Source organism: Coffea eugenioides, chromosome 10, assembly GCF_003713205.1.
Source record: "Coffea eugenioides isolate CCC68of chromosome 10, Ceug_1.0, whole genome shotgun sequence".
In the NCBI taxonomy this organism is placed as follows: Eukaryota; Viridiplantae; Streptophyta; class Magnoliopsida; order Gentianales; family Rubiaceae; genus Coffea; species Coffea eugenioides.
The window spans coordinates 32261166-32313957 of NC_040044.1; the positions used below are offsets into that span (position 1 = coordinate 32261166).

The following is a 52792-nucleotide window of genomic DNA, read 5'->3' on the forward strand; positions in this document are numbered from 1 at the left end:
TTCTTTCCTTTTTTTCAGGAATATGCTTGTCACCCAGCCAATTGGACCCCTAGAAAATTTACAAGTAGCCATAACCATTAGTGCTATAATTATAGTGATAAGATTTCTGCTTGACTTGACTTTTCTATATCAATGACGGTCGGATTAAACAATTGCTCAAAAGTAAAGGCCTTTAGATTTAGTAAAAGATTTCTGTCTCTTGTCTACTTCTCTACTTATTGCGACTGTTTTTATCCAAAAGATTTACTTATAAAGACAAAGCCCTAATCTTCACCTATAAATATTGCTATACAATTAACACTTCATTACCATCTTACTAACCCCTAGAAAATTTACAAGTAGCCATATCCATTAGTGCTACCATTAGTGCTCTTTCTCCCCCAAGTATCATTACAAAAGGAAAGTGAATCCCTCTTGTTCCTGTTTGCTCCCATCAACTTCGTGAGCATGTACTTCGTTGTCTAGGATGTTATATGAAATGCTAAAATCTTTCCTTTTCCTTTCTTTCCTTTTTTTTTCCAGGAATATGCGTTTCACCTAGCCAATTGGACCCCTAGAAAATTTACAAGTAGCCATAACCATTAGTGTACTTCGCTGTCTTTGGTGCTACATGAAATGCTAAAGTCTTTCTTTCCTTTTCTATCGTTTTCTTTGGGAATATGCTTTTCACCAAACCAATTGGTCCCCTAGAAAATTTACAAGTAGCCATAACCATTAATACAATATTTTTTGTGTACCACAATATTGCGTATCAATTCAAATAAAAAATTATATGATTTTAAGAGTTTAAGCTATTAAATTATGTGGCAAGAATTTATTAAATTGTAATCATGGGTATGATACATACGAACAGTAAATTTTCTCTAAAAAACAGTACAATTTTTGCAGTAGACTTATTTGCTCATTGCTACCATTCGTGCTATTTTCTCCCCCAAGTATCATTAAAAAAGAAAGGTGAATCCCCCTGGTTCCTGTTTGCCCCCATCAATTTCGTGAGCGTGTACTTCGCTGTCTATGGTGCTACTTGAAATGCTAAAATCTTTCTTTTTCTATTCTTTCCTTTTCTTCTAGAAATATGCTTTTCACCCAGCCAATTGGACCCCTAGAAAATTTACAGGTAGCCATAACTGACGGGTATTTTACATACGTGCAAGCTAAAAAAATACCGAATTACACCCGTTCACTGCAAGTATACAGATCAACTAGTAGTTTAGGGTATATATCGGGTCGATCCCACAGGGAAGAGTGAACAATTACCGGTATTACTAAAGCTTCTCTATTATTTAGACTATCAATGAATTATAACAAATTTAACCTACTGAAATTATATAAAATAACAAATGAAAGCTCCTTGGGTTGTGGTATCCCTAGCTACTCATGCAAGTGTTATATTTGGATCATTGAGTACTACATCTAGGCTAATTATGGTGTAATTTCCTTATGCATTTGAATCCTACTTTCGTAATGAATCAATTATACTTATAACTAATCCATACCTATTCTCATGGTTATGAAATTAGCTACAAGTTCATTTCTTCAGTGAAATTACATGAAATGAATCACTAAAAAACCACATAGGTGCACCTCTACTTTCGTGAGTGTACTCCCTATGTTTAGCACTTATTGAACTAATGTTAAATCTCAATTTTCATTGCAGAAATAACACCTTAGATAATCACAATTAATGGTACCAGATTAATCATGATTTAAAGAGCTAAAGTGCTAAATAACTTGCTCAAATCATAGCAGTTAAATAGCCAAATGATAAACACTAACAATCATAGAAAGTTCAACCAAACCCAAGGCATAAACTTTAAAAACACATAATAGACATAAATTCCAGAACTTGCATATTAACTATATTTAAGAATCCAATACAAAAGATAAAGAGTTGGAGAAGAGATAACCCATGTCATTTGAGCTTCAACTTCTCTTTCTTCATCTCCATTTTCATCCTAATTTAGCCATTATACAAGAATGGATGAACTACACTTACTACACTATCCTACACTAAGGAAATGGAAGAACTACATTTCTGCACTCTTCAAGCTTCTCCCGTATGATAATCAATGTCCTCAGATCTCCCAAATGTCTCTGCATATAAGCTGCTCAAGAGCTCCATTTTTCCAAGTCAAATTCCACCTTTTGATTCCCAAATCTCAACTTTGTTAGGATAGTCAATAACAAATGTTTTTGACTTGAAAATAAGCCACCTTGTCTACCCTTTTGTCTTCTGAAGCATGTGCACCGAATTCTCTTGCAGATTGTAGCTGGAAAGTAGTTTGAACATAAGAGAATTGACTGAGCAAATTGCAGAATTGCGGCCAGAAAACGCGCCTACACAAAACGCGGTTACAAGTCACGTTTTGTGTACTCGCGTATTCACTTTGTTCTTACTTCAACTGCGATTTTCTCTATCATAAAGGCTGAACTGGCTTTTGTGGAAAACACAAAAGTTGTAGCCCTTTGAATTAGCGTTCCAATGCTTCAAGAATCATCTAATTTGGAGATCGGTGGATGGAGATATGGTCAAAATACCATAGACTGGTCAATTCTGGGCTTCAGCTTTCGACCATCCAGATAAGTTTCTGTGTTTCGACCTTTTGACCAAGAAAACGGCTGAATTGGACTTTGATGTCTTCATACCAAATGTAGATATATCTCTTAGCTTCAAAATGGTACCAAGATCACCTTGATCCGATCATTGTACCGATATAGTCAAAATATGAAAATGTGTCTGAATTGTCAAAGCTGACTTTTCTTGATTTTTGTCCTCAAATTGCATTTCTTCCTTTTACACTTCATATTTATTTTTCACCACTTTAATCCATCATCAATCATCCAAATATCTTCTCAATGCACTTCATTTGATGATTGAATCATTAAACCTACAAAATATGAAGTTTTTCCCATAAAAATCAATAGAAATGCAATGTTAGCCACTTTAACATAAAATGTAGATTTTTACCAAAACCTTAGTTATTTTAGTTATTAAACTAAATAATCAAACCAAAATTAACTAATAAAACACACTACAAAATACGTAAAATATATTCTTGTCAAATACCCCCACACTTGAACCATTGCTTGTCCTCAAGCAATAAGAAATACAAACCAACAATGATCCAAAATTTGAAAATAAATATATGTAGCATTTCAACTTCATTTCCTCAAAACAAAGTAAATAACTATTATGCAATCATTCAATAACCTCAAGTACTCATAATATCAAGTAAAGGAGATCCAATTATGCCATAATTATAACAAGTTTAATTCAATTTCTCATCCTTTCCCAATTTCACAAGCAAGTAATTCATATGGTCAATAATATGCTTTCTAAACTCATGATCATCTTTTTATTCTACTTAAACAGATATTTATTCATATAACGTAGTTAAATATTACTTAAGTTGTGAAAGTGTCTTTTGACGCGAGAATCGACATTTTTAGATGAAGATCACCGGTTACTCAACACTTCACATACTCAAGTTGCTTTGCATACTCTTAATTCAAGTACCGTTTTACGCGAAAGTCGACATTTGTAGATGAAGACTCCCGGTTACTAAGTACGAGAATCATTGGAGTAGAATAAATCTTTTTTTTTTTCTTTTTTTTTTTTTTATTTTTCTCTTTTTATTTTCTTTTTTTTTTTAATAGCAAAGAGAATAATAATTTTCTAAAAAAAAATAATCATGAGAAGAGTATTGCACTTATTGACCATATTTATCACTTAACTATATAAAATCAAGTAAAGAAAAGAAATTTCATTAAATATGCAAAAAAAATAGGCATAATTTTCTCCACTTCACAAGATATATTTTCCTACAAATGCAAAATTATAATCACATAATAGTCATTTCCAAGTTAAATGAGAAAAGAAGTTTCCAAATCATATATATTTATCTCAAATGTAGAAGGAATTTGAACTACTAATGGTATGGAACTTTGTTACCCCTTTGGATGAAATTTAAAAAATTTAAATATTTTTGGGGCAAGTTTGCAATTTTGGACAAGATTTTAGAAAAATTTTGAATTTTAACACAAGTCTAATATTTGCAACTAATAAGTCAATCACATACAATGTATATAATCTCAATTCTTCCCCCCACACTTAACATGCACATTGTCCTCAATGTGTAAGAAGGAAAATCAAGATAAAGAAAGTAATACTCCCCTATGTAGTGATTGAATATGAAGCTTCAAAATCCATTGTCCGTGTATCTCCAACGCTTCATGAGTTTCATTGGATAACCATTAGTGATGTAATCCTAAAAATGAAAAATAGCAAAATAACTCAAACTCATACTTTAAACATAAAATCACTCCAAAGTAACATGAACTTAAACAAACATTGGGTTGCCTCCCAATAAGCGCTTCTTTAAAGTCAATAGCTTGACTATTTCACCTTATTTTTCAAGGAGGCTTAGTTAACGAATAATCCACCATTTTAGGCCGTGGTGGATCATTAAAAGGTGGCTTTATCGCGAAAGCCACATGTTCTAATGATGTGAGAAATGGAAGTGGCTTACCTATTCCAAGTGTTTCATGAATATTACCTTGAAAATACACCACTTGAGAACTTACCAAAGAAAATGTCATGAGAGTATCTTGGACAGCAATACCTTTAAAACATATACTTTCACTGCACTCCTCAAGAGGGGTGAAAAATGAGTCATTAAAACTCACCTCTTGAGGCTCAAAGTTAGTTCCAAAGATATTATCTTGTGAAATGGACATTTGCTCATTGAAACACAATTGAGATTCATCATTTTCATCAACATGCAATCCATTTTCACATACAACATTCCTACCATTCATGCTAGGATCATTTTGCAATTTATTAGAAGAAATAACCTCAAGAAATAACCTCACACAATGCATTCAATTGCTCATTTATTCTGCCAAAGTGAGAAGTTAATTCATCTATTCTTTTCTCAATCCTATCAAAACGGTCAGAAGTCACATTAGCTAATTTTTCTAAAGCTAACTCCCAAGATGGTTTAAAATCATTAGCTGCTCTTTCTATTGCTAACTCCCAAGATGGTTTTGATTCATATTGGACACATTCAGATTGGTAATCATAAAAATATGAAGAATTACTATAAGTAAATTGATTATCCCAACCATAAGCAAGAGAATTGCTCCAATTAGCACTGTATTGATCAAAATAAGGATTGTAATGCTCTAATTCATCATAGTAATCCACATTTTGTGCTTGCATACATGTATTAGTTGCATGATAACCTCCACACAAGTCACAAATCACATGATAAGAATTAAAAGCATTAAAATTCCTCCCTTGTTTAATTTCATGCATAATTGTGTCCATTTGAACTTGTAACATCATAACATCAAATTTAGCCTTTAAGCACCTTATACCATCTTCAAAAGACATACCTTCAGTAATTTCTTGGTTACCTCTGTTGAAGGAGCTTTGCACTAGGTAACCATCCATTGCCAATCTTTCATTTCTCAAGTTTTGTCCTCCAAATTGACCTACCCTCCTCATTATCTAAAATTACTTTTAAACAATCTCAAAAGTAAGATTAGTTAAGAAGGATAGATTCCAATACACAAATTAAAACAAAAAAAAAAATAAAAGTTGACTAAAAAAATAATGACATAAAACACATAAGATACAACAAAAATAAGAAAAATTGTCTAAATTAATAAAGTTGCTCTTCACACCGATATTGCCAAATCTTCCCCGGCAACGGCGCCAAAAACATGACGGGTATTTTACATACGGGCAAGCTAAAAAAATACCGAATTATACCCGTTCACTGCAAGTATACAGATCAACTAGTAGTTTAGGGTATATATCGGGTCGATCCCACAGGGAAGAGTGAACAATTACCGGTATTACTAAAGCTTCTCTATTATTTAGACTATCAATGAATTATAACAAATTTAACCTACTGAAATTATATAAAATAACAAATGAAAGCTCCTTGGGTTGTGGTATCCCTAGCTACTCATGCAAGTGTTATATTTGGATCATTGAGTACTACATCTAGGCTAATTATGGTGTAATTTCCTTATGCATTTGAATCCTACTTTCGTAGTGAATCAATTATACTTATAACTAATCCATACCTATTCTCATGGTTATGAAATTAGCTACAAGTTCATTTCTTCAGTGAAATTACATGAAATGAATCACTAAAAACCACATAGGTGCACCTCTACTTTCGTGAGTGTACTCCCTATGTTTAGCACTTATTGAACTAATGTTAAATCTCAATTTTCATTGCAGAAATAACACCTTAGATAATCACAATTAATGGTACCAGATTAATCATGATTTAAAGAGCTAAAGTGCTAAATAACTTGCTCAAATCATAGCAGTTAAATAGCCAAATGATAAACACTAACAATCATAGAAAGTTCAACCAAACCCAAGGCATAAACTTTAAAAACACATAATAGACATAAATTCCAGAACTTGCATATTAACTATATTTAAGAATCCAATACAAAAGATAAAGAGTTGGAGAAGAGATAACCCATGTCATTTGAGCTTCAACTTCTCTTTCTTCATCTCCATTTTCATCCTAATTTAGCCATTATACAAGAATGGATGAACTACACTTACTACACTATCCTACACTAAGGAAATGGAAGAACTACATTTCTGCACTCTTCAAGCTTCTCCCGTATGATAATCAATGTCCTCAGATCTCCCAAATGTCTCTGCATATAAGCTGCTCAAGAGCTCCATTTTTCCAAGTCAAATTCCACCTTTTGATTCCCAAATCTCAACTTTGTTAGGATAGTCAATAACAAATGTTTTTGACTTGAAAATAAGCCACCTTGTCTACCCTTTTGTCTTCTGAAGCATGTGCACCGAATTCTCTTGCAGATTGTAGCTGGAAAGTAGTTTGAACATAAGAGAATTGACTGAGCAAATTGCAGAATTGCGGCCAGAAAACGCGCCTACACAAAACGCGGTTACAAGTCACGTTTTGTGTACTCGCGTATTCACTTTGTTCTTACTTCAACTGCGATTTTCTCTATCATAAAGGCTGAACTGGATTTTGTGGAAAACACAAAAGTTGTAGCCCTTTGAATTATCGTTCCAATGCTTCAAGAATCATCTAATTTGGAGATCGGTGGACGGAGATATGGTCAAAATACCATAGACTGGTCAATTCTGGGCTTCAGCTTTCGACCATCCAGATAAGTTTCTGTGTTTCGACCTTTTGACCAAGAAAACGGCTGAATTGGACTTTGATGTCTTCATACCAAATGTAGATATATCTCTTAGCTTCAAAATGGTACCAAGATCACCTTGATCCGATCATTGTACCGATATAGTCAAAATATGAAAATGTGTCTGAATTGTCAAAGCTGACTTTTCTTGATTTTTGTCCTCAAATTGCATTTCTTCCTTTTACACTTCATATTTATTTTTCACCACTTTAATCCATCATCAATCATCCAAATATCTTCTCAATGCACTTCATTTGATGATTGAATCATTAAACCTACAAAATATGAAGTTTTTCCCATAAAAATCAATAGAAATGCAATGTTAGCCACTTTAACATAAAATGTAGATTTTTACCAAAACCTTAGTTATTTTAGTTATTAAACTAAATAATCAAACCAAAATTAACTAATAAAACACACTAAAAAATACGTAAAATATATTCTTGTCAATAACCATTAGTGTACTTCGCTGTCTATGGTGCTACATGAAGTGCTAAAGTCTTGTCTTTCTTTTCTTTTCTTTCCTTTTCTTCAGGAATATGCTTTTCACCTAGCCAAATGGACCCCTAGAAAATTTACAAGTAGCCATAACACCATTAGCACAATATTTTTTGTGTACCGTAATATTGCGTATCAATTCATATAAAAAATTATATGATTTTAAGAGTTTAAGCTATTAAATTATGTGGCAAGAATTTATTTAATTGTAATCATGGGTATGATACATAAAAACAGTAAATTTTCTCTAAAAAAGAGTACAATTTTTGCAGTAGATTTATTTGCTCATTGCTAACATTCGTGCTATTTTCTCCCCCAAGTATCATTAAAAAAGAAAGGTGAATCCGCCTTGTTCCTGTTTGCCCCCATCAACTTCGTGAGCGTGTACTTCGCTGTCTATGGCGCTACTTGAAATGCTAAAATCTTTCTTTTTCTTTTCTTTCATTTTCTTCCAGGAATATGCTTTTCACCCAGCCAATTGGACCCCTAGAAAATTTACAAGTAGCCATAACCGTTAGTGTACTTCGCTGTCTATGGTGTTACATGAAATGTTAAAGTCTTTCTTTTCTTTTCTTTCCTTTTCACAGGAATATGCTTTTCACCTAGCCAAATGGACCCCTAGAAAATTTACAAGTAGCCATAGTACAATATTTTTTGTGTACCGTAATATTGCGTATCAATTCATATAAAAAATTATCTGATTTTAAGAGTTTAAGCTATTAAATTATGTGGCAAGAATTTATTAAATTGTAATCATGGGTATGCTGCATTCGAACAGTAAATTTTCTATAAAAAATAGTACAATTTTTGCAGTAGACTTATTTGTTCATTGCTACCATTCGTGCTATTTTCTCCCCCAAGTATCATATTAAAAGAAAGGTGAATCCCTCTTGTTCCTGTTTGCCCCCATCAACTTCGTGAGCGTGTACTTCGCTGTCTATGGTGTTACTTGAAATGCTAAAATCTTTCTTTTTCTTTTCTTTCATTTTCTTCTAGAAATAAGCTTTTCACCTAGCCAATTGGACCCCTAGAAAATTTACAAGTAGCCATAACCATTAGTGTACTTCGCTGTCTATGGTGCTATATGAAATGCTAAAGTCTTTCTTTTCTTTTCTTTCCTTTTCTTCAGGAATATGCTTTTCACCTAGCCAAATAGACCCCTAGAAAATTTACAAGTACCCATAACCATTAGTACAATATTTTTTGTGTACCGTAATATTGCGTATCAATTCATATAAAAAATTATCTGATTTTAAGAGTTTAAGCAATTAAATTATGTGGCAAGAATTTATTTAATTGTAATCATGGGTATGATACATAAGAACAGTAAATTTTCTCTAAAAAAGAGTACAATTTTTGCAGTAGACTTATTTGCTCATTGCAAACATACGTGCTATTTTCTCCCCCAGGTATCATTAAAAAAGAAAGGTGAATCCCCCTTGTTCCTGTTTGCCCACATCAACTTCGTGACCATGTACTTCGCCGTCTATGGCGCTACTTGAAATGCTAAAATCTTTCTTTTTCTTTTCTTTCCTTTATTTCCAGGAATATGCTTTTCACCCAGCCAATAGAACCCCTAGAAAATTTACAAGTAGCCATAACCATTAGTGTACTTCGCTGTCTATGGTGCTGCATGAAGTGCTGAAGTCTTTCTTTTCTTTTCTTCAGGATTATGCTTTTCACCCAGCCAATTGGACCCCTAGGAAATTTACAAGTTGCCATAACCATTAGTACAATATTTTTTGTGTACCGTAATATTGCATATCAATTCATATAAAAAATTATATGATTTTAAGAGTTTAAGCAATTAAATTATGTGGCAAGAATTTATTTAATTGTAATCATGGGTATGATACATAAGAACAGTAAATTTTCTCGAAAAAAGAGTACAACTTTTGCAGTAGACTTATTTGCTCATTGCAAACATTCGTGCTATTTTCTCCCCCCAAGTATCATTAAAAAAGAAAGGTGAATCCCCCTTGTTCCTGTTTGCCCCCATCAACTTCGTGACCGTGTATTTCGCCGTCTATGGTGCTACTTGAAATGCTAAAATCTTTCTTTTTCTTTTCTTTCCTTTATTTCCAAGAATATGCTTTTCACCCAGCCAATAGGAACCCTAGAAAATTTACAAGTAGCCATAACCATTAGTGTATTTCGCTGTCTATGGTGCTACATGAAATGCTGAAGTCTTTCTTTTCTTTTCTTCAGGATTATGCTTTTCACCCAACCACTTGGACCCCTAGAAAATTTACAAGTAGCCGTAACCATTAGTACAATATTTTTTGTGTACCGTAATATTGCGTATCAATTCATATAAAAAATTATATGATTTTAAGAGTTTAAGCTATTAAATTATGTGGCAAGAATTTATTAAATTGTAATAATGGGTATGATACATAAGAACAGTAAATTTTCTCTAAAAAATAGTACAATTTTTGCAGTAGACTTATTTGCTCATTGCTACCATTCGTGCTATTTTCTCCCCCAAGTATCATTAAAAAAGAAAGGTGAATCCCCCTTGTTCCTGTTTGCCCCCATCAACTTCGTGACCGTGTACTTCACCGTCTATGGCGCTACTTGAAATGCTAAAATCTTTCTTTTTCTTTTCTTTCCTTTATTTCCAGGAATATGCTTTTCACCTAGCCAATAGGACCCCTAGAAAATTTACAAGTAGCCATAACCATTAGTGTACTGTGCTGTCTATGGTGCTACTTGAAATGCTAAAGTCTTTCTTTTCTTTTCTTTCCTTTTCTTGGGGAATATGTTTTTCACCCAGCCAATTGGACCACTAGAAAATTTACAAGTAGCCATAACCATTAGTACAATATTTTTTGTGTACCGTAATATTGCGAATCAATTCATATAAAAAATTATTTGATTTTAAGAGTTTAAGCTATTAAATTATGTGGCAAGAATTTATTAAATTGTAATCATGGGTATGATACATAAGAACAGTAAATTTTCTCTAAAAAATAGTACAAATTTTGCAGTAGACTTATTTGCTCATTGCTACCATTCGTGCTATTTTCTCCCCCAAGTATCATTAAAAAAGAAAAGTGAATCCCCCTTGTTCCTGTTTGCCCCCATCAACTTCGTGAGCGTGTACTTCGCTGTCTATGGTGCTATTTTAAATGCTAAAATCTTTCTTTTTCTTTTCTTTCCTTTTTTTCTAGGAATATGCTTTTCAACCATCCAATTGGACCCCTAGAAAATTTACAAGTAGCCATAACCGTTAGTGTACTTCGCTGTCTATGGTGCTACATGAAATGCTGAAGTCTTTCTTTCCTTTTCTTCTGGAATATGCTTTTCACCCAACCATTTGGACCCCTAGAAAATTTACAAGTAGCCATAACCATTAGTACAATATTTTTTTGTGTACCGTAATATTGTGTGTCAACTCATATAAAAAATTATGTGATTTTAAGAGTTTAAGCTATTAAATTATGTGGCATGAATTTATTTAATTGTAATCATGGGTATGATACATAAGAACAGTAAATTTTGTCTAAAAAATAGTGCAATTTTTGCAGTAGACTTATTTGCTCATTGCTACCATTCGTGCTATTTTCTCCCCCAAGTATCATTAAAAAAGAAAAGTGAATCCCCCTCGTTCCTGTTTGCCCCCATCAATTTTGTGAGCGTGTAATTCGCTGTCTATGGTGCTACTTGAATTGCTAAAATCTTTCTTTTTCTTTTCTTTCCTTTTTTTCTAGGAATATGCTTTTCACCCAGCCAATTGGACCCCTAGAAAATTTACAAGTAGCCATAACCATTAGTTTACTTCGCTGTCTTTGGTGCTACATGGAATGCTGAAGTCTTTCTTTTCTTTTCTTTCCTTTTCTTCAGGAATATGCTTTTCACCTAACCAAATGGAACCCTAGAAAATTTACAAGTAGCCATAACCCTTAGTACAATATTTTTTGTGTACCGTAATATTGCGTATCAATTCATATAAAAAATTATATGATTTAAAAGTTTAAGCTATTAAATTATGTGGCAAGAATTTATTTAATTGTAATCATGGGTATGATACAGAAGAACAGTAAATTTTCTCTAAAAAATAGTACAATTTTTGCAGTAGACTTATTTGCTCATTGCTAACATTCGTGCTATTTTCTCCCCCAAGTATCGTTAAAAAAGAAAGGTGAATCCCCCTTATTCCTATTTGCCCCCATCAACTTCGTGAGCATGTGCTTCGCTGTCTATGGTGCTACTTGAAATGCTAAAATCTTTCTTTTTCTTTTCTTTCCTTTTTTTCCAGGAATATGCTTTTCACCCAGCCAATTGGACCCCTAGAAAATTTACATGTAGCTCTTACCATTAGTGCTATATATATATATATATATATATATATATATATTTCATTTATTGAATAAACGTTTAACTTTATAACTACTATAAAAAAATATAACTCAATATAAAAAATGCTCTATTATTTTTAGTTACAAGTCTATTTTGAGTGTACGAAACATATGAAAATAGGCACAACAAATTTTGATTTCTCAATGAACCTTATCATAGAGTTAACAAGAAAGTCTTCTTTCACTCTAGAATGCAAGCAAGATTTAATAATTTTCATAGCAGAAAAGCATGCTTTGTTGTAGCTATTGAAATAAGAAAAGTCCAGTATTTAATTGAGATTCAATGAACTTATCAAAAGGTTGGTTTCTTCAAATATTTAGTGCATTAAGTAGTAATAATTGAGGTATAAAGTATCTTTGCAGCAATTTAAAGGTGAAAAAGTATCATCCAAGCTTCAATGGTGGATGGACTAAAAGATGGATTGGAGGCACTGAGAACTAATGCAAATCTAGGGTGTTTATTCATAGAGATAAAACTCAAAAGAATAGTATATGGGAAGAGTGGAGTCCAATTCAAGTAATAGTTGTTTAATAACTATACATATATATATATATTCCATTTATTGAATAAGCGCTTAACTTTATAATTACTATAAAAAATATAACTCAATATAAAAATACTCTATTATTTCCTTAGTTACAAATCTATTTTGAGTGTACGAGACATATGAAAATAGGCACAATGGCTTTTTATTTTATCAAAGTCATCGATTACTGTATCTATATCAAAAGTTCTAGCAGTCTTTTTCTCAGTGTGCCTTATTAGAGTTAACAAGAAAGTCTTCTTTCATTCTAGAACGCAAACAAGATTTAATAATTTTCATAGCAGAAAAAGCTGTTGAAATAGGAAAAGTCCAGCATTTAATTGAGATTCAATGGACTTATCAAAAGTCTGTTTTCTTCAAATATTTAGTGCTTTAAGTAGTAATAATTGAGATTTAAATTATCTTTACAACAATTTAAAGGTGAAAAAGTATCATCCAAGCTTCAATGGTGGATGGACTAAAAGATGGATTGGAGACACTTAGGACTACTGTAAATCTAGGGTATTGATTCATAAAGACAAAACTCAAAAGAATAGTATATCGGAAGATTGGAGTCCAATTCAAGTATAGTTGTTTACTTTGTACTCTTCCACTTAAAAATCAACTAATAGTTAGAAAATGGTAGGTCCAAGTCCAACTAACTTGTGAAGACAATGATTTGGGGGCATAGTAGATTTTTTTTTTTCTGGGGGGGGGGGGGGGGGGGGGAAGGGGTTTTGTCCTTAGTGTAGTTCACCTATAAAGCTAAAGCATTTGTAGCGTTTGAAATGCTATGTTATAAATTTTAGGGTCAAATGATTTTAGAAGAAGGTTACTTTATATATTTACTGGTCATGTCAATACTCTACTAAGCGAGCTCCTACAACAAGTTAGTTTCATTTTGTCCCTCTTACTTAACTCCCTAGTTTGTTCATCTATTGTAGTAATTTTTATGGACTTTCTTCCTCCATACAATATCGCTAAAAATTAATTCTTGGAAAAAACAGTCGTATTCACACTAATTTCATAATCTTCGTTCTAAGGTTAGTTTCACCCAACATAGTAGGGAAATGAAAATATGTTTAACTATAATTTGTTTTCTTGAAAAAAACAAAATAGAACTATTAACCATTATAGCTTCAAAACCTAATTTTCCTGATATTATCACATTTTAAACAATGTAATTTTTATTTGAAAAACCTTTTCCTATAAAAAGTTTAAAAACAGAAAAAGTAAAAGTTCTACTCTTTTTTTTTTGGGGTGTAGAAGTTTCACCTTTATATTATACTATGAGCTCATTGTAAGGGATAAATTTTTTATGTACTGTCATTGTATACATTAGCGGGTTTGAATGCATGTTACATTTGTAAAGTTTGGTATTTGAATTTAAATTGAGATGATGTGGGGTGCATTTAAATTGTAAGTTCTACATTGACAGTATAGAAAAAATTAATCCCTTTATAAGCAAGCATATGATGATTGGGTGATGCAAAAGCTCTTAAACTCGAGAGGGTGGGCGGAATTATAAATACAAAATCTGAGTTCACAACTTTGCACTTACCATATTTGTAAAATTCACATCGAATAGGATACGATATATTGTAAATTTTATGGTAAAGCAACAATAAAATTGATGAGAATGTTATTATTATTATTAGGTGAGAGCTATGATTTATGGATTACGATGCCTGTTTAAGTTTACTTTTACCAGAATAATGATAGGAGCACTCCCATATTTGTTAGTCTCACTCCCGCTATCATTTCAATTATATAATTTTTATTTATTACTGAATGTAACAAAAAATTGTAGGCAAATAACATTTCTCTAATGATATTTTAAAGTATGTACATTGTAGACTAAATTAATACTAGTTATTAACACCTAATGAATCTTTTTTTTTAATTGTTCTTTTGGGCAATTAACTCCTAACGACTAGTAATTACCATCATAAAAAACTTTTAGTTTGGCAATTACACTAGGTCTCATGATACGACTGTAAAGATTTTCTATACTAAGTAGGGTTTTGATTAGTAAATTAACGTTAGATTTACTCCGTTACATAAAGTTGGCCAACTGTCATGCATCAAAGAAGGATATGTTTGCGAAGGATTACTGGTTCGAACTGCCAAACTGCTTATCAAATATGTTTTACTTCCTAAGTGTTAATTTAGATAATTAATTTATTTGTCTCTGATGATCAGTAAATATAATTAAGTTTTTTTTTTCTTATCTCATCGTTTAAGAGAAGAAAGAAAGAAAAAAGTTCTAGGATTTGTTCATGGTTACAATATTTTCTCTCCTTGCAACAGTTGCATATTAGTAAAAAGAAACTTTTATTGAAGCAAGTTCCAATTTCCAAACATAATTAGAAACTATTACAGGTGTTTCTTCGGTAGAGACTAATACAGGTAATACAACAATATTCAATGGCCAATGGCTAGGGAGTGTCTCCCGCGCGCGCACTAGATACGGGATTCAAATCTCACCTGTTATATTACAAAGAAGCATTGTGCTTTCTTTGTTCAAAAAATCAATGCTTCTTTTGTTTGAAAAATCCAGAGAGTGGAATGTTGTATTTATTTGGTTCCGAGGTTCACTCTTCAATCCCCACACACGTCCAGTTGGATTTCTTTTTGTACATAGTGTAGGAGTAGTGTAGATTGTTGCCGTTGGACGAAAAAAAATCTCTGCCTAGAAACTTATGCTATGAACTCATTACAAACAATTTTGTAAACGTCGCTCTTTTATTCTGCTATTGAACAGTATCCGTTTCTGCTTTTCTTTTTTTTTTTTTTTTTTTTAACAAACGATACCAATTTTATATATATTAACACTTGAAATTACAAGAGTTAATTACAAAACGGGGTAACTACCCCCATATCTTTCCTAGCTAGTTCTGATAACCAAGATGGGAGTGATCCTTAACTTGTGCATTATTTAGCGTCTTCTTTCATGAACCTTAGTTAGTTGTATGCTCCACGGCCTGCCGTACTGTACACATTGAGAAGTCTTCTTCCTGCAGCAACCACTATTCGTCTAATCAATAGCAAAATTAATGTTATATCAAACAGCAAATGAGAAGCAAATTTTACTGTATATATGACTAGGGCAGTGGTAATATTTTTCCAACTCTAGCTTATATATGGGAGTAATCTTATAGGAAAATATCCATCAAAGAAGCTTGAAATCTTGACTATTCAGAGAATGAATGACTGCAGAGAAAACTACTATATAGAGAGAAAGAACATCAACTAAAGTCATCGCATACCTAGTTTAATTTCTCATCGGGACCTTATTTCGTCTCTAAAATCTCAAAGCTTGTTATTTTCGCCCTCGGGAATTTCATTTTTTACTTTTTTATTTTGTAAATTTATTTGGCGAAACTGGAAACTTGTTTGCCAAACGACTGTCTTGGTACTAAACTTCAGGACCCTGCATCTTTTCATTTAATGTGTTTTTTTTTTTGGGTAAGAAATATGTGGGACTTTCACTACTCCATGTGATAATATGGGTAAAGAAAATAAGATGATTGATGCTAACTTAATTGCTCTGGAGCTACAGCAAATCCTCGATGTAGTGATGAAAAGTCTAGCAAGAAGCCTTGACCACTCGACTACCTTAACTTGATGGGATTCCACTAGTTTTTATTTTGTTGAATCTCGAAAAAGATATTATGCTGTAAAAGAAAAGAAAATAAGAACATTGAAAATGTTAGTCAATTCTATACCAGCCTGCCTAAGTATTTTTTTTTTTTCCAAGGGATAAACAACAAATCTCTTCACAATCCCCTCAATCCAGCTCACCATTTCTGACATCTAACCTCTCGTAGTGCCTTTTTACTGAATTTTTTTGTCACATGAAAACACGTTATAAGCAAAACATCAATATTTGATTTAGTGAACAGTTGTAGTACATGGTCATGATTATGGTGAATGCATAAAATTGATCACAAACCTAACTTACATTTTCTGAGGAAAGCTTGAATAATTTCTTTTGATTGTGTTAAAACTAAAAAATTTGTCTTGGGGCTAAAATAATACATTTCTATTCAAAGAATGCAAAGTTTGATATTAACGGAATAGAGGACGGCGAATAAAACATATATCCAAATCAGTCTATTAGATGGTAGTGTATAACTATCATCTCACAATGTTATTAGTCACATAGAAAGTTGTGTTGTGTGGGGAGTTCTCTACTCCATCAATTTTGTTAATGTTGTTATCAATTGGATTTATGTGAAACAATTTAAGAGGTTAGGGTACAAACTGTCCAAAATTGAGGTTTAAGATGCAAAGTAAAAATGCGATACAAGTTCGGAGGTGCAAAGTGAAATTAGTGCTGTATTTTTAATTTAGTATGCAGGTCCATCACCAATGCAAGATAGAGGAAATCAAGCTCAATTAAGTTTGTAAGAATTAAATATTAACCTGCCGATTACTCCTGAATTAACAACTTGTCCTCGCAGTCTCTTTTACTCCCACTTTTTATGTTCTTTCATGTATTGGCGGCCAGACTTGAAATGCCATGTCCTCGCTAATAGCATGGTGATCTCTTCAATAATTTTAGTATCATATGATGTGGGAAAAGAGCATTTAGCGGGCTGGGTTAAACCAGAGTTCAAGAATTTCAATTCACAAATATATATTTTGCAGTCCTCAAGTATTGAATTTATAACAGTTTGTTTTGGAACCCAAACAAAACATTAGGAATTTAGTTGAGCAACAATTACTGTAGGAATGAGGATGCAAACCCAAAATAGTTAATCTTGATCAAGTTGACAAGCTAATATTTAAAAAGATATTACGAAAAGATTGCCTTTTCTTTCTTTATCTCATTGAATCTGCCTGGAACAAGCTAATATTTAAAAAGATATTATGAAGATATATTGCCTTTTCTTTCTTTATCTTGATGAATCTGGCTCGAATACAGAATGCACCATTTTGGCTCTAATGTACGCCTTTATACTCCAATTTGCTCAATTGCCCATATTTCCACAAACAAGGTTTATCTCAAATGTATCCTTAGTTAGTTTTCAGTTTCATTGACACTATACTTTGGTAGAAAAATTGCACTAACAGCTGCGTTAAAAAGGCTTGATAGACTCTATTATGTAAAGGGAACCAATTGAACAACCTAAGGTAGGAGGATGCAGCGTAGTAGGAGCCAGAGAAAATAAGCAACAATTTAGGCTCCTTGACAACTATTTTGGGGTGCATTGACTAGGGATTTTTGAAAGCCGTTTGACAATTCAAAATGATCAGATCCCACCTCAAAGTATAATCCACACATAACACAGGTTGTAATATTTCGTTCTAATGTTTAGCGGCTTGAGCAAAGAAATTAATGAATGTGACAGCATGTACCATGAGAATGGGAATAATTGATTGATAAAGAAGCCAGTAACAGTCCTTTGATTGCTATTTTTGAGTCTATTTAATCATCCATGAGCTTGTTTAAGTAATTGAATGCACAGATCCCTCATGCTAGTTCACTATATTCATTCTCAAAGAAATCCCATTTCGGATCTTTGATCCGAAACTTTAGGTTTCAAGAACATAACTTTAATCCTGTATGCAGGTCCACTTATTTTCACCAATATTCTTCTCAAGGACTTAATTTCATTTCCAGAACTGAGAAGGAAGTGTACTGAGTTGTACAAGCATATGTTGTTAGAACACTTTTGTGTGTAGAACATATGGCTACGATAACTCAGGATCAAGTGGTAATTAACCTTAGAATGCAAAGTGCATAAAATAATATGTCACGGTTCAATAAGAGCAATTGACAATTTTAATATACAGAGTGTCCAAAATGATAGTTAATAGAAGTACGAAGCAAGAATATTTGATGCATCAAGAGTAGAACGTGGAATTCATTATTGAAATCAGACTTCCAAAACTATACAGATTAAAGATCTCTTTTGATTATGTTGATGACTTATAGCATGAAAATAAGGTTTTAAAAAGAAAAAAAGTGAGATATTGTGAGATGTAGTTTGCTATATGACAAAGCGAGTTTATCTCTGTTGCATGTTTGATGTATTTTTTGCTATTAATGCAGATATATCACAGTTAAATTATGTAAATTGTCCAAAAAATTAATCCTCTAACTTCTCATATTTCAATAAATTTTTAGTCTCCTATACTTTGTTCTTGTTCTGATTAATATGGGACCTTCTCTCTTCTAACTTCAACTTATTTGCAACTTTTTTTTTCAATTATCATTCTAGTATTTTCTGTAAATTCTATTTAAATATCATCGAATATATTTTTATGTAAGAAAGACTAGAAACTATATTTACCAAAGTTGTTTCTTAAGGGAAAAAAAAGAAAAAGAAAAAAGTACTTTTATTAAGATAAGGGGATAATTTCACAAACCTTCCTTGAGGTTTCTAACAATTTCATTGAACTTCCTAAAGGTTTTAAAAATTTCACTTACCTCTCTTGTTCGTATAAAATGACAATATTAGCCTTAACATTTTAATAAAACTCCCTTGTTGGGTGTGTATATACAAAAAATGGAATTTATAATTATTGTTTCTTTTCCTTTACTCTTCTTATTCCTTCTTTTTATATTTTTGCTAGTGAAACCATAGAAGACTATAAACACTGACCCTAAATGTTAAATTACTGACCTTTTTTTTTAACAACTTTGGATGCAGTCCAATTTTATTTGTCGATCTTTTTTTTTTAATCAAAAGGAACACTAACTCAAAAAGAAATTGTCAAAACTACTACCAAATTACAGTAATTCCAGCAAGTTAAAAATTCACAAACTCTAAAAGCAGTATGACCATGCTTTCTTCTCCAATTTAGAAAGAATATGTATCCTCTGTAAAGTACCATTAAAAGCATTCTATCATAATGTAGAACTATCATCATACTTGTTTATCAAAAAATAAATATGGTATTGAAAACTTGACATTCTTTCCTTATATTTGTGTTATCAATTGCTTTGTAAAGTAACTAAACTTTATAAGCTGATGTTATTTTGAGGGTATTCATTTAAAATTATTGACCAAATCTAAGGTTTGATTACAAAAGCGTCAAATCAAGAAATTTAGATGTAAATTTGAAATCTTAAAGGAGTTCAATGAAATTGTCAAAAATCTCAAGGAGATTTATGAAATTATACTAAGATAAGTAAGTGATGCATCCCCATCCCCCATCCGCATCCATAAGAAGCACCAATCCCCAAACATTTGTGGTACGGTACCCCTATTTTCATCAGCCATCCCTTCTCTCTAGAAACTACAAACTACGAAAAAAAATAAAAAGAGAGAGAATTAAAATGAGATCTTTTTCCCCCGCCAAAGTCATAATATGTTTATTGGTCATTTTGGGCCTTGGGGTCCCAAGGTTCCTGGAATATACCCAGTTGTTCTGCAAGGACTGAAGGCAGCAGAACCGTCCCTAGCCGTTCCCCCGGAAGTTGCTGTTGGTTCTATTCTTGGTAAGAACCCCAGCGGCGCACTTGTCCTTTTAAGGGCGAATTGTATTTTAACTTTCATAAATGTTTCGTTTTGCTCACGATTTTATTTTTTATTTTTTATTTTTTATTTCTGGGGCTCAAACTGGTCATACAACTATTATAAGCGCAAGTAAAATTTTCCCACTTTGCTCAATTTCATTTATTAGCCAACCAAACTTATGGCCACATGTATAAATAACTATGCATTTCGAGATGTTTTTGACTTTTGGTTGATTTACTCAACGTAAATACTAATTTCTCATCAAAGCCACATTCTGTACACAATTGAAATTGGTATATGCATGATTGAATTGACGAAACCGCCTTAGACGCGGGAAAATGTTAATCGTGCTCTATTTTTTGTTGATCGCATTATCACTATCATTTTTATTATATAATTTTCATTTATTAGGCTATATAATAAAACAAGTAGTGATAGTGTAATTAACAAGAAGTGGAGTGCGATTAACATTTTTCCTAAAAGTAAGAGTGAATTTAATTTGTGCAACGGATCTTCTGTTCCACACCCTGTGCCACTCTCTGTCCCATTTTTTATTATATTGCTATTTCTCCTTCACAAACATCATGTTTTAATTCTTTTTTGTTTCGTTAAGATCCAATAACTATTAATTGAGTAATACACAAAATTTAACAAACTCAAAAAATCAAAATGCATAAAAAATGAGATTTTTTATGAATTTTCAGCTGTATTTTTAAATTTTCTATTATATATTACTTTTTTTAAGCTGTTGTATTTATTTTTTACTCAATTAATAGTTATTGGATCTTAAGGAAACAAAAAAGAATTAAAACATGATGTTTGTGAAGGAGAAATACCAATATAATAAAAAGTGGGATAGGGAGTGATACAGGGTGTGGGACAGAAGATACGTTGCGATTTAAATGTGAGATTCTTCCCTGACTGAGCTAATCCGAAAATTTGGATGATATAGGCAAAAAGAAGGCTACTAAAGATTGTTGGATGACCAAATTCAAACGAAAATAGTTAAGTGACCAAAACCAAGAAGTCAAGAACGTTCACCATTTTAAATTAATCCAGAATATATATATATATATATATATATATATATATATGTATATCTGTAATTAAGCTAATCTCATTGTTGTTGTTGTCTTTCAACTTGTAAAGTATTCGAAGACCTACGCAGTTGGCCGATTTTCCTGGTCAGTCAATATGCGTACGATTATTGTCTCGTCGATCCTGAAGCCAAACCTCTCTCGCGCCAGGCAGAATTCAAATACTACCTAGCCAAGCCCGGTGACTACTACTTCATAGCTGATCGCTTGAACTGTTATGATGGGGTGATACTTCATGTTCGTGCTGTTTGATCCCTGAGAAGCTACCAGCACCGTGAATGAAGTCAGTATCTGTGGCATGCGACAGTTTGTAATGCATTGGTTATGGTCAGTCGTGGTTAAGGGTTTGAAGAAAAAAAAAAGTCGACATATATATATATATATGTATATATGGACTGATGTTAATTTGGATTTGGCTGCTTGTTAGCCCCTTCATTAATTTGTTCGTACCTTCTGTAATGTTCTTCTGTTATGATGTATGTTGTTACTCATCTGCTTCTAGTAATGGTTCATGGTTTTCTTTATATATTAGTCCTCCAGCTGCTATCTTTCTTTTCCATACCCTCATAAAAATGGTTTTTTTTAATCCCTTAGGAAACAACTTTGGTAAATATAGTTCCTTTTCTTTCTTACATAAAACCATATTTGATGATATTTAAACAGAATACACAGAAAATACTAGAATGATAATTGACAAAAAAAAAGTAACAAATACGTTGATGTTAAAAGAGAGAATGTCCCAAATTAATTAGAACAAGTACAAAATATAGGAGGCTAAAAATCCATTGAAATACCAGAAGTTAAGAGGATTTTTTTTGGGACAAATAATATAATTTAATTGGGATATATCTGCACTAATAGCAAAAAATATATCAAAAATGCAATAAATATAAATTGGCTTTGTCATATAGCAGGCTACACCTCACACTATCTCACTTTTTTATTTTTGCAAACCCCATTACAATGCCATAAGTCATCAACTTAATCAAAAGAGATCTTTATTCCATATAGTTTTGGAAGTTTGTTCTCAATAACGAATTCCACATTCCACCCCTGATGTATCAAATATTCTTGCTTCGTACTTCTATTAACTATCATTTTGGATACTCTGTATATTAAAGTTGTCAATTGCTCCCATTGGACCTTGACATATTATTTTATACACTATGCACTCTAAGGTTAATTACCATCATAGCCACACATGCAACATGCGAAAGTGTACGAATAACATTAGTATGTACAACTCACCACACTTCCTTCTCAGTGCTAAAAATAAAATTAATTCCTTAAGAATATGGATTAATCTTATATATACTGTCAGTGTATACACTGTCACCATTAGATATATGACACATGTGTAAAATTTGAATTTAAAATTTAAAATTTGCTCGTGTGTTATGACTGTTATCTATCCAATCATGATAATTTATACACTGATAATATATATATAAAATTTACTCTAAGTCCTATGTTTTCGTCCTAGTACGTGCGCCATTAAGAATATTGGTGAAATATTTAGGAGAAGACGTTGCAATTTGAGAATGTACCTAAAAAAAAGGACTGGAGATGCAAGCAATACTATAGTATCTTCTTTTTTCGTGATTCAACAACATTAAAAGTAGTTGATTCCCATGAAATTAAAGAGGTCAACAGCTATAGCCTGCTGCAAGCTGCATGACCATATATGCCCCTGTGGTCTTGAGGATGTGCTGCTCCTTACCTTCACGGACCATGTAAGTGTACTAATAAGTGCCCAGAGCACCCATTAGAAAAATTCTCACTCCCTCTATCCCACTTTGATAGTTTTAGTTTTTTTTTTGTCACATAGTTTAAGAAAAATTAGTTAAATTTATTGGAAAAGTAAATCTAGTTTAGTATTTTTCTAAAATATCATTACATTAATATATGGAGCATCACTAATTACTATAACTTTACATTAATTATAACAACAATAATGACTGTATATTGTACCATTCAAGACATATATTAAAGCATCACTAATTACTGTACGTTTATAGTATTAATTATAACAACAATAGTGATAGTACATTACACCATTCAAGACATGGAGCATACTAAAGCAATTATTGGTATAAAAGTTAACTGTATTAAATAAGGTTGACTATATTTACTGACAACGATGTATATTATCAACATAAGTAGATAAAGAGCCGAAGGGTTGTGATGACCTGGAGGTTTTCGTCGTCCTCTCACGTGCCCGGCATGTGGATTGGAAGCATCATGTTGTTCGCGCGTCGCGCGTTAGCTTCCCATTAGGCCTTCTTCTAACCCTAAATCAAACCCAACCTCTGAGGCGCCGCTTCTCATCTTCTCCTCTTCCTTTTCTTCTCTATTTTCTCACCTCTTCTCCTCAGACTCTCTCTGTTCCTGTCCTCTCTCTCTCTCTCTCTCTCGTATTTATTCTTGATTCCACGACCTCTAAAAGTTTCAATAAAACCTCCAGACGAGTGAAGATCCGCACAAGTCTAGATTAGTAGTTCATTTTGGAATCTCATTACTTGATTCGATGTTACCCCTGATTTTGTTTCTCTTAACTTTTGCCGGTGATTTCGCTTGTGAAGGCCACCAAATTTCTCATTTTCTCTAAAATCTGGCCTCAAACAACCCTTTCCATTCCAAACATGGGCGGGTCAACAGAACTCTGCCGCCTCTTTTAAAACAGAACTCTGCTAGGGTTCACTTTTTTTCTTTTCTCCTTAGAACTCTGCCGCCTCAGAACTCCTCCTCTCTAGAACGTTTGATCTCTTCTTCTTTATTCTCTTTTATTTTTTCCTCTCTCCTGCATTTGTCTTCCTTTCTTTTCTATCTTGCCCTCATCTCTTCTTTCTTTCCTCCTATTGCAGGTGGGTCTCAGAATTTTCTTCAGTTTCTATAGTGGTCTGCTCCGGCAAGCAATTAACCCGAAGCAACAATAATCTCTGAGCGCAACCACTCTTCATTCGAGAGAGAGAGAGACAGGTATAGGACGAGCACCTTAGTTTGGTGGAGGAAACGTGTAGAAATGGAATGAGGAGGCGAAGGGGAAGAGTTCGGCATGTTACAAACAAGAGATAGAGATCAACATCAAAAGCTTTCCAGGATACTTATTGACCATTGACAGGAACGTATATACAAACTGTGGATTCGAAAGAACCAACACCAACCATGCCAGATTTGATCTTCAGCAGCAAGGTGTTCAGACTAGAAAGCAACTACCCAACCCTTCACTTCCAATCAAGCATGTCTAGCAGCTCGAGGACCTCTTCCTCTGAGTTGGCAGCATCGCAGAAATCCAACTCAATGCCAAAAACATCGATGATCCCTTCATTATTGCCATTATCAATATGCTCGAATCTCATAAACAAAAGGGTAGCTAGGTGAAACATCAAGGTAGTCACTCAATTTCTGTATCTGTGCTTGTAGTGCGCAAGGATTCCAACAAAGTTGCATGCATAATTGACAAATCTGTGTTTGACTATATAGATTGGACAGCTATTATATTTCTGTTCAAACATGGAGTTTCAAATACTATGCATTTTTAGAGCTGCACACCCACCACAGGCTAGCCAACATCGGTACCTCCTTAAATTTGTCTATTTACTTTCTTTTCTATTTTTTCTAATTTTTAACCAATCTGTCCTTTTTCTTTTGCCCTCTTTGAGATGATCTGAATGAAAAGCTTCAAACCCTACAGGGATCAGAGTACCATACTCCCTCGTATCCGTTTTGGTGTTTGATATTTAGATGGTTGTTATCTTAGAACATCAATAGAAGCTAAAGTAGTATAGTGAACATCAATAGAACATCAATATGGTTTCCTAATTATTTCATTTCATATGGGGTTTTTCCCCTGAATTTTCTTGAAAAGGAAAGAAAATAAAAAGCCATTCTTTTTTCCCTTTTATTTCCTAAGGTTTTTTTCCCTTAATTTGAACTAGGATCTACTTATTTTTATAAATTTGTATGGAACATCTGATCATCTTCATTTATTTCCCTTTATTTATTATTGGTATTGTTATAAATTGAGTGCTTAAACTTTACTATTGTAGGTTTGACTGTAACAATCCTAATAGCTATATTAGCAGAAACAGTAATCCCAGAAAGAAAGATAGATTATTTCAAGTAATGCCACCATCGAACAACAGTTACTTTTTTGCCCTTTTTTCCCAAAGCATTGGTTTTACGTGATCAATTTATTTTTTATTTATAAAGTTTAAATTGCCAAATTATATTGAGGATATTTTTTGTAATTATGAATTTGTCTATAATACTGGAAGCTGGTAATGTGTTATTTCACTTTTTTTTTTGTTAGAAAAATATGAAAGTGATCTATTTGGAAAAGTCGGTATAGATTCTAATGAGGCCTTTGTGAAACTATGGTGGAACCCGTTTCCTTTTTTGTAAATTCTTAACTCTTAAGGTAAGTGTTAGGGTAATTGGTATAAAAGATATGATTTGAAAGCTATATATTTGTTAATGAATATTGATAAGATGAAACTTTTGAAGCAAGTTTAAGGGATAATCCTGAATCCTGTGAAATACTTTTCTGTCTTCTTGTAATCGTGTGTAATTTTTTAATTAAGAAACTAATGTATTTGCAGGTTGAATGCTTAACTGGGTTTGAAGGTTTTTCTAAGAGTCTTTGTTGTAACTATTTGGGTTGATTTTCTGAGTTCTAATGTTTGGATTTTTGGTTGGTGGCAGTGATACTTGGGAGTGCATTTCATGAGAAAGAATCACCTAGATTTAGGTTTGTCTCTTTCTGTATTTCTTCTCTGTTTGAACAATCTATTCCAATTCTTCCTTATCCAGCTAGCTTCTTGTTTTATTTTTAATACCTGTGTTGCCTTTCTTTCTGTTGTAGATATGAAGTGATTGTAGAGTTGTAAATCACCTTTTTGCCCTACAAACACTTATTCGATGGCTCCAAGCAGATTCAAGCACCACACTTAAGTTCAGACAGCCTAGAGGCAATATTAGTTTCTCCACAAATGGCTTTGCTATCATGTACCTTTATATTCTTATTTACAGCATAAAAAATCCTAAACTTTAAAATGAATATGGTTATGCATGCATGTAGTCTTCTATTCCATGCTTCTACTTTATCTAAAATACCTTGAACATTATTTTACCTTCCTTCTGTTTATTTTTGTTATAGATCTTCCTCTGCTAGCATGCTTATTTTCTTTATTTCACCAGTTTGGAGATGAAAAAATTTGGGAGAGATGCTCTTACTTCTGTGTGGTTTGTTTGCTTCTTTTTCCTGAGATTTTAGTAGCTTGGCTTTTCTAAAATACATTTGAAATTAATGTAGTGACTGTAAGTCTTATAGGGGAGATCTTTCTTTGTTTCTCTTCCTGCAATAACTATTCAAATGTTTTAAGCATTGTTCTCCTTTGGCTGATATTTTTCCTTTTGTTTGTTTGAACCTATGGTTTTTTATAAATTGTGAAGCATAATTTCTAATATGTTTGGTTCTGTTTCTCTATATTTTGAAGTTGTGGTTGGTTTGTCGATGGGAAGTTGCGCATACCAAGGGCGAGGGCAACACCATTGTTGGCTTTGAACAAGTGCTGATGGAGCTTGCTCACATTCATGAGAAGATTAATCGCTTTACTTAGGTGGTAGCTTTGCTCTATCTTATGTTGTCATGAAAATCGCAATTAAGAACTTAAAAAGTGTTTGAGGTTGTTCGCTGCAACATATTGGTCTTGTCATTTTTCTCTTTTTAACCGGTACAGTTGATATCAGAATTGAATGATGTATTCTAGCTTGTGGGACTGACGAATCTACAGAGGATGAAAGTTTTGCAAATTAGCTCTGTTATCTTACATTTTGGAGTTTAATCTAGAGTTGAACAATGTTACATTAGGATTTTAGACAGCAGAATCTATATTCATTATGAGGCTTGATGTTTGATTTGATTTATGGATGTGGCTATGCTAATTATGTCCCATTTGCTAAGGTATTAAACATCTATTGTTAATTTCAAAAGTTTTTTCAGGTACTGATTCAGAACAATTGTTCTTGATGTTTCTTGTTACTGAAAAGATACAAAACTTTTGTGAATTTAGATATTGTACTTTTACTTCTGCACGAGTTCAATTTTTTGCATATCTTTTAACTAGAAAGTAAAGAAAATTTAACCTGTATACTGCAGTCATGTGGCATAAATAGGCACCCTTAGTATCATTTTTGTTTAGTTTTTGAGCATTAGGATGCTGGTCTCATCATTCTATGTGGCAGGTTGGGGACAGTGGATCTGCATTTTAGGGGTTTGGTTATGGAGATATGAGGTTCTACGTACTGATAATGTTGAGTTTTGAAAAATGCAGATAAAAGTACTTTTAGGCAGTATTGGTAAATGCATCAAGTCAGAAATGCAGGACCATTGAGAACATCTTTTAATTGACCATGGCACCACCAAGATCAAGTTGATAGAGTTGACAACTTATTGCCTTTGCTTAAGTTTCACTTTTGACTCTAAATTCCAGTAAATTAAGGTCATGAATTTTGTATCTAAGAGGTATAATGGGTTAGTGGCATTCTTCACTATCGGTGCTTTGACCATTTGCTTGCAATTAGTGATAAAGTGCTCCGGATAATGGTATTGAAAGATTGGAAGACAGCATTATTGTTGCATATTTGTCTTCTTATTGATTATTATTGAATTTATGCTAAGTTCTGTGCTAATTTTTGACCATGTACAAGAGATTTCTGTCCCTTGCTTGCTCACTGATAAGAGAGCTTTTGATATGGCTAGCCATCCAAACTATGGAGTCTCCGGTTGTGGTTGCTTTGGAAAATTTAGAGACTTTGGTTGGGGTTGCTTTGCAGCTATGCAGACATGCCAGTGTCACGGTTTTTTCAATTGGAAAAGAAAATATAGATGTTTTAGAAAAGAATAGCACAAACAAGTATAATATTTGGATGATGGCCGAGATAAATATATTTTCAAATGGCAAATCCTTTTGTTTGATCCTGATTTAAGAAAACTATATGCTCGTGACAAAAGTTGCTTCAGGGATTAGGTTTTTATTCTCAAAACATACTATTTCATTATACTTTTGGTTTATAATGTTTGTATCAAATTCACAATGCTTTGCTACAGTGACTTGCATGAAGAACAAATATGTATATACTATAGATAAAGATGTACAGACATAGAAACATTGACGAGTGCTTTTATAATTTATGTTTAATTGGGCATGTACTGTTTGGTTGCTAGCGCGCATCTTGTGTATAAATTTCTTCCTGTATATATATTTCAACAAGTTATAATTTTGCATATCCTTGCATTCAACCTGAACAATTTAGCCTTCAGGTCATTTCAGGGCTCCTGCTGGTGCCATTGACTCTTGTGCTGACCATCGTTGTGTTTTGGCATGTTTATCTTATTCTGCAAAACAAGACCACAATAGAGGTTTGCATTGGTAGTGATAGTAATTTTTTTTCATCTATCTGGCATCTGATCAAGTCTGATAACCACTTCCTACCTTTTTTACCATACAGTACCATGAAGGTGTGAGAGCTATGTGGCTTGCTGAAAAAGGAGGTTATCTGTATTCACATCCATATGATCTTGGTGCTTATGAGAATATGATATCAGTAAGTTGTTTCTCTCTTCTCTTGTTCTTAGTGGCAAATAAGAGAGTCTAGAGTAGGCACTTCATTTGGCTGATCAAATTAGGCTCTTTGTGCATAGAAGTTTACTAACTAATACTGTAGATATCATGGTACAACATGCTCTCCGAGATATGGTCTTAGCTTTCTAGGCATTTATACGTGATTTACTTGACTTGCAGGTTTTAGGACCACATATCTTTTGCTGGGTATGTCCCACCTCAGAGCAGATTGGTTCTGGCCTTCGTTTTCGCGCGGGAGTTGATAAGTTAGCAGGGATATCATTTTAGACATGTAGAGCTTGGAGTTTCAATGATTTTGTACTGCTGGTAGTATTGGAGGCAAGGCAACATGTCCTATATCATTCATTGATGATAATCAAATTCTGGTGTCCGCGTGCTTTCTTTTTGGAAATACAACCATTAAAAAAGAGTTTGTCTTGTGTAGCTCCTCCTTACATCCATGTTGTTGCAGAAGTAGTTCAAAGTTGACTGGGCTTCTGAAGCAGTCAGATGTAAAATAGGACCCTCCTTCTTATGACTTTTTTTTTTCCAAAAGTACAGTCCTCATGCAATCATGTACAAATGACAGAGTTCTAGGCTAACTCACAGCAACTTCAAGTAGAAGAGATAGGCCAAAAATTGTAACTTAAAGATGTTGTAATATTGTGATTCTCAGGAAGTGTATGAACCATAATTGATTTAATTGATTGAATTTGTTGCAAAATTTATGTCCCAACTCTGAAATTGGAGAGTTTTATATTGGGCTTCCATTTTCCTTTGTTTGCTGAGCATCTGAAATGTGATTGATGAATGCATTATTACTAGGAGGCATAAACCGCGCGATACGCATTGGAATGAATAAAAAACATGCCCAATTAAACATAGATTCATGAAATAAGAATGTTTGGTGGATAGTAACCTTTATAGTTTATCAAGAATAAATATTCTTTAGGAGACTTGAGATCCTTGGTCTCATATTTGTCTTCAGCTAGCATTTTACCTAGAAGAGATGATCGTTGGCAAGTATTCTTCTCAGGAGTTGTCATGGCCGCAACAACAGAATAGTTTATCAAAAAGGACCTTATCAAAAAGAGCAGCCTTTATGGGTGAAGCCAATGCATTTAACTACTTCCCAGTCCCACAATCTCCCAATTCAAGATAGTTTCTTGGCACTCCGCCAGCTTTTCTAAAGCTGCTACAATCTCCCAGTCCTGCAAATACAAAGCAACAAAGGAAATTCATAAATCACGATATTTTCCAGTTTATTAGTAGGAGAGAAATGACTGTGTGTAAAGAAATATGCCACCATCAATGAATTACGGAAAGATCTGAAAACAATTCAACAATCTTAGAACTCTTTGTGTCAGCGAGATATTCTTTTATATTTCACAATTTTAGAACTCTTTTATTGTTATCCAATTCAACTAAAGAGCAATTCAAAAACTGTACCCATATCATTTTAATTTCATTGTTCAACTCGGTTAACTCATAGTCAACTAATATGAGAATTCAATCACTTTTTTTTCAAGCTACTATAATCACAATTGGATCAATATTGCTACATATAATGAAAATGCCTTCAAATTTAGCTTAGTATTTCCCTTTTTGTCCTGTGAAGCATAATATATACTTGTGGTCACACTCTATGTTTCTACACTTCATGAAAAATAGTAAACTTGATTTTCATGTTAAACAAGAAATGGAGTGAGATAAAAGAAGAATTTCCCAAGCTCCTACAAAAGTAGTTCTATATCTCGACAGTACTTTTTCTCTCTTATGACGTACGAGTACGCTATATTCAAATCATCACATCCTACGCTTCTGCACTTCATGAAAAATATTGAACTTTATTCTCATGCTAAACGAGTAATAAATATTAACTAAAAAAGTATTAACTTTAAATCTTAGCAATACCTTTCTATAAATCTAAATAAATATTCGTACTATTTTTGTGAAATGATTTTTCCGTCTACTTATTCATGTATATTTATGCTTAGCTGTGTACACAAATTATTAACCAACAAACATTTTTGTTCCATGAATCCACATGCTTAAAGGGGCATATTTTATATTTATCCCAACGCGCAACGCGCGTTTTATGCCTCCTAGTACAAGGATAAAGTGGGACATAGGAAGTAATTAAATAATCCTATCAAATTGCTTATCCCTGAGAATATTTCTTGGAGTAGTATTACTTAATTTCATTTGAGAAGGCGGAACCGTCATTGTCCAGGGTTTTGACCTGTTCAAGTGGGATGTCGGTTGCTCCATGATCAATAAATAAACAAGTTTACTTTCCTCGATCGCCATAATACAACTGCCCTTTCCGTTCTTCAAAGATAAAGTCACTTTCATTTTATGATTGTCCCAAATTATAAGCCTATTTTCTTTTTAAAAGAATAATTAGTTGATCCAATTTACTACCATACTCATATTTAATGTACATCCTTAGCTTCAACATTTTAAACACTTGGCTGATGGAAGCAATCTTATACTCCCTCCGTCCCGTTTTGTTAGTCTTGATTTTTTTTTCACACAGATTAAGAAAGTGTAATTAATTTGGTTGGAAACATAAATTTAGATTAATAATTTCCTAAAATACCCTTATGCTAATCGCGAAGAGTGCCAATTAATATCAGTTACAGCTAATGGTGCCAATAAATATCAGTTACCGCCAATAGTGCATCCTGATTGTTTCAATTACCACCAATAGTGCCAATAAATAACAAAGATAGACTTTTCATTTATCTATGTATTGGAAAAGCTCAATGTATTCAATGTAGTGGGTTAGTATTTAATAACAATGTATTAATAACAAGATATTTAATAAGGGTATTTTAGACAATTTGAAAGATTACTACATTCTTTAATGGGAAAGTGGACTACAATTTGGGACAGATGAAAAAGAAAAACAAGACTAACAAAACGGGACGGAGGGAGTAGAAAAATTTGGCATATCCAAAAATACCCATCAAAGAGGTTTAAAATCATGACTATTCAGAGAATGAATGACTGAAGACAAAACTACTAAATAGAGAGAGAACATGAACTCAAGTCATTTCATACCAAGTTTAATTTCTCATCGGGACCTTATTTCGTCTCTAAAATCTCAAAATCTTGTTAATCTTTTCCTTGAGATTTTTATTATTATTTTTTATTTTCTAAACTTATTCGGCAAAACTGGAGAGTTAATTATTTGCCAAACGACTATCTTAGTACTAAACTTCAGGACCCTGCATTTTTTTATTTAATATTTTTTTGGTAAGAAATATGTGGGACTTTCACTACTTCGTGTGATGATATGGGGAAAGAAAATGTGATGATTGATGTTAACATTATTGCTCTGGATCGAGGAACAGAACATCCTCGATACGGTGATGAAAAGCCAGCAAGGAGCCTTGACCACTTGACTACCTACCTTAACTTGATGGGATTCCAGTAGTTTTAATTTTGCTGTATCTCGAAAAAGATATTGTGCTCTACAAGAAAAGAAAACAAGAACATTGAAAATGTTAGTCAATTTTATACCAGCCTGCCTAATTTTTTTTTTCTTTCTTTCAAGGGATAAACAACAGATCTCTTCACTTCCCCTCAACCCAGCTCACCATTTCTGACATCTAATTAAGCTCTCCTAGTGCCTTTGTACTGAATTTCCAAATCTAAGACAGTTTTTTGGGTACATGAAAGCACGTTATAAGCAAAACTTCAATATTTGACTTAGTGAACAGTTGTAGTGCACAGTACAATTTAAGAAGTGCGGAGGGGTGAGTTTTTTATTTTATATATATACATTTTAAATTTTTTTTCTAGGAAGAGTGGGATGAAATTTAAGATGTGCGTATGGAACATAAGAATTTAAATTCAAAACCTCTAATTACTGACTATATAATGAGTCATTACCCACGAGTCTGTTTCAAGGGTTGGATAAATAGATCTCAAATTGTAATTCAATACAGATTATGGCCAAATTTTTAAAAAGGACACCACAAACAAGTACGTCTTTGTTTTTCATTGATAAACTCAAGAATTTAGATCATTGGGTAATTTTCAGATCCATTGACGGTACGCTTTGTGAAAAATTGCACAAAGAGCTATCGTAAAAAAGGATTTTTGAAGGACAATGAGCTTGATATATAGACTCTACTATGTAAATGAAATTGATTGAATGCTAAAAAAAAAAAATCTTAGATCTACTAGATGCCACTGCACATAAGTAATTCCTCATGCTCTTTCACAACTTTTTTTTAGAAATCCACGAGATGCAGAATATGTCATTTTCTACTGATCAGAAAGATGCTCAAAATATAATTAAACTTATATTTACTAGAGATTTAAAGTATATTCACCATAAAATTCTTCCCCTAGAATTAATCCTACATCAGATCTTGGATCTAAACTATAGGTTTAATAATATAATTATGTATCTTAATCTGATGCTTCAGATGAAACGATAAGTGAAAAGTGGTGAATGATAATGTTTGGGATGTAAATTGTCAACACTATAAGGAACACCTTCATAATCAAGCATGCAGGTCCATCATCCATGCAAGATGCAGGAAACCATGTTTAATTAAAATCTGTAGGAATTAGCAATGAGCCTCTTCTTTTTTTTTTTTTTTTTTTTTTTTTTTTAAATTGTAGTCTTTTATTGATGAGAATAATTGTTACACACAGAGAAACATCATTTTGAAGTACATGATCGAACTATAAAGACAGCAAATGAACCAGAGATGTTTGGTGCTTTGTTGAAAAGCAAAGTAGCTCCAATTCTCCTTAATCCTCAGCCCTTCATACGCTTAATTTTCCGAATTGAAGGCATCCCTAATCTGTCGAGGCGAATTGCTCCACGAGCCATAGTTGGGAACATATGGAAGGAGTCGTATAACTTGAGTTGATGCTCTGGATGAGAGACGCCCACATTGGACAATGCATCAGCGACTGTGTTAGCTTCCCTATAACAATGTGAAAAACGATCAGGATCTTCCACGAACTGCCAAATCTGCCTAATCTCTCGTCGAATCTTCCAAGGGCAGTGTATACGTTTCTGAAGAATTCCAATTAATACCAAAGAATCCGATTGAATATAGAGATTTTCAAAACCCCTATGTATGGATGTTTGAATGCCAATAAGAAGAGCCCGGGCCTCTGCACTTAGACATGTAGTTTCTCCAAGATATGCCGAAAAACCAATCAAAGGAATACCATGTGAATCCCGAAGAACCCCACCTCCTCCACCCAAACCTGGATTACCCTTAGAACAGCCATCTGTATTTAGTGTAAAACGACCAGTTTCCTTTGGTTCCCAATAAACAAGTTTGTACGTGAGATAAATGTGAGATGAATATGGCCAGTCGTACAAATGATAGAATGAATGAGCCTTGAAAACCTGTTTGAAATAAATTTCCACAATGGTCTGAATTTCCAAGGAAATGGCAAGACAAATGGCGCGCGATCTCATGTGGACATCCTCAAATAATGCTTTATTTCTTGCTTTCCAAATTTGCCAACATACTATATTCGGAAGAATTCGTCCAATGAATCGCTGTATCTCTGAATCATATGAGTGCAACCACCAACCCACTATACGGGAGCGTAAAGAAGAACCAGGAAAAGTCAATCCACATGAAGCTCCAAAATAATTCCAAACTGTTGAAGCTATATGGCCTTTGGAAAATAAATGTTCAATTGACTCCTCAGAAGCGGAATCGCAGCAGAAACACTTTGATGGTAAATGTAAACCAAGTTTACATAACCTATCCGGTAAAGGTAGCCTCTCCAGCAACAATCTTAACATGAAGAATGAAATTTTGAGTGGGATCTGAGGATGCCAAATGCTATCAAAAACCATAGACTTGTTTCGTGCTTGCCTAATATCCTGAAATGCCGAAGCTAGAGAGAAGTTTCCAGATGTTGTGGACATCCAAATGACTTCAGCTTCACCCCAGTCTTCCGGGACTGGATGCTCTAAAATAGAGGGAACCAAATCTGTAGGCAATGTTTGATATAATCTAATCACATCCCAGTGTCCATTGATGATAAAATCACCAAACGACAAATTAGAGACCACCGTCATACGGAGAAACAAGGCACCCCCTCCCAACCAATTGTCGTACCAAAAATGACAAGCTCCGTTTTTGATATCCCATAGCATAGATAGTTCCACTTGTCGACTTACATTGACCATCCTTCTCCAGATTGCGGAATCCATTGATCTGATTTCTACCTGACAAGGATGTAGTAGTCTACAATACTTAGCTTTCATGAACGAAGCCCACAACGAGCATCCCTTTCTGAAGTTCCACCAAAGCTTGAATGAGAATGCTGTGTAGATGTCCTGTAACCTGCGAAAACCAACTCCTCCCTCATCTACCGGATAGCACATTTGAGACCACCGTATCCAGTGAAATTTAGACTCTTCAGAGGATGACCCCCATAGGAAGGTCGAGAAGGCTTTTTCTATAGTTCTAAATACCTTACCTGGGATAACCGCTGCTGACAACAGATGTACTGGCATCATTGCTAACACATGTTTGATTAGAACTATTTTGCCTCCAAGAGAAAGCATCCTTGATTTCCATGACCTTATTCTCCCTAGGATAGATTGGCAAACTTCCCCAAAATATGATGATTTACATCTGCCAAAGTAGAGGGGGAATCCCAAATAACGTATCGGAAATGGGTGATAATTGAATTTGGTTATACGTTCAATCACCCTTCTTCGTGCCAGTGATATCGAAGGATGTACTAAGTAACAACTTTTCAGCACATTTATCAATTGTCCAGAACACCTTTGATACGCATCTAGCACCCGCATGATAAGCTTTAGAGAATAAGAGGATCCATTTGAAAAAATTAGAATATCATCCGCAAAAGCCAAATGAGTTATAGTAGGACATGCAAAGGGGACTTTGAAACCCACAAACCCCGGTTGCATAGCAAGATTATTCAATCCTCTAGATAACACCTCAGCTCCTATGATGAATAAGGCAGGCGATAATGGATCACCCTGACGTAGGCCTCGTGTAGATTTGAAGAAACCATGTGATGCCCCATTTATAATGATGGAAAACCAAACATTGGAGATCAATCGCCAAACCAAATCAATGAATCTTTCTCCAAAGCCAAATCTCCTGAGAACACCAATGATATGATCCCATGCCACTCGGTCATATGCCTTAGACATGTCCAACTTCATTACCACATTACCACCTCTAGTCTTTTTCCCAATACCCGACACTACCTCCTGTGCTAGCAAAAAATTTTCTGTTATATTACGGCCCTTTACAAAGCCTGTCTGCTGGGGCGAAATAATTTTGGGCAAAAGAGAAGCCACTCTATCAGCTAAGATCCTGGATAACAACTTGTTGAAGAAGTTACACAGACTGATTGGCCTGTAATGAGAAAATTCCTGAGGATTTGGGTTTTTTGGAATTAATACAATTGAGGTAGATGTGATAAATCGAGGCAACTCTGCCCCACAGAAAAAGCTGAGAATTGCCTTGTAGACATCTTGGGCAATAATTTCCCAGGCGAATGTAAAAAATTTGCCTGTGAAGCCATCGGGGCCAGCAGCACTATCCCCATCCATTGACTTTAGAACTCGATGAATCTCTTCAATCGAAGGCACTTCTTCCAATTTTCTATTTTCCTCTTCCGATATCATGTGCGGGATCATATGTCGCATACCAGAAGATGACTCAAGATAGCCAGTGAAGAGATCAGAGAAATATGATATGGCCTCAGTTGCTATATCAGCATTGGTGTCCACCCAAACTCCGTTTGACTTTTTTATACGGTGTATCATTCCTTTAATCCGTCTCTGTCTTACGACCGCATGGAAATACTTTGAATTGCGATCTCCCTGTTTAAGCCATTTTGCCCTGGCTTTTTGGCTCCAAAATTGCTCTTCTATTGACAATGCATTCCGCAACTCTGCCTGAGCCTTACTGAGCTCAACCTGAAATTCCTCCGATGCATATTGATCCATCGATTCTTCTGCTTGTTTGACCACCTCTTCCGCCGAACGTACAGCATCAAATATATTCCCAAAATGTTGCTTGTTCCATGTATGAATAGCCCTCCTCGTTGCCAATAATTTAGAGCACAAAACACGTAGCGGAGATCCACTCACATCTTGATTCCAAGCCTGTCGAATCACATCCAATAGTTCTGGTTTGGTCGTCCAGACATTCAAAAATCTGAAAGGTCGTGGACTATTGTCTGATCGATCAGAAAAAGTAATTTTCAATGGTGCATGATCCGAGGGATGTCTTGGGAGATGGAGTACAGAAATCACGTCTGAGAAATCCAAACAAGACCCATTAATTAAGAATCTATCCAATCTCTTTGAAACCCGAGCTCTACCTCTCCGATTATTAGACCATGTGAAATTAGCTCCTGAAAAGCCGACATCCAAAACCCCTGCCTCTTCCATAAAAGACATGAAATCCGCTCCTTCCGCTATAGCAAACGGACGTCCACCTCGTTTTTCGTGAGGGGCTAAAATAACATTAAAGTCCCCCCCAATACACCAAGGTAGTGAAACAGGCTTATCATTTAATAATGAACACCATAAGCCATAACGCTCCTCTAATGAACATTTAGCATGGACAAAAGACATGATGATTGGAGAAGAAAACAATTGACTTTGAACCTGTATGGAAATATGCTGATCCGAACTACCAATAATGGAACACACAAAAGGGCTACTATAGAATATCCAAATATCACCCGATAAGTTAACAAATGAATAATCAAATAATAATCGTAGACGAATGGACTCAATTTTGGACACGTCTGACTTTGGTTCACAAATGACAACAAACTTCAAATGGTGAGCACGAACTAAATTTATCAATCTTCTTAGATTAGGGGCTTTAGCAACCCCTCTGATATTCCAAAATAAACCACTAATCATGAGAAAAAACCTGGAAAGAGTTTTGAGATGATGTTGCTGAACGTAGCTGTCTGTCGGATGGGAAGCCAGCTCGCACACCCTTAACACGATCTTGTCGGCAATCCATTTGAACACCTACAGATTGGTCAATGTTTAGCGTGTGTATTGATGGCTCAGCCGACTTCTCACGTGGTATAACCAATCTCGGAGATAGATTTCCTACGTTAGTTGGCAAAGCTACTTCATCAGCCGCATTGGATTTGGAATCTTCATCATCAGCTCCACGCAATTCGACATAAAGATTATCTATCTCAGTGGTGTCGGACCTTTCATGATAAACTAATCCCAAGTTATGCTCCTCAATAAGCTGGGGCCCCGATGAATTATTCCCATTGGAATTGTCGGGCTGTTGGTTAATTGTGCTTGTGGTGCTGATCATTTGATGCTGAACCATTCCCACGTTATGTTTCCTGAGAATTTGTGGCCCCTCACAATCATTTCCATAGCAAACTGTCAATTGGTCTTCCATGACCGAATGCTCCTTATGGACATGCATGGCGACATCAGCAACCGACTGTGGATGTGCATCAGTATTTGAAGCTGATGTTTTTTTTCCCTCCTTGACCGCATCAGCGTCGGCAACTGCATCGTTTTGCTCAGGTGTTCCAGACTGCTCCATTGCACCTATTGACGTTCTTTCAATTTCAATTACTCCCGGAAGTCGCACCTCTTCAGTAGCTGACTTGAATTCCATTGATGCTTTCCCTTTGGCTTCAGTGTTGCATTTGTCAGCAGTTCCCTCAGATTCTTTTGTTACAGCTGTTGTAATTCCTTCGTCTTTTGTCTCACCAGAAATTTGCATTTGTTCAGGAGCTGTTGTACCCTCTTTTGATATTTTTTCTTTAGCTTCTGAGTCATTGCATTCATTTGTAATGACTAATTTATGTTGAGTATTTCCAGATAGCTTTGAACCATGCTTAGTCCTTTTGGTTTGATTGTTTTGGTGTTGATGTCCACCATCGATGAAGTTCTTCTTACAGTTTTCAGATGAATGACCCAATCTCCAGCAAGATGAACAATAGCTTGGCATATCATTTGGTACAATCGTTTGCCAAAAGCCGGTTTCTCCTTCAACCGCCACCCAGATTCTCGATAAAACAGGCTTTGCTACATCAATCTCCACGCATACCCTTGCCACACTAGGACGCGTCCCAGCAGCCGTTGCCGAATCCAAAAACAATGGTCTTCCTACTGGAGATAATATGGAAAACAACGAATGTTTATCAAAAAAATGGATAGGTAAATTTGGAAGCTCAACCCAAACTGGAACCAGAGAGGATTCTCTGAGCACATGAAATTCCCGGGACCATCGAAATACACGCATTGGAAATTTGCCTAATTGCCAAATCCCTCTCGTCCAAATCCTGTTAAAATCTGCTTCAGCGGAGCACTTGATCAGAACATGCCTGTAATCCATCAAGCCAATGAAAATGTGGTCTTTTAGGTTTAATGAAGCAAAGAACTTGCGAATATCTTCTAAAGAAGGTCTCCCATGAGAGAATTTTCCAACTAAAGACCATCGAAACGGCTCCGAAAGTTTTTCTGCATCTGCTCTAGAGAAAATGACTGCAGCTTCACCTTTGTAGACAGTCGCTTGCCGAATTGGGATAAATGATGTTGAAGGTTGTGAAAAAAGTTGGGAGAAAGATTTTTTTTTTGTAGGAGATCCTTGCCCCTCAGCCGACGGCTGAAGGGCAGCCATGAAACGTAGAGCAAACTGAAGAAATTTTTAGAGAGAGAGAGAGAGAATTTGGGGAGAGAGAATTTTCTATTATGGACTGTGAGCCTCTTCATTACTCCCAATGTTTATAACTAGCCTAAGATGTTTATTTAGTCCAATTAAATTTGAAACAGAATGCATAAACGAAGACGTTTTCCAACTGTGACAGTCGTTTCATTTTCTTCGGCAAATGCATGCAAGATTAGGCTGAACCAGTCACATGTAACTGACATTTATATATCATGGCAGGAAAAAATTGCAGTTTTTGTACCTCGTTTTTGGCATGTATGTCAAATTGGTCTACAATATTTTGATCAGAATTAACGTGGTCCATATAATAATAATTCTTGATAAATAGAAAAATTAATGAAAAAACTATCACGACTAATGCTCCAAATCGAATTGGTGTTAGTCAAAAGTCTTGATATCACATTTTTGGTTCTTAATGTCCAGAGTCTAGATCAATGTGGTCATTTAGATTTCAAATAATTATATTTAGAGTTTTCAAATGAAATAAAAACGAATGGGACTTAATATATAACAAATTTGTTCTGAAAGCCCTATAAAAATCTCTAAAAACATTCACATCAGCACAACACTATCTTTTTTTTTTTTTAACAATTAAAAAACGTAGAGAATTATGAAAAAGAGTATTAGTGAAAGAAAAGAAGAGTTCTGATTTAAATGTAGAAACATTAAAGAGGATGAAAACAACGAACCAAAAAGCCAGGAGAAAAAGAAAGGCAACAGTTTGGCACTCTTCTGTCTTCGCCGCTAACAATTTAAGTCCTTAGTTTTCAGCTTCATCGATCGACGCCATGCTTGGTAGAAAAATTTGCACTAACAGGTTACAGATATCATCAATGCAGGTTACAGATTACTTTTTTGAAACTAATTGGTAGAACTCTCAATGCGCCTAAAGTCATTTATTCGTCAAGTTTCATAATGCAATAAGTGACAAAACTTGTTGGAGTGGAAATTTTCTCGATCAAACTAACAATTAAGCTAATATTCTAAAAGATATTATGAAGATTCACTTTTTTTTTTCTTTATCTTAGTGAATCTGCATGGAATATTTTAAATGTTGCTCGACAAACATAAAGAAGCTTAGGCGCCTTGACAACTATTTAGGGGTGCATCGACTTAACAAATGATTAGATCCCACACCATGAAGTGTAATCCACACAAAACACAGGTTGTAATAATTCATTCTAATGTTTAGTGGTTTGAGCAGAGAAATTGATGAATGTGACACCATGTACCATGTGAATGGAATTAATTGATTGCTAAAGATGCCAGTCATGGTTCTTTGATTGCTATTTTTGGGTCTATTTAATCATCCATGAGTTTGTTTAAATAATTGAATGTACAGATCCCACATGCCAGTTCACTATATATATTCATTCTCAAAGAAATCCCATGTCAATCTTGGATCCGAAACTTTAGGTTTTAATGATATATTTGATGCTTCTCATGGAACTATGAGTTATGAGAAGCAAGTAAAAATGTATGTGCAGTAAATAAAGGTCAACTGTCTAAAATAACTTTAATCCTGGATGCAGGTCCACTTATTTTCACCAATATTCTTAAGAAAAGTGAAAAAGCCTACCCAATCAGCCGATTTTCCTAGTCAGTCAGCATGCATACGATGGTTGTCTCGTCTATCCTAAAGACGAACCTCTCTCACGCGAGGAATTTTTCAAATACGAGCTAACAAGACCCGGCGACTACTTCTTCATAGCTGATACCTTTGACTGTATTGATGGGGTGAAACTTCATGTTCGTGCTGTTTGATCCCTGAGAAGCTAGCAGCACCGCGTGTGAAGTCGGTATCTGTGGCATGCAACAGTTTGTAATGCATTGGATATGGTCAGTCGTGGTTAAGGGTTTGAAGAATAAAAAGTCGATATATATATATATATATATATATGCATGGTTGTCATATATATAGTATATGTCTGGCGTCCATATGTATATATGGACTGATGTTAGTTTGGATTTGGCTGTTGGTAGTCCCTTCATTTGCTCGTGCCTTTTGTAGCGTTTTTCTGTCATGATGTGTGTTGTTACTCATCTGCTCCTTGTAATGGTTTCATGGTTTTCTTTATATATTACTCCTCCAGTAGTTATCTTCTTTTTTTTTCCATACGCTCAAAAATATGTTTTTTATTTCATCCCTTAGGAAACAATTTTGGTAAGTATAGTTCCTCGTCTTTCTTGCACTTGATGATATTTAAACAGAATTTACAGAAAATACCAGAATGATAATTGGAAAAAAAGAAACAAATACGATTTTAAAAGAGGGAAGGTTCCAAATTAATTAGAACAAGCAAAAAAAATATAGGTGACTAAAAATCCATTGAAATACAAGAAGTTAGAGGATTTTTTTTGGGCATATGACATAATTTAATTGCAATATATTTGTACAAATCGCAAAAATTACATAAAAAATGCAACATATATAAACTGGCTTTGTCATATAGTAGGTTTCACCTCACACTATCTCACTCTTTTTTCTTTTTTTGTAAACCTCATTTTCATGCCATAAGTCATCAACTTAATCAAAAGAGATCTTTATTCTGTACAGTTTTCGAAGTCTATTTTCAAAATTGAATTCCATATTCTATTCTTGATGTATCAAATATTCTCGCTTCGTATTTCTAGCTATTAACTATCATTTTGGATACTTTATATATTAAAGTTGTTAATTGCTCTCATTGGACCTTGACATATTATTTTATACACTCTGCACTCCAAGATTAATTACCACTTGATCACGAGTTATCATAGCCATATGTGATATATATATATATATATATATATATATGTGTGTGTGTGTGTGTGTGCACGCACACGTGTGCAAACAACATACGATTGTACAAATCAGTACACTTCCTCAAATAAGGAAGAAGGAGGGAGGACAAGAAAGGAGGGAATGGTAAGGAAGAAGGACGTGAGAGGAGCGGTGGTGCAGTGGAGGAGGAAGGAAGGGAGGGATGGTGCCAGTGGCGGGTGGTAGTAGGTGATGGTAGGGTGGTGGGTGGTTATGGTAAATTTTTTTAAAAAACCTCAATAAAATTTTAAATACCCACAAAATACATTTATAGTGAAAGTTTTTGATATATAAAATTATAGTAAAATTTTTTTAAAATACCCTAAAAATATCTAATCAATACGGATCTGTAGAAATATCTGTTGGAAGTAAGAATTGCATACAGTTGATTGCTTAGTTGTTGATTGGCCCAAAATAAATCAATTGGATTTTCCCTTATAGTAGATGGCAATGAGGCCACAACTACCCCGCAGGAAGAGGTATGGGGCGGGACGAGGGCGGCGATGAGGGGAATGTTTCTCCACACCACCTTAAATGGGATGGGGAGTATGGGAGCATAACTATGCTTCATCCTCACCCCATCCCTCATATTAATTAAATATTACTATTGGTAGTAATAACGATGATAATATTAGTCTAATCTAACAATAAAAACACTAATATAATTAAATTTCTTCTCCAGTTCTCCTCATTCCTCATCTTTCTTGTCAAGTTATTTCATCCCATTGGTATACTCGCAATGGATTCTAGGATGCTTTTTGAAAGATAACTGAATGCCCTGGGGATTGGTTTGCATTCAAGGGCTTTTTTTAGCACTTTCTGAGGAAGTGAAGACAAAGAGTTGACTCTACCTGCTTGACTCAAGCGATAGCTTTCTTCTATCAAAGACGGATCTAGTCACTCTTTGGGTTGACCTTTCTCGATCCACTAACTGGCTTGGCAAGATAGCAAGAAGTTAGAGCCTTCGCATCCATTTCGAGAGAAGCGTCAGTGAATTGAATCCCAGTCCATTAAAAAAAAAAAGAAAGAGTGCCCCTTGGGCACCTACAGGAGAATGGGGTTGGGTAGAGGGAGCGGGGTAGGAGTGGGGCTAGAGGGAGTCCTCCACTCCAAATTCACTTCCTTGCCATTCTTACCATAGCTAATTGGGCTTTGGTCAAGGTAAGTGTCAATTCAGGTCCTATGCTATAATACAATCCTGCTAAGACCCGCTACAATTCTCTATAAAAGATGCTAGAGTTTCATTTTAATTCAATTTACTTTACATACAAGATCAGCCTGTTATCCCTAGAGTAACTTTTATCCGTTGAATGACTGCCCTTCCACTCGGCACCGTCGGATCACTAAGGCCGACTTTCGTCCCTGCTCGACAGGTGGGTCTTGCAGTCAAGCTCCCTTCTGCCTTTGCACTCGAGGGCCAATCTCCGTCCGGCCCTCGAGTGAATATTGAGAGATTCTGATAGAGTGTAAAATGTAGTACATGCATAAGTTACTAGTTAACTCTATTATTTGAATTTTATTTTGAATGAAAACTACTTATTTGTATACTTATATTATTCTAATAGATGAAAAGTTTAATTAGAGAGAAAATAGACTAAAAAAGTGGCGCGACAAAGCAATGGTAGAAGAAGAAATGAAGAGAAAAGGAATTGGCAGGAATGACATATTTTAGTATTTTTGTGATAATTTAAACTACAAAAATTAGATTGAAATGATTCTTAATACATTTTGAATTTAAGAGAATGATCTACAATTCTTATAAGACATCAAAGTTTAGTTCTCACTTTTTCATAGCCAAAAATCCAAATTACTGAAGTATAATTTCACTATGATGCTCTTTTGACTAGTTCTCAATAGTTTAGGTTTATCTCAGCGTCTAAACCTCCAAATGATATGATTTTTATGGCATTAGAAAGTTAATTCAAAGGCTACAATTTTTATGTTTTTGTGCAAGAGATGATTCGGCCTCCTTCATAGTGTAATTCGGCTTCGAAAAGGATCCATGCATGGATCCTTATAGATCCGCTTGCAGATTCGTCATGTCCAGCTTAGGGATGTTGCGCTAGTCTTATTCTATTTCGTGCTTGGTCCAATGATCAGGCCCAGACTTTGGGCCGATTTTCATTGGAAATACGGGCAAAACGTGATTTTTTTGGTTCTAATAAGTCCAATCCTAACCACTGGAATTGTGTCATAGCACTCTCTTTGGTCTAGTTGAGTCTGTATGCCCATTAGCCCCTGCCACAGCTTCCTTAGGCTCCCCCTCCCCCCTAGATTAGGATAGATTGGGTTATACAAATGTATCGTTACAAAAAAAAAAAAAAATCCTAATTACGGAGTATTTTAAATCATTTTTAGAAACTAATAAATAAATAACCCCTTTTGTAATATGGTTACAACTAATTCACAAAAAAAAAAAAAACTAATTCACAGCGGTGGTATTAAAAAATAAACTTATACATTCAGACAGGGGCACTTGAAATTGGGACGGGTAGACCTTAAATAACTTAAAAGTTGCATTTGATACTTCTTTATCCTTGAGTGACATTGCACATAAAAGTACACTAAACTTTATGTTAGTGATATTTCTGTAATGTCATCTAGAGTAGATTTCCTTAGAATTTATATTATTTTTGTATGAAGGGGAACTATAGAATTCTGAGAATTGCGGTTTGAAGGACTCGAACTCTCACAAGTTGAGCCTGGTAGAGGTTTAAGGATTGTAAGTGCCATATCATATGGGACATTACAAATGGACAACAACCTGGTGGGTTGTCAAGGTCTAGAGCCCAATCTAGTCCAATTAAAGCCTACTACAAATTGTTCGCCATTAAGAAAGCCCATCATGTCAAAAGTTTAATATCAAAACTGGGCTAGATCCACAAATAAGCCTGCGTTTACTGTCTTGAAGAAAAGTCGAAAACAATCTGCATGCAAACAACTGGAAAGACCAGTTAAACCTATACGTGTTTATCTAAGCAATTTGATAATCTCTTCTTTCTAACAAAATAATAAAAAGAAAATGTTAAGTTGTCGAATCAATAATAAACTATGTTTATGGTTTATGGCTTGGTGGGGTGGGAGGTGAAGATTTCAAACCTTGCCTCCCATCAATTGCCATAATAAGTGGCTCTTTTAAAACATCCATACTGGTGCGTTGTGCACCCGTCTGGTCCGGTGGTGGTTCAGTCCCTACCAGTCTCCCGTAGGTTTAGTTGGATCTCCTCCTAAATAGATTAGGATAGAGTAGGATATAGATAAAATGACGATAAAAAAAAATGTACCCATTTTGTCGAGCTCAACCAACAGAATGGGAAAAAAATGGGAGAAAAGATTTTTGTACTTTTGTCATTCAGTTTGAAATATGTCATTTTTTTTTCATGTTATTGTGCAACTACATCGTCAAATCAAAATTATTTTGAATATTTACTAACCAGTTCTAGACCGAAATGATTTAGTTATTATCCTAAATTGAGATGAATCTCGAATCTCAAGAGACAATGAATATTTATTTATCGATTTATATCATTTTCACTCAATTTCACACATTTTAAAAAAAAATTTCTTGGATGTCATTATTTTTTTCACCCGATTTTGGTTCAATTTTTTTTTTGTTGGAAAAAATTGAAAAAAAAAATACATGATATAACGCGTCGGTGTTACCTACACTTGCAAGCTGCAACCAAAAGTTGGCTCAACAAAAGGAATTCACTACCTGAAAGAAACATTAAATAGGATTGCACTCTTCAGTCTCCACCACTCATTTTCAAATTCCAAAAATGAAGATGTTGAGTTCCCACATTCCATTAAATCACCACTTAGCACACACGCAACTAATATTTCACCATCAATGATGCCATAATTATAACCTCCTAATTTCCACAAATAAAAACGTGATAAAATAGCCCAAAAACCCAACTCCTAATTCCCACGTTGTCATCATCATCAACCTTTGCCTTAACCTTTGACGTTAGAAGAAAATGGTGAATCAAGAGGAGGAGGCCACTATGGAATGACCTAGAAATTGCAACAAGTATTAGAGGCGTGGAAGCCATTGGTCCTTGTGTCTCAACATCACTCAAGAAATTGACGTAAAACGCCCACATGATAACATGATATGTGTTGTTCTCATCAATTCTAGGACTTGAAAAAGATTACAACAAGTAACAGATCACCAAGATGTGGCTTACAAAAAACCAAAAAAAAAAAAAAGATATGAAGATGTCATTAATAGTGTCAATTAACATTTTAGCCAATTTGAGTTTGAGTTTAAGATGTCTAAAATTTAAGTAATGTTAGGTACACCATGGTTACCATGGTTTTTGGTATCAAGGTCTTTCAATCACTTTCTTTGCTTTGGTTGGAAAATACTATCATGGATATCCTTAGTATGGTAAGCACAAATTCTCTGCTTTGGACAACTTTGTATAACTAACAATGGTTTTTCTACAAGTGTTAATTGGACACTCATTAACATATTTAAATTTTATATAACCTATATATATATATACTCCCTCCGTCCCACTTTGATAGTCCTGTTTTCCTTTTTCATCTGTCCCAAATTGTAGTTCACTTTCCAATTGAAGAATGTAGTTATATTTTAATTTTTCTAAAATACCCTTATTCAGTGTAAGTTGTTATTACTATAAATCCACCCCATTTAATGAGAGTTGATTCTTTTTTTACCATCAATTCAAGTTCCCATAAAATTGTACTCTAATTAATATGAGGGTATTTTAGGAAAATAGCTACCTAAATTGATTGTTCCAAAAAAGTTAACTACTTTTTCTTAAATTGTGTGAAAAAAAAACCAGGACTATCAAAGTGGGACGGAGGGAGTATATAATAACAATTATTACCATTTCTTGTATTTATCTACTGCCACTAATTAATTTTACCTTTTCAAAAATTTAACACTTAAAATTACATCTTAACAAATGTAATATATTACAAAGAAGCCCTGGTGATCTTTACAAGTCTAGAGAGCAGTTGCAATAAGATAAGACACAACCAAATTGATAAAGAGGTTGGTCTCAGTTGCTGTAAATTTTGCAATAAGATAAGACTTCAATTTCGTTTAACCTGTAATTTGCAATTCATTAGCACTAAATAAAGTGTAGATACCAATCCAATTTGCTTTTATTTTTACTTCTTCCAAAGCATAGATATTAACTCAACTTTGACTTATAAACCAACATCGTATGGTTGAATCTTGATTAATCCTAGAGGTTGACTTCGAAGCAAACGGATTTAATATACCAACTTTTGGAGAATGACGTTTGGAACACCCCATCTTCTTCGTGAAAGATGAAGGATTTGTTAAAATAATCTGAATCCATTATATATACTAATCTACTTAGTTTAAGGATAATCAATCAATTAATTATTTTATGGGATCCGAAACAGAAGACCTAATACATCACACGTAGCCCATTAAGCACGTGGACTGCAACATGCTCTGGAAGATAATTCGCTGGCTTGATTGCATTTTGTGCTTTTAGTAATAATTCTTTGTTGATCCCAATACAAGCGTAACGTACGTCGTATTTAGTCCAATGTATGCCGACAGATGGTAATCTATTAATTGCATCTTCATTTCCCATATTGCCCATAGATTCAAGAAACTTAGTAAGTGGATATTGGGAATCTTTCATTTGATGACAAGTAAAATATTTTTTTTTTTTTGAAAATGACAGATTCAAGAATTATTAATTATATTCGTAACATGACAAATTTTTTTCCCCTACGTCTCTATCTCAATTTTTTTGGGAGTTTCACGCAATCATGTTCACAATTTTGATGGGATGATAATCTGAGCCCGGTTAACCATGGTACATGTGGATAATCTAGTTCGCAAGGATGCTGAGGGAGGTTTGCGTTAAATAGATGATAAGGTGAAAGAGATTATAAATAGAAGGTCTTGGTTTCAATACCTCTCACTTATAAGAAACATTTTCTTTTTTCAGAATAGTTCACAAAGATGCCTATCGAAAACGCGGATTGAGTCAATTTTGTTGGAGAGGTTAAAAAAAAAACACTTGGAGAGTTCGGAAGTAAATATGAGCAAACGAATCTGGTTGTATGGTGAAATTTGAATGCCCAATAACTGAATATGGTAGTGTCAAAATAAATTCTATACAAACTAAGCAGTTGAACAATCATTCGCATTTTATTGTACTATTAACAGGATAAAGCTGTTAAACAGCATACCATTTTCAGGTTGGCAGCTGTTAATGCAGACTTGTTATTTTCAAGTTATTAAAGGAAGATGAATATCGAACTTAATTTTTGGATCCTATCTATAAAAGGACACATTTATTTACAAAAAAAAAAAGGTCTTAATAGTATGGTGGACGTCTACAAAAAGGCATGGGTAGAAAAAGATATATTGGAAATTGAATACAATTGAAACACTAAATAATTAGCAAACCCTTCAAGAGAGTTAATTTAAAAAGTAAATCTTATATACACTAATAGTGCATGCATTATCACCGTTGGATCTATAACACATGTACAAAAATTGAATTTCAAATTCAAATTTTACATAGTTGTCATTCATCTAACGCTGACAGTGTATATACTCTCAGTGTAGAAAATATTAATCCTAATTTAACTGAGCCAGAAGAAAGTTCAAATCCCTGCAAATTAAGATGAAATAAGCAACCAAGAAAATACTCTTTAAGGATACTTTGGTCATTCACGGTATAAAAGAGGAAAATGGCAATGACAAAGGAGGAAGTTTTTGACCAAAAACCATCAATCACGCCCAAAATTAAACACAGAGCCCATGTAAGGGAAGATCAGAAAGTGACACATTGACCAAGTAAACACGTCTAATCCGCCTATGAAACAGTAGAGAAGAAGTGTAGGCTGGGATTTGACATCACATGCAAACTCCTTCCTTATTCCTAACGGCTCGCTAGCCAACCGCCCGCGCATCTTATAGCTACTTACAATTCACACGTTCATGCTCAAGATTCAGCACTTTGCCGAGAGTATATCCTCCAAATTTTGTTTAATAGTGTCTAATGAATACTCGTTAAGAGAAAAAAAAAGGCATTAAATCGTCAATTAGCTAGGTGTAAATTTAGTGATGTACTGGTGACGATTGAGCAGAGCTATGAAAAAATTCTTCGTATAAAAAAAGCATGTGAAATGGTGTGATGTCAAACTCATGTTTTAGTGTTGTATCTCGATTTGCTGCTAAAATTGATCTTATACTTTATTGGACTAACTCTTTTATTGGTAAAGTATATCTAGAGACCGGAGTTTATGTTATGTTTGGGAACTTGGACGAAAGTAATGTGTAGCCACCTCAAAAATATTTTAGCTACAACTTGCTTCCGGTTAGCATTTGCAGGTATAATGTGGTGTAATCTCCTATAATTTAATGATTGAACTACTATTGGTCCACAGCATTTCGTTTCACATTTATATATTAGCCCTCCTAAGTTTCAAAAATTTCAAAATTCAACACGTCTTATTTCTTAAATTTGAAAAATTTTAATTTTTACACGTGTAAGAAACTTAACCGGTCACATCTTAATATCTAGAACAAGAGTTTAATTAATTCTTACCCATATTTCTCTATTTAGAATCTTCCTTCCTATTCTTAAAAAGGCTGCGCGCCGGGGGTGTGTGTTTCCAAATGCAATGAGGGAGTAAACACATATTAGTCAGAAAATAAAGGACCAAAACTGTAATTTGTGCTATATTAACTAAAGCATCCCTACCCCCAACAAATTCTATAAAAGCCCATTTCCCGATTGAATCCTACCTCCCCAAGCCACCACATTCTCCAAAAAAATATTAGCAGCGAGTCTATTTTCTTCAAAAGTTTCCGTCATGTTCACCAGTACTAGTGACCACGCAATGTTTGACTGCCCTTCAAGGCCACCGGTCATGGGGAGAAGATGGAAGTCCAGCACTGAATCAGCACCAAATTGTCCTAGGTGTGCCTCTTCTAACACAAAATTTTGCTATTACAACAACTACAGCATGTCACAGCCCAGATACTTCTGTAAAGGCTGCAGGAGGTACTGGACTAAAGGTGGATCGCTGCGAAATGTCCAGTAGGTGGCGGATGCCGGAAAACTCGTCGAAGCAAGTCTGCCCGGCAGCCGGACCGGCTGGGCTTAATTTATCAGATGCCTAGCCCTGGCAGCGCTAGTGATGAGTCAAATAATTCAAGCAATGGAGCTTGACATTGATCTAGCGGCAGTTTTCGCCAAATTCTTGAATCAAGATAATTCAAGCAATGATCTTGACAAAATTCATGTCAGCACTGATCAAGAATCATCTTCGAGTGGAGTAAGTCCCACATCCCTAGATTTACCTCTGGGCTATTTGGATAGAGAAAATCAAATTGAAGACATGATATTCCAGTGTCAAAAGCCATCTGATTTCATTGATGGGGATCAGATGCATGAAGGGCATCCTTCATTAAGCATAGATGTAGATAATGTTGAAGAACTTCTGGATCAAAACTGCAATGCATTCGAGTTGCAAGCTATTCTTGGTGAAGAGATTGGTGAGGATGCTTGCTTGTCTGATGGGATAAGTTTACCAAATTTTGAATGGCAATCAACTTTGCAATTCCAAGATTTTGGATCATTTTCCACAGATCATGCAATGAAAATCCCATCAAATTTGGCTGATGACAATTGGAACACATTTGATGTGTCGGCAGGTTATGAAATTTTTTCAAGACCTTGGAATTGTATTTAGTACCAGAATTAGCAATTTTTTTTTTTAAAAAAATCTTGTTCAAGCTGTTAGCTGTCACAATCTCATGAAAGAGACATAGGGTAAAAGTTAATTGATCCTTATATATGCTACAAGAGAATAAATTTTTGCCCAGAAGAAATTACAATTGTCTAATTTAGTTGTGAACTTCATTACTTAAGATCGACTATGTGGAAAAAAAAAAATTAATTCCAGCAGTTATGACACATGGGGCTACGTGAACTTGGGGCAAAGCAACATTTCCATTTTCCAATCTTTTTTTGGTCTTTAAACTTATACCGCCTTCTATACTTTCATTGATACATATTCGAAGAATCCTTGTGTAAATACAAAGAGGAGATTGTTTGTGACAGTGCTGGGTGCTGGCTTTTCTCTGAAATATTCTTAATTTTTTTTTAGTTTTTATAATGCAAATGGAAACTTTTATTAAAATCAAGAACGCAGATTCACGAGCAGTAACAACCACCCTTTGCAAGTATCAAAGAAACAGAACTGAGGAAAACAAAACTAGGATAACCTACTACATACTACAGTACAATGATTCTTAAATTCATTAGCTCTAGAATAAATAAAAGCTTCTCTAAAATATAACCAAACATTACAATATTAAAAGCACTTCTAAAGGAACCAAAAAAAAAAAAAAAAAACCATAGAACAGTACATTGTTTAATAAGTATGGTACTCGAATAATAAAGGCGTGCATTTAGTTATTGATTATGGTATACAGCCTTAAGACAATCTGAGTGCAATTGGAAGAATAAAAAGATCCTTTGAGGCTATAGCAATGTTTTGAAACTCGGACCGTTAATTGAATCGGTGAAGTGGTCGGGTCGAAATTCAACCGGTCAGACCGATTCAACCCCGGTTCAATGATATTAAATATAGATATGTATATATATATAAACATACACACACATACATATATACACACACACACACATACATACACACACACTTGTGCACATAATAAGATTATTCCATGGACTAATTCAAGACATCACTTGATAAAAAGTTAAATATTTTTAAACAAAAATAAATTTTTAAAATTGTAAATTCAAACAAATAAATTCATCTCAGCTGTACCAACTAAAAAAAAATCTTAAATCCTACACAAACCATAACCATATTCTGAAATTAAACAAAATGCATTAGAACTTCTAAAATTAAACAAAATCTAATAGAACTATAAAAGAAAACGATGATCTTTGAGTTTGAGAGTGAGAAATAGAGAGAGTTTGGTTACTCTTTTAGAAATAAGAGTTGGGAACAAAAGATTTGACAGATAAGTTTTATGTTTAAAACTTTAGGTTCATTTTAACAAAAAAAAGATGGAAAAAATGAAAAAATCGTGGTTCATGGTTCAAGCCGAGTTGAACGGTCCGACAGATTTTTAGCGGCTTTGACCGCTTTTTATAAAAGCCAACAATCGGTAATGAATCGGACCGGAAACTTGGCTGATTCGCGGTCTGACCCATCGAATCGCCGATCCAATCCGATTTTCAAAACATTAGGGTATAGCCAAATATAAGCTAAAAACTAGAACTCATTGACCAATTTGAGCTTCAACTTTATCAGAGCCAGCTCAAATTCATCATACATTTTTGGAACTTCAAACCTAACAACGTACTCAAGTAGTCAACTCATAATTGATAGCAAGCCATGCAAATTTACTTTTAACCTCGAACTCCAATTCAAAGTCGTGACATCTTCGTTAAAAGCGAAAAAAAAAATGTCGTCACATCTGGTACA

The 52792-nt window shown here is 34.3% G+C and overlaps 2 long non-coding RNA genes across 2 annotated transcripts; both read left to right on the forward strand.

Annotated features, from left to right (window-relative positions):
- The first annotated feature begins 24141 nt into the window (after positions 1 to 24141).
- LOC113750854 lies at positions 24142 to 25919 on the forward strand. The gene is made up of 3 exons (XR_003464666.1): positions 24142 to 24554; positions 24648 to 24739; positions 25869 to 25919. It is a non-coding gene; the product is annotated as an uncharacterized LOC113750854 (long non-coding RNA).
- A 2139-nt stretch (positions 25920 to 28058) lies between these two features.
- Positions 28059 to 29468, forward strand: LOC113750099. Its single transcript, XR_003464627.1, has 3 exons — positions 28059 to 28587; positions 28677 to 28772; positions 28970 to 29468. It is a non-coding gene; the product is annotated as an uncharacterized LOC113750099 (long non-coding RNA).
- Positions 29469 to 52792: the final 23324 nt, after the last annotated feature.